Below are 72089 nucleotides of genomic sequence, written 5' to 3'. Positions count from 1 at the left end.
TTCTCCTTTCTTCTCTTCTTATTCTTCATCCCCTGTTCTTGATTTCTGAGGCCCCTTCCAACTCTAAATGGGTTCTGGCAATCTGTGAGTTAGAAAACAATTCCCCTCCCCCTCATCTAGGTTCTAGCTCACAATCCATTTACTCTTTTAAGAAACTCTCCCCTTTACTACCAACATCTTCCCCTCTGCTCGCGCCAGCCCTCAGTCCTAACGCTCAACACCTTATACCACGCACACCTGCACCCATTGCCCCTTGCTCCACTTGTCAATTTCCAGATCTCTTTTAAGAGCCCTTTTAAACATCACTTCCTTCACTAAATGTCTCCAGATTTTCCCAAATAATATGTTGAATTCAGGAAACCAAAGGAAGTATGTCTTGTCATCAAGAGTGTATTTAGGATGATGTTAAGGCTAGAGAAGTGGGCAGGAACTGTGTCAAAAATAATATGGATTGCTAAACCAACAAATCTGAACTTTATCATGAAGTCATGGAGTTCATGAAGAACTTTAAGCAGAAATAGATTATATTAATGTTTGTGTTTTAGAAAAATTTCTCTAATTGACAATAAAGGACGGTTTGGAAACAAGAAAGACTGGAGCCAGGAGAAATGTTTTATCTCTCTCAATAATCACATAAATACACAAATAGACTGTAGATGTTTTTAGGGCATAGACTGCATCTTATACTTAAGAATTTTATTACCAAATGACACTGCTATAAATCTATACTTGTAAGAATACTCAATGTTGATGGCCTATGTAAGTTTTATCACTTTTTAAAGAAGAGAGGAACCAAAATAGTGTGGACTTTGCACAATTAAGTTAACTTTTTTTCTTAAAGATGTACACACAAACACACATGCACACACATATATATACCCTATATTACATATATACATTCCTAAATTACATTGAAATTGGCATAGCCAAAGATTTTAAAACCAAACTTTAACAGGATAAATAATGTGTTAGGTGTCTATGTAACCATAATTGTTTATTGCCTAAGAGGCAACACATGCTGGCACAGATGTTGAATGGAGAAAATTTTTAAATATTTCTTTGGTTCAAAGGCTATAGTTGTCACTGTTTCTAAGTTACTCCCACCACCCTCATAGTTTCCATAAATACATGTAGAATCTCAAAGATCTTAGTGTTATTTGTTTTCAAGAAACAAAGTTCAATGCTCATGGCAAATAAATTACACCTACCTTCTATAAATTAATTCATGACAAATTTTAAAAATTAAGGAAATTCTAAGAAAAAGCAACTAACCAAATAGTACCAAAATAAAATAAAGAACATTTAACAGGTAAAAATTCTGACTTGCTTTAACCACCAAAATGAGCATTAAGAATTCAGTAAATTTGAGAAAATGTGAGTGACAGGTGTTTAACATAAATTATCTCTGTCTAAAAAAATCCATGGATTTTAATACCACACACCTACACATGCATACATAAAATCCATATGCCTGAGTATTTCATCTATATATATTAGAATTATTATGTCATATGTAAAAGTGGTAGAATCTGAGACAAGTATCTAAATAGATACTTGTTCCATTTTTCTAATAAACTAGCCTAGGATTTTACAGATTCAACTTAGTGCAGTAAAGCCCAGTGCAGAAGTAGATGAGTTGAAATCTAGAAGGATTAAGATCAGGCCCTGCTATCAGTGCATGTCCATAAAGAACATCCACAAAACTAGAACAGAAAAAGGAAAAAAAAGTGCTTTTTAGTCAGGTACATTTGGATTCAAATCCCAGTTTCACCAATGAGTATTAAGTAAACTTGAGCAAATTTATTAATGTTTCTTGAACTCTGTTTCCTTATTTGTAAATGGAGATGATAATATTATAGTAGTCTCAAAAAAATTGTAGGGATAGTAGCACATCTAGCAGAGTCTAAAAGCAGTGCATGTTCAATAAGAGGTAGCTATCACTGAAGTTTCAAACTGCATTGTCAAAAGTGATATGTAAGTGCTATTCAAACCATCAAATAATTAAAATGTGATTATTTCTGGAGGCGAGGATTGGAAAGAACCAGTTAGCTAAGGAAGATTTTAAAAATGTAACTATCTTTAAAATTAGTTTTTAGAAAGTATCTTTAGTAGTGGTTAGAATTGTAATATAGAAAATTGATAGGAAAGGGCATTTCAGACAGAACAGTAGACGAGATGCTAGAATATTTGGATATTTTAACATGGATGAATTATACTATTTGACAAGAGCAAGTCTGGGACTTCATAAGAGTTCTGAAAACCACACCAGAAATTATAATTTGATTCTTGATATGCTTATAGCAATTAACATGTTTTAATTAAATGACTATCATTAAACAACATTTTCCCATTACCAAGATTATTTTCCTTATTTTGATTTTTAAGGCTAATGAACCTATTAAAAATATCCAACAATACAATTTTTTCCTTGAGTGGATAAAATAGGAAATCATATATGTTAAAATGTATTATAAATCCTGTGGCACATTACAAAATGCTTATGAACTTTCTTTTATACCCATAGCAATGCTATTTTAACAATTCTGTCACAGTCTGACATTGGGAACTAGTAACCATGAAATAATTTTTCAACATGCTTTATAAAGAAAATATGCTCCCAAATTTGAGGATGTGATATTATTAGAGACTCCAAAATTTCCCTGAACTCATGATGAACCATTTTTTCTCCCTTCTACATTGAAAGGCATCATAGGTTCTTTCAGAACACACAAAACATTCTTGCTACTGCATTAAAAAAACACAGGCTGATCCCCCACCCAGCAAACACTTGATGGAAAGAAAACAGCTGGTGTATGAAAGAGAAGCTTGCTCACACATTTCAAGATAACTTCCGACTAGATTCATCTTTAGATTATTCTAACGCACAATGTTTCTGGCTTGAATATGAAGCATATTGAGTGTTTCAGGGAGGAATATTTGTTTCTGAATGCCAAGCTCTGTGTTCAGCCTAGCAGAAAGGCCTCTCATCCTTTTGGGCTCCCACAGGCTTGTGGAATAAAAGTGAGTTGTGCATCACTGGTTTGCTGTGGTTTTTGAAACCATATCAAACTGCCTGTGTCATGCTCTTCATTCAACAGATGGAAAATATTGCCTTGCAGTTCAGTGACAGGAAGAGAGGCCCATTGGGAGAGTTGAATAGAAGCCCAGAGAGGCATACAGGCCATGTACATTCCAGCAAGGGGTTAACAATCAAGGAAAGTAGGAGTTCACTGAGGCAAGACAGAGAGAAATGGCCAAGCTGCTTTTGTGATTGATGATCAGTGGAATGCAAAGAAGGACGAGTAAGTAAGCACAGAAAGACATTTCAGTATGGATCACAGGCATTAATAAATAGAAACTATCACAATGAACTCTGATGATGATTTATAGTGTGGCTCTGAGGCAAATCCATTCATCTGGGGTTGCTAATAACATGAAAAACATGTAAAACCCCCCAAAATAACAGTACATTACATCCACAAAATTTTTTTGGAATTTTGCTGCTGCTTTCAATATTTTATGTCTTCATTCAATATCTAAACTAATGTATCTAGGTACAATTTCATGATGCCTATTTGGAATTGCAGTCAATGATGATTTTCACCAAGCAGAATCATCTGCCCACTTCTCACTAACCTCCAAGTTTATTGGGCTTTACCTCTTTCTTAAGCCACACTTTAATGTAGCTATTTTTGTACTTTCTCATTTTACTTTCCTTCCTGAGTAGCTCATGGCATATTAATCCTGCCAAAATTACCATGAGAAGAACAGGCCTAATGAAGCAGTTAGTTTGATGTCTTACAAACCTGGGTGCTGTTGCTCAAAAAAACGTGCTCCGCTCCACTAAGAAGACATTACACAGGGAGAAGAAATTCTAATTTATTCCAGTTTTCAAGTATGTGTTTTTATCTCTGCATGGCTTTCACATGAAGTCATGTATATGTCATTTTTAGAGCAAAGTCCAGGACATATAGCATCAAATTCAGGTAGTTGCTAAAAATTCCTGAGCACCCTAATAACTTCCAAAAAGACTTACGTGCTTTCTTTTGGTGGAATGGTTTTGTCCACATTGAATGTCTTTTGTAATGAGGTAGAAGGTAGATGGATAAATAGGAGGGTGAATAACTAGATAGATTTTTTATATATATATATAAAATATGAATATATATTGCATATTTTTCTCATATTAGTTACTTAGTAAGTGCTTATCATGCATCAGATAATTTACATTTACGTTTCCCTCTCTTGATTCTTACTTAACTCTTCAAATTGGCTTATTTCTTGGCTGCATGTTTTTTAGACATGGAAAAGGAAGTACAGTTTTAAAGTTACAAAATCGCTATATGGCAGAGCTTGTTCCCCACTAAAGCAGATAGGAGAGCCCATACACTTAATTGCTCTTCCAGGCAGCTTTCATATGGTGAAGGGATTGTAAGTATGAATCTAAATCCAATTACACTAAAAGCTCCTGAAAGGAGATAGAAAGGACCTGTTTCTCCCGCTTCTGATCCATAGATTGCATGTTATTGCACCCCTCAGCGTTCAGGGCCTTGATGGCCTTATTAACAAGCTCTGGTGCTGGGACTGAAATAGAAGACAATGGTACCTTTTAGTTAGAGATGTTCAGCCAAGCTCCTTGGGCAATTCACTTAACTCTGGGTTTACATACCTTATGCAATGACTACTTAGTTTAACCGTTCCTTTATCAACATTAATGTTCCTTTATTTGTGGTCTTTTATTTGCTCATTCGTAACAATTCGCCTCATCAGGTTAGTGTAAATGATTTAGCCATTTATAATAAGATATTTCAATCAAACTTTGCAAAGTTAATGTAGAGACACAGAATATTCGCATGACTGATCAAATGTTGTAATCAGTAATTAGTATGTTTTAAATTTGAAGACAATTTAAAATAAATTCATAAACTATAGTTCTAAAAGGGGATTTGGATTTGTTTTTGTTCACTAATCTATTAGTATATCCCTATTATATACTATATACTAATTAGTATATTAGTATATCCCTAATATACTAATCTATTAGTATATTGAAGTTAAAATAAAGTGCACTTAGGCAGAATATTGACACCTTTTTTATAAAAGCAACCACTGATAATAAAGTAAATGAACTTTGCTGTAGTTATGGTCTTTTAGTGGCAAGGAAGAATCTTCATTAAATTACTCCAAGTAATGTACAATTTCACATCAGAATCTGTGTGAATAGGAGGAAAACAGTAAGTGCCAAAATGGGACCGGGTCTCATAGGAACCCAAAACTACAGAACCAGGACACGTGGAAAACACAAAGAAAATGGATCACATAGGATATGTGTCTTTACTTACTTAGAGAACTTTTCTTGCTGTCAAGAGCAGAGATTTCCTGATGTGGACTGCTCTATCAATGGCATCTTCTCTCTGCATTAATTCTGTTTCTGCTTCCAAACCTGAATGTCTCACTACAGCTCCAGTGTAAATTTCTTTCCTCTTTTGGCATGTTTATATAACTCCAGGTTAATTTCATAGTTTGTAAATAGACCATGTCTTCAACTTTATCCTATAGATTAAAGAAATATAAGTATTATAAACTTTATCTTTCTGGAAAAAAAAATGAACCATGCTTTGCTGACCACCAACAGGAGACAATTACCTTTTGAAAATGCATCCCATACATAACAATTCAACTGGAGATAGACAACTCCAGGCTGTGCTGACTCAAAGTTTTGACCACATCTTGGCCCTTGCTTGGTGTGACTGTAATTCTGTTTTCCTCAGCTCTGCAAAGCATGCATTCTTTTGCAACAACCCATAAAAGCAGAAAAATAGGAAAAGATAATTAAAGATTCAGATATTTAAACCCTATTTGGCAGTTTCAGAAAATTACATAAGATAAACAATAATCAATATACTTACTACTTAGGAAGATTTCATTTTCTTAGCCTAATTTTGAAAAGTATAACTCAATGTCTGCAGAGCTGATTTATGAAAGCACATCAACTGAAAAATCTCTTTTACCCATTCACAGGGAACTTCCTCATTAGAAGTTGCTATATCTTAAGTAATGTGCTGAATAAAACAACGCCCTATTTTGTCTTAGGAATATTTAACCTGGATACCATTACACTATTTTTGAGTCAGTTTTAACATCAACTTTCAGTTTTTTTTAAAAAAAATCTCCATTTGCTTAAATGACTGGAAGTAGGAAAATGAGTGAATCCAGAGAAATTTCTTGGTGTGAAAATTACCAAATATTGCATTTATTTTTATATGTTATTTATTACTATCATGTACTTTATCCCATCTACATATTTCTTTGGCCTGGAAAAGAGATCTCGTTATATAATACCAAACTCTCTTCCCCTTTAGAGAATACAACTGCAAGACTGAAATGGGATAACAATTTAGTTAGTCAAAATTTATTGCCTAGACCCTATATGTCCTATATGTATAATGTGGAATTTGATTATTTTGCTGAAGAAAATGAATCAGGACTTATAGACTAACGCATAAAAAGACTGAATAAGAAATAAACTATAATGTAAACAATGGATGTATATTAGAGTTAAATATAAATACACAGTATCAATAAATAGTACTGGTAAAGAAGGATCATTTGTTTTCAGGATAGACTTTCCCATGAGACGATGGGAATTTCCTCACAAGCAATTTTCCCCTGACTTTCTCCCAATAGTACTGAATGTATCACTGATTACATGCATTCAAACATACACATGCAGACAAACACACAAACACAGACATAGACCTCTGCACATCATTATCACTCTCCTCCTCCTCTCTCATAATTTTTAATGGGAAAAAACTTTTTTCAATATACTAGATAAGTCTGAAATTTAAATCATTTGGGAGAGGATTTTAATAAATTCATGGTCATGGCAGTAGCAAAGATGAAATAAAACGATTTATTTAAAAATTCAGTCTTCAAATGAATTCAGTCGATTTGTTAACAGACGGTTGTAGAATAGGATTGCACCCACAGTTTCAACAGGACGGATAAGGGTCTGAATGTGAATTTTACAGAAGAAAGTGAGCCTGAGGGAACTGAGGCATACAGAGTCTTATTTGATAGCATTTTCAGAGAGTAACATTTTTATCATATTTGTGGTCATAATTATCATGTTTGATAACATTTCAGAAGAGAAAAAAATGTACAATGCATCTGCACTTTTTGTGTTTTGCTTTGTTTTTACCACTTCTCATACTCACACCAATGTCCTACATAATGCTTTCTCTATATTGCCTCTATTCTCAATATTTTTATTTTATTCTCAATATGAATATTCACTTGTATTATCTCTATATTTTACATAAATATATATTATGCTAAAAATAAAAATAAATTTGAAAATCTAATAATGGATGTCATGCCTAGGTTTCCAAGGGATTATTAAAAAGCAAAGCTAAGCACAATGTGCTTTTAGCATATATTTTTATATTTACCATATTTCTTGACTTGTCTGTTAGTCATCCTTTCCTGCTTTTTTTAAGACTGAAAGCACTGTGCGTGTGTGTGTGTGTGTGTGTAAGTAAAAAGCCTAGAAGAATTTAACAAATCAATATCTTAAACATGAATAATGATTGAAATGATTATTGAAATAACTTGAAGTTTTCATCTTCAATGAGGTGTGGTGAGAATTACTATAAATTGGAAAAATATGGGCACCAAGACTATTATGTGCTTTCCTCTATCTCCTGACCTAGAAAAAAAAAATCAACAGAGAAATGGCCTCAAACTAAACTACATTATCAGAGGAGAAAATTAGGGAAAAATCAATATAGCAAACTAAACCAAAATTAACACTCCCTGTAGCATTTTGATATGTTGCTAAGGGTTTTGTGTCTCATTCTGTTGGGGTCCGCATGTTTCCTAAACAAAGGAATGAACACACAAGACAACACAAGACAAGACAAACATGGCGGCCGCCTCAAATGGCGTGCTCTGCTTTATTTTATACAGTCGTTTGTGGAATGTTGCCAAGTCACAAGACACATTGTTGTTTTTCTGACCTTTCCCTGACTTTCTGGATTTTCAAGATGTTTACACATAAACAAGCCCCCAACGCCCTGCTTCGTTTGCAAGAGCAGGACTTATCGGGAACGCCCTGCTTCGTTTGCGAGAGCAAGACTTATCGGGGACGCCCTGCTTCCTTTGCAAGAGCAGGACTTACCAGGAACGTCTCATTTGCGAGCACATAGTCCTCTACACATTCACATCCTATATCCCTACATGTCCACCATCTTTCTTTCTACCTCTTGGTATAAAACAACATAAGTAAGTTATTTTGGTATACAAAGTCTACTATTGACAACAGATTCAATGCATCTCACCTCTACAGGTGAATATAACAGGTAAATTATTTTGGCATAATTTCTCTAAGCCCTTTCCATGTTATATGTTAAAACCAGAGTAACTTTGGATTACTGTTAAAAGATATAAAATCTATGTGACAAAGGCATTGCCCTCTGAGAATAAAAGCAGATAATAACAAACACAAAATTAAACATTGGAGACAGAGGTAGCTTTTACCATTTACGATAAAAAAAGAAGTTACACATAGTAAAATCCTGAAACAGCAGTTAATATGTAAGTGTATAGGCAGACAAACATGATTCAATTCATAAAATAAATGCCTGGAATTTCTAGTCACATTCTTTCTGGTAGAAATGTGATCATCATTATCTCTATGTCAAAGAAAAATGACAATGATACTGATAGTGAACTTAACAGGTTTCAAGTAAATTAATTAATACACTTTAAGAAATGGTTTTGGGATCTTCTAAGAGTGACTATTAAAGAAAACAATGTTGACGTTGATACATAGCTTGGGAAGAAAGACAAATTCTGAATCTACATTTTTATAAAGTATCCAGATGAAAGTGAAAACTAAATAAAGTATTACCATTACATCAACAAGTCATAAAATACATAAAATATTATCATATTTGAACAGATCTAGATTAAATGAGTTATTTCACTTTTTAATCTACTATGATGGCACAATACTTAAATCAGTGGTTTCCAAAGTACAGTCTCTAGCCTACAATCATCAGTATCTTGCAGGCACTTGTTAGAAATACTGGTTCTTAGACCCACCCAGACCTAATGAATCAGAAACGGTAGGGTGGGGCCCAGCAATCTGTGTTTTAACAAGCCCTCCAGGTGATTCTGAGCCACCGTAATTTGCACCATTTATTTAGATAAAACTACAAAGGAAGGTAAATTATTATTTTCAAATTGTAAAAGAGTACTACAAAACGTAGAAGCACATTACAGAAGAAACTAATTTTGTGTACATATTTTTCCAAGAGTTAAAATAAGGATAAAGAATAACTGTGTTAAATAATAAACTGGCTTAATTTCAGAGTATTTTACAATATTCATAAAGCACTTTTCCATACATTACTTATTTCATTGTCCTGGTAACACCTCCAGATTACTTGCCAAACATATCTTTATAAGCATATTCATTTCCTAGAGGTATTGAACTATACAAAATGCTGAATATCAGCAAAATAATTTACATGGATTAGCGATAAAATGACCCTACATGAAAGAAAAAAAAGTGACAAAACATGAAAAAATGCTTTAACAGGTATTGCTGTATTTAAAGAAAATAAGGGTCTGGACATAACTGTTGCTTTTTTTCTCTCTTTTTTCTTTTTCTAATCTCCAATATTTCTAGTCACTGTTGCCTTTCTTCTTCACTTTTTTTTTATTTCTTCTAGGTCTGCAATTACACTCAGAGACATCGGCCAGGGTATAATTTTTCAACAATGGGAAAAATTATTATAACCGTATTACTAATCTTACATGACCTACATCCTTCATAAGGAGAAATCTGAATGAAACTTTAATGCTTATGAATACTTTTAGCTCCATGGCCTATTTGTTATCCCTAGGAGGTGGGTATTTAATCTGTCAAACATTTGTATAACACCAAAAGCAGTATGACCTTTGACCTGGGTCACTAAAATTGCACCCCATTCCAGTGACTTTTTGATTTCACCCAGCAGGTCTCATACATTTGTACTGTGCCTTATGGAGCGTTCAAGCAGAGTATGATCTTTGACTTCTGACCACCTGTGTCCCATACTTTTTGTGCGAAAGAAATAAATGACAGGCTTGGAGATTAAGTCTAGCACTCCTTTTTTTTGTTCAGGTGTATTGCCAGCTGAGTTGAATGACCCATGGGTGCCTTAATTTATAATAATTTTTTTTTTACTGTTATAACTTGTAGCAATGCATGTGTTACTGACAAATTATCTTAACATTCTGTGTCACAAATGGTTCTATTCTTTGGTAAGTAGCTTTATCAATCCAATAGAAAAGTATAACACAGTGCATGCACACATGCATACACATCCTTAATTACGGCATGTGTTTTCCATATTAATGTCATCGTCATTGTTCTTAAATCCAGGATCTGTGACATTTTGGAATGCTTTCCATGCGTGTACAAGTGGGTTGTTTTACCTATTACTATTCCAGACCTATCCTGAGAATCACATTTGGAGATTCCATCGTGAGCCACTCTCATTTTAGCAGTTCTGAAAATTTCTATGAGAACCAACAAAAAAAGAACCTCGCTAACAAAGCATAAAATCTAAATTTTCTCTTCATTTGTCAATCACTTTAATTCATTCATTCAAGAGATAATTATTGAACATCTACTATGTATCAAGAGTTACACCAAGCACTGTGGAAAATACAAACGGGAGTTTCTTTTTTCCAAGAACCTGATAAAGGAGTTAAGACAGATGCACAAATAACTATAGCATAGGATCAGACTGCGTCAGTTTCAAACAAGAGATGCAAGCGATAGTTGGCTTGACTAAGAGACAGGAGGAAAGGCTTCATGGAAGAGGTGGCATTGATCCTAGGACTTGAATGATATAAAATATCAAGAAATATGTATAAAGGAAAAGAAAATAATTTCAGTGGGAATGAACAGCACAGATTGTTAAAGGAGCGGGGGGAACTAGTCTTGTTTAGCAAAATAGTCCATACTGAATACATAAAAGACAGGAGAAGAAAAGAAGTGAGACAACTAGAAAAATATAGAGGGAGCTGGATTAAGGAGGATATTAAATTTCATGCTAAGGATTTTTAACTTTATAACAATAAGGAGTTAAGAGTCATCAGATTTTTAAATCAAGGAAATAAATTTTGATCAGAGATTTTAAAATAAGATTGTATCAGTAGACGATATCACCATTATTGGAGTCACGTGAGGCTGATTCCTATTTCCAAGTCGTAAACATATTAGTGATATGAAGAAGCATGTTTATCATTCTTCTTGTGTCTAAATTTCCTCACCTGAAAAAGTCAGGTTGCTTTTGTATCAGAGTTGCTTTGAGAATTTATTTAGGTAATATTAATATACGTAAAGCATCTGTAAACTAAAGAGCTTCTGCACAGCAAAAGAAACTACCATCAGAGTGAACAGGCAACCTACAGAATGGGAGAACATTTTTGCAATCTACTCATCTGACAAAGGGCTAATATCCAGAACCTACAAAGAACTCAAACAAATTTACAAGAAAAAAACAAACAACCCCATCAAAAAGTGGGCAAAGGATATGAACAGACATTTCTCAAAAGAAGACATTCATACAGCCAACAGACACATGAAAAAATGCTCATCATCACTGGCCATCAGAGAAATGCAAATCAAAACCACAATGAGATACCATCTCACACCAGTTAGAATGGCCATCATTAAAGAGTCAGGAAACAACAGGTGCTGGAGAGGATGTGGAGAAATAGGAACACTTTTACACTGTTGGTGGGACTGTAAACTAGTTCAACCATTATGGAAAACAGTATGGCGATTCCTCAAGGATCTAGAACTAGAAGTACCATATGACCCAGCCATCCCATTACTGGGTATATACCCAAAGGATTATAAATCATGCTGCTATCAAGACACATGCACACGTATGTTTATTGCAGCACTATTCACAATAGCAAAGACTTGGAATCAACCCAAGTGTCCATCAGTGACAGACTGGATTAAGAAAATGTGGCACATATACACCATGGAATACTATGCAGCCATAAAAAAAGATGAGTTTGTGTTCTTTGTAGGGACATAGATGCAGCTGGAAACCATCATTCTCAGCAAACTATTGCAAGAACAGAAAACCAAACACCGCATGTTCTCACTCATAGGCGGGAACAGAACAATGAGATCACTTGGACTCTGGAAGGGGAACATCACACACCGGGGCCTATCATGGGGAGGGGGAAGTGGGGAGGGATTGCATTGGGAGTTATACCTGATGTAAATGACGAGTTGATGGGTGCTGATGAGTTGATGGGTGCAGCACACCAACATGGCACAAGTATACATATGTAACAAACCTGCACGTTATGCACATGTACCCTAGAACTTAAAGTATAATAATAATAAAAATAAAAATAAAAAGCATCTGGGCTATAATGGCTGAACAAAAATCTTGCATTTCTCTATTTTTCTCCAAGTGTTTAAATGAATGGAGAATTGGAAACTGGAAGTAGGAAAATAAAAATGTAAATGTAAACCAGGGTGGCTTACATTACAGCATATTAAAATTTTATTTTAATAGCAGTTTCTATAAAATACAATAGGTCTTCAACATAGATGTGTACACATGTTTATGGCATATAGATGCAGTAGAATAATACTTAGCTGATCTAATTTACACTACTTAATTTCAGTATCATGGATGAAAACATTTCAAGTTATAGGTCAAACTTCATATTTCAGTTCACACCTTAACCATGTAGATAACATGCTCCAATATTTGGTTGCACAAGTCAAATGAGTCATTTCAGTATGAACTCAGCTTTAAGTCTCTTAATTTACATAAGACAGAAGCCTCTTGGACTTTAGCAGAATTCTAAACAGTATTTTCATCTTCTAAAAACCTATTCCTCCTCATATATACATAAAAATATGTAAAACAGTAGTTTATATAACTTTTACTTGTATATATGAAATAGTATAACCAGTAAAATTGTTAACAGAATATCACAACACAATTCTCAATTAAAATATGAATAGTTTGAAATGTGTACATAACTTTTTTTTGACTTCACAATTCAAGGAATGCATATAAAACTCAAAATGGGTCACTGTGGAAGACTAAGTGTCTCCTGTCAGGGTATTGGATTCAGCATTCCACTTGTGGCATCTCCCCCCCAAAAAAAAAAAAATCCTCTTTATTAATAGCACTTGTTTTTCGAACATTAAGTCATTAATAAGCAATGTGACTTTAGATTCTACCTATTTGCCTGTGCGTGAAGAGGCTACAAACTCTCAGTCAGAAGATGTCATCTGAAAGTTGTTATGGTAGAGACTAGAGGTGTTGGGCAAAAAACAAATGTAAATAAATACAATAATGAAATCCAAAGCACTCATGAATATTTAGCTATGTTCTGGACATTGCCAAATCTGACTCCCGAATTTGGTCTTCTCAAATGTTCTCCAACCCCTAACCCTCTCCACAATGCCTGCATCTTCTCTTGTGAATGTCCCAGATTGTAAAATGAAGCTGATGAGGACCAAAGACTAGCAGACTGACTGACAAAAGACAACGGAACAAGGGGTGATGAGGGCACCAAAGAGCTGAGGAACTCTGCAAACAGTTGATGCCCTTCCAGTCTGGAGAAAGATGACCTTGCCTGGAACCTCAAAGTAATGGCTCTCACATTCTATAAACAGATTATTTACATGTGCCTATGAAATAGCATAACCAGTCAAATCAATTGTTAACAGAATATTATAATACATCTCCACCTCCCTCTCTATCCTTCATACATTTTTTTGCTTCTCCTTTTGTAATGGTTGATGGATGGAAATTGCTACAAGTGCCACTAAACTTGACTCAGCAGAACCTAGGCTAAGTTGGAACAAAATTTTATTTACAATCATGATATAGTCCTGATCTCTTAACTTACACACTGGCAATGATTTTCAATGTCACAGATACACAGATCAGTGTCCATGCATGTCCTCATGCTGCAGATGCTCAAGAATACTTGCTGAGTCTCTGCCTACCTTAAAAAAAGACTTATTTATTTATAGACATAGAGTTTTTAGTTTGGGGATTATTCCTATAAATGTGGCAATTCTTGTGCTCACATTCAGTGAAGATGGAATGAATTTGTTGCGTAAGAAAATAGTATATTGTGCTTATGTTTTTAACTATCAACCTACCCTTACAAATTTGCAACCACAGTTCTTTTACTTTAAGAAAACAAGTCATGCATTAACCTTCACCAGGGAAAATTTATACAGAAGAAATTCTGCATCTAAATATGTTCTAGAAATATGGCAATCTAAATAATTATGTAAATATACCACCATATCTTACTGAAAATAGATGGAAAAAGGAAGACGGTGAATGGGTGAGTGGGTGGGAAAGGGGCATATTCAGTCTTTAATTTATTTCATTTTACATTTTCACCTCCTTACCTTTCCTACCTTTTCTTTCCTTCTTTCCCTTTTCTAATGACTGAGGAAGGGCAAATTGCTGCAAGTGTCACTACTTAAATTGGAGGAAACCAGACCAAGTTGGAACAAAATTTTCTTTACATCATGATACAGTCCTCATTACTTGGCACTGGCAATGATTTCCAGTGACACACACACACACACACATATATATGTATATATATACACATATATACAGGTATATAATATATAAATACATTATATATTTATAATATATATGTATATATATTATATAATGTATAACAGGTATATGTATATAAATACATATATATATAAACACACACACACACACACACACACACACACACACACACACACACACACACCAGTGTCCTAAATAACACTGCAAAAATGGGAAGGTTTGTTTCGCTTTCACAGAAACAACAATTTTACTCCTTGTTTAAGGAATGAAAATTTCCAAATTTGAGAATCACTGGCTTAGTTAATTAATAAAGAAATCTTAAGTTAAAGCTGTGTCCAGTTCCCTGCTCAGTCACTTCCCAGCTGTGTGATTACAGGTTAAACTCCTTGAATCTCAGTTCCTTCAACTGTAAAGTAGCTAGGGTTGTAGTGAAAATTTCATGCATCAATGCAAAGTGCTTACCATGTGATTCTTAATAAATGGTACCTATTCTTATTAATACCTCCATACCATTTAACTGCAACCACTCACTGCCTTTGGTAAGAATATTGTTATGACACAAATAAAAGCTGGAAACAAATGAGTTTTTTTATAGACTCTAAGGATTAGCTTTAAAAATGATAGAAGCAAATGACGGTGACCTCCAATGTACTCATAAAGATTTTTAACTTGCCAAAATAAATTTTTATTAAATTTCATCGATATTGTCAATAGTTGTATCTAATAACATTTTTCAAAAGGGCAGAAAACAATAGAGAGGACCAACAACAGCATGGAAAGTAACCAAAGTGTATAAGAAAAATAAGGGGGCTGGATGCGGTGGCTCACACCTGTAATCCCAGAATTTTGGGAGGCTGAGGTGGGTGGATTGCTGGAAGTCAGGAGTTTGAGACCAGCCTGACCCACATGGCGAAACTCCATCTACACTGAAAATACAAAAATTAGCTGGATGTGGTGGTGCATACCTGTAGTCCCAGCTACTCAGGAAGCTGAGGCAGGAGAATTGCTTGAGCCCAGGAGTCAAAGGTTGCAGTGAACCAAGATCACCCACTGCTCTACAGCCTGGGTAACAAAGCAAGACTCCACCTCAAAAAAAAAAAAAAAAAAAAAAAAAAAAAAAAAAGAAAGAAAGAAAGAAAAAAGAAAGAAAGAAAGAAAAAAGAAAGAACGAAAAGAAAACTAAGGAACCACAATAGGAAAGTGTGTGACTGTCTGAGAATTTCTGCTTGCTATGTCCTAACAAAGGATAGACCGAGAATCAACTAAAATAAGAAAAGAAAGATTAAAAATTAAAACAGATTACTGAAATCTTTAAATTCTCAAATATTAGATTGGATAGTATGAGATTGCTATGAGTTGCTTCTATGTGATTTAAATAATGAATGAAGAATGCATTAATTATAAAAATGCTTTACTTAGAATATACACCAATTTTTACCATATTGAGAGAGAAAAATAAGTAAACTCTGTTAAATTATCCTGTATATAAAGAATAATTTAATAGGACAGTTTTTTCTGCTTCTACTATTTTTAGCTTACAAATAAGAAATAGAGAATTTTTAATATTTATTATTGATTATGGTGGGTATTATACTAACAGCTTATAAGTTTTACCTCATTCCATCATGACCCTTTTTTGGGACATGATAACCCAGTGAGTTGAGGGCTATTATTTCCCTATTCTACATGTAGGAAAATAGGATGAAGTATCTTAATAACTTAAGTATCTTAATCGAAGTCACTAGTTTATTTAGTGGAGCCATCTGAATATGAACCTGGACCATCAGGCTCCAGAGCCCAAACTATATTCTTTAAATATAGAAAGGGAGAAAAAAAATGAAGCAACTACTAAATATCATTTAAAAACACAAAGGATATGGTAAATTTGGTGTGATAATCTTGTATTTTTATTATCTCATTTATTTAACTTACAAACAAAAATGAAATTTTATTATTTAAAATGATTATTGACATGATTAAATTGACACCACAGTTGTTAAAGGTAAAAAATATATATATCACGAAAACATTAGTACAAAATTGTTAGGAGCATCAACCCTAACTTACAATGCAAATCTTTCCTAGTCCCACTTTTAAATATGCATAAAAGTAACAATATTTAGTCCACATAAAGGCAAGTAGTGTAACTCATTACTAAATATCAGAAATAATTCCATTTCTTAATAGCGAAAAAAGATAATTGTTTGTACAATAAAAAGTAATTTCCATTCACACTTTAAATTATGTTTTTTTTATATATTTTTCAACCTACACTAAGCTCATCTCAAAATTCTTATTGTCATTGAAGATTTTATGAGAAGCCAGGAAGTCTACATAATGGGAAGGAAAGATGAATTTGATTCACCTTTCTGATTGATTCTAATTTTTTATTTTAATATTAGCCAGTGAAATACCCCAATCCTAAAAAAATAACAACAGTGTTTTCTATTTAAGGGAAAAGTCAGAGAAATTGAGGTTGGAAGGGCCCATGCAAGAAAATAGAGATAATTGCAATTTAGCATTACAAATTAATTTCCTTGGATTCTGATATAATACCTCACTCTTGAGGTCTTAGTTTATGGTATAGTATGGTACTTAAAAAAAAAAAAAACATATTTTACCTGTGTCAGAACTTTTAGAGCTGACAGTCATACCCTGCACTATTATAATTTCATTAAGCTGGTAAGTGTCAACTTATGAGGTCTTCTGGGGAATAATTCTAATATATACTTTCCACAGAGGATACCTTGTTATCAATAAGTGCTATGCTTCCAATAATTAATTATATCCAGCCTTATTTTGACATATTTTCTAATTAGTCAGTGTATGTCTATATTTTATATTGATACCATTTATTATATATTTGGCTAAAATATTACTGCCATAATTATAAAATAGAATTTTTTAATTGCACATTTTTTGCTCGCTGAAGCAAAAACCAAAAATTTTTGCAAAATACGTTAAAAATATGTATTTCTGCATTAAGAGAAACATTTTAGCAATAATTTTTTACCATCTTATTTGCAATAATAGTACATACCAAATAAATGTCTATGCACTGTTTTCAATTATAAAGAAGTACTTAATGCTTCTGTTGCATAAAGCACAGTTCTAGATAAGGTAGAGAGTACTTTAGAAAATGACACAGTCTGGTGTGGGAGATATGGCATGATAAAAAGTAGTCATTGTCACACCAGAGGTAGGATAAATCACTAGGAAGAAAGAAATTAAATCCAGGTGGGCTCAGGAAAGGCTTCTGAGTGGAGATGGTGTTTAAACCAATCTTTGAAGGATGGAAGTTCTCTTTTGAGTCACATTCTTAGATACATTTATATTATATATCGATAAAACATTCTTCTAATCTGTATTAGTTAATATATTTGAGTTATTCTTTCAGCATCCCTCACTCTGCACAGTTTAGTCACTCAACATAGTTTCCTTTTATGAAGTAAACTATACATTGGAATTTATTTTTTATAAAATACAGCTATACAATGTGCTTGTGTTTTAAGCTTAATTACAAGAGTCACACAGATTTCAAAAATTAAAAACTTTACTAAATTAAAAAGTTACTGTAAGCTAAAGACAATTTATTATTGAAGAAAGAAAAATGTTTTTGTATAAATTTAGTGTAGCCTAAGTGTACAGTGTTTTGAAAGTCTACAGTAGTGCACAGTAATGTCCTAGGTCTTCACCACTCGCCAGTCACTAACAGACTCACCCAGATAAACTGCCAGTCCTGCAAGCTCCATTTGTAGCTCAGTGCACATATACAGGTGTACCAGTTTTTAATCTATTATACCTATTTTTACTATATCTTGTCTATGTTTAGTGCCCAAATACTTGCCACTATGTTACAATCACTTACAGGATTCAGCACAGTAACAGGTACCACAGGTTTCCAGTCTAGGAGTAACAGGCTATATATACCTTATAGCCTAGATATGCGGTAGGCCATACCAACCAGGTTAGTGTAAGTACATTCTGTGATGTTCACACAACAACAAAATCGCCTGATGGTGCATTTCGCAGAACTTATTCCCTTGGTTAAACAACACTGTATATGCTTTTAAATGAGTAGTGAAGATCATAGCACTGTGCCTACTACCATAAAAGAGGTCCTCAATTATTAACTATCAAATTAATTTAAAAATTACATAATTGCATATTTGATTCGCTTCTTCTTGGAGCCATTTTATCCATACAGCTTGTCATCATGTGCCACATACATAAAAACAGTAAAGGACTTGGGCGAAGGCTCTGCCTTGTCTTCGACAGCTATCCATCTGTAGTAAATATCTGCATCTCTTTGCCGCTGAACTTCCACATAATTTGGTTAACGTGTGAGTGTGACCTTTTATCTGCATCTGCTTTAAACTGTGCTTACCATTGAAGGTCTGGAAGATACTACAAACTTAATAAATGCTTGCCTCATTTTTCATATTAAAAAAACTATACGGATATCTATAGTAAAGGACTACGATGAGGATAAAATGGGATAATACATGCAAAAATTTTTAAAAATTCTACACTGTATGTCTTGTGTGTTACATACACACAGTTTCACATGTGTGGCTAGAGTTTTTCCCTTCCCTTCTTCCTCCAAACTTTTTAAAAATAGTAGCATCCTGTTTTTCTTTTTAACAGGAAACCTCTGACTAAGAAGCAACATGTAGTTTTAGAAGTAAAATACTGTTGAACCAACTATCATTCCCAAGACCCCCCACTATAAACATGTTAGCAGCGGTGATAAGCATTGTTTCAGCAAACTTGGACTTTTAAAATGTAGACAATTTAGTTTACTCTTTGATATTTGGTTTTTAAAGAGTCTTGTTCAATAGGAAACTAGCTGATAGACAGATTGAGTTCCTCCTTAGAAAGCAGATAAGATTCATCATGGACACAACTGCTTAATGCAAGACTTACTGAAAAACAAAAATGATGTTCCCCCCCAGTTGAAGACTTTCATTCTTTAAAAGCTGATTAAGTTTTAGAACCAGCTGTGTAAGAACTGCCAAGTCAGTGTTGAAAGGTGATTCTGCATGCAAGTATTCCAATTCATGTCAGACCTTAAAAACACAAAACCATCTTAAGCATTTGATGGAATCCATCAAATGACCATTACCACAACCACACATACAAAGGATGGACAAATTAAAGCAGCAACATAAAAAGAGACACATGATGTGACTCAAAAATAAGGAAAATAAGACAGGCATGGTGGTTCACGCCTGCAATCCCAGCACTGTGGGAGGCGGAGTTGGGCGGATCACCTGAGGTCAGGAGTTCGAGACCAGCCTGCCCAACATGGTGAAACCCCATCTCGACTAAAAATAAAAAAATTACAGGCGGTACATGCCTGTAATCCCAGCTACTCGGGAGTCTGAGGCAAGAGAATCGCTTGAACCTGGGAGGTGGAGACTATGGTTAGCTGAGATCGTGCCATTGCACTCCAGTCTGGGTGACAAAGTGAGACTCTGTCTCAAAAAAAAAAAAAAGAGGAAAGTGAAGACATTGTTATTATAGCAAATAAAGTAAAAGCAAGTAAGACCATCCATAATGGGAGCTAAATGGACAGAATAACTAACACCTGAGGCTGAGGAGCAGAAGCAGAGTAACCCAAAAGAATGAACATCACAGTTAATAAGAGGAGACAATGTGTCCAAAAGGGAGTGAGGTTCAGCTCCCTTCCTAGGAGGAGAAGCGTTGCCAGGAAGGACATTCTAGAGAATAGAGACTGAAGACCATAAACTTTTGAGAAACTGAAGATGTACTGAAAAAGGTAGATGAGCAAACCCCAAAACACCAACCACAGTGGCTGTTGTTTAGGTCAAAACATCTGATTAGAATTTCTGTGAGTTTGCCGTATGACCTCCCTATTACAAATGCAGTGGTCAGTTCTCCATTCCTCCTCTTATGTGACTCCTCAGTCATGTTTGATGTTATTATTCATTCCCTTCTTAAAATAGCTTTGACTCTGAAACATCATTCTCTCGGTATTCTGGTCTACCTGTCTCACTGGTCTCTCCTTTAAAGCTTCCTTTTCTGTCATTTTCTATCCCCTTAACCTCACTTTCATGGGAATTTAATAAATACATTTGCTTTGGTCAGTATTTATACTAACAATAAAAGAACAGATAAGGACTTACCAGATAACTTAGATGTTTTTCTAAGTAATATCTGAATGTCATTATAGTACCATAGTATGTTTCACAAATTCAAAAGAAATTTGAAGAGAGAAAAGCTGTATGAGAATTTATTCATTATGAATTACGTGCTAGTTTATGTATGTCAGATTCAAAATATCCACACAGGAACAGTCAGCATTATATTCAGCTCTACATTGTAATTTATACAAAGCATACCATCATCATCAGTCAACAAATTAATGTTGTCAACCTTACTCTTTTGTTTTTATAATTGTTTTTTCATTTTTTAGTTATGTCAGTGCTATAAGCATAACAATTTACTTAACTTTATGTTTATCTATATAAGGTGATGTTCGTATTTTATAACAATCTTTCTATTGTGTTTCTCATATTTGAAAAGTATTGTGTAGAAAAAGCAGGAAAACCATTATTTGAATTAGTTACTTAATGATATAAGAATGTATAATTCCTATAGGGGATAATGATATAAAAATTGATTACTCCTTTACAACATATGAACTCTGCTAAATAAGTCAATAATTTTGACCTTAACAATAATTTTAGTATTATAATTTTGAATCAAGTTTTCAATAGTCTGCATCATGTAAAAAGTTTCTATTGATTAGTATTTTCTGAGCCACAGAAATAAAAATGTCAAAAATTTATAAAGAGAAAAAAAATCCTTTTTTATTTTGTAATCAGTTGTTATAAAATTACTGCCAGCAGTAGCTTTGTTAAGTCTATACAACACAAGGGTAGTAGCCATTTGATTGGAAATGATTGATTACCTAATACTTCAGGCATTTTAATAAATGGTTAAGATAGATTGAATTTTCTAATAAGACAACTTAATTGACTTTGTAAATATAATCTGAGGTTGACAGCCGGTGACAAACTCAGAAACTTTGTCAATAGAACTGTCATGACCACACTATTATAGTGACATTAAGAAAAAGGTCTTATCTGTGGAATTCCCATTTTCTTATTTGAAACTTAAGACTAGTTTCTTGAATTTTTCTCATTGATGGCTTTTTTGCTCTCTGTACTATCAGGTCTGTGATAGTGTTTGTTTAAATGTCTGGTTCATCCTCTGGAGTCTATATTGTTCAACACAGTAGATTTCCTTGAATCTTATCTAACATCTAACATAATGCCTTACACATGTTAGGCACTCAAGAAATATTTTTTTAATTTTAATGAATTTTAGCTATGTTTAATATATACATATATTTACATTTATATTTTTTCCATACCTTGTGCAAAGGACGGCAAAGGAGAAAATAAGTCATTTATATAAGATGCAAAGTTGGTTGTCAGGGGTTGTCCTGCAAATTTATTTGCACCTTCCAATCCAGATAAACCGAAAGGATTCGACTGAGGCTAGCTTACCAGGCCATTACAATTGGTCCACACATTGTTGTGATTTTAATAATTTCTCCTGCTTATTTGTCCTTAAGAGCTTGTTTAGGAAACTGATCTGGAATAAGGTGTTCAATTCTCACCTCTACTGCTATCCATCTAAACATTCTTACCCTGATCCAGAATTTGGAAGCAAATTCCATTTTAGTAATTTTATATTGCATGCTGTGCTATTTTTACTTTCCTAATTTTAAATTTGTATTTTCTAATTCTTTACCTGCCTATGTTCTTAATCTGAAAATTCTTCATAAACATTCACGGCCTTCTGGTTGAGATCTTCCCTTCTTTGAAACAAATCCTTATGTTTTCATCCCTCATACAAAGGCCTGTTTAAGTTCTTCTGTAAACTCTGTTATGTCTTCACTGCCAACATTGTGGGATTAGGGATCAAAGAGGAAGCAAAGCCAACTCTTCTGAACTCTGATTTCCATTCATCTGAGCATTTTTAAAAAATGGCAAATTAACCAATCCTGGTGACTAGTAAGGCTCAAGTATTTTATAACTATTGTAACTATCCCAACAAAATAAAGGCATAAGGGCAACAGGTAAAGTGAAAGGTCTTCTAAGATATGGAAATAACTTTCTTGTGTCTGTAACTTTTACTTTAAATGTTTCAATCGTACAGGTTTTATCTTAAATCCAATAATATATCAGTTAAAAATGCATCGTGAAAAAGTTACAATAATAAAATTATAGAGAATAGATCTCTTAAGTTGACTGATAAACTCTTCATCATGTTTTCAATATTTTATTGCAATTAAAATTTAACTTTTCCTAGTTATGAAAGTAGTACCACAAAATGAATGAATGCTAGATTGTCTGCTCCATAATGATGTTTCTTATTATGAACCAATTACTTCACTTATTTTCAAAGTTGATAAAAACCTTGCTCAATACGAGATTTCTAGACAACTCTCTCACTGTGTCATTAATAGTCATAGCTCCTGGTTTTCTTTCTTTGATTCAGATTAAGCACAAAAGAAAGGCTACAAACTCAGAAACCACTTTATAGCAAGTAGCATGACTTCGGTTCTACAACTTTTTCCATGAGACAGAAAGCAATTGATGTATGTCTCCATGGCTTTATTGAAAGTTTTTATAAGTCTAGACAAAAACCTATACAGAAACTGCTTACAACCCTGTAACTACAGAACAAAATGTGTGCAGCCTGACTCTCCATGGAGAGTCAATAATTCCAGTTAGACTCCTGATTTCTAGGAGTAGACCATTTATTTGTTTATAACTTAGTTACAATTCTAAATATTTTCATGTCCTTATTTAAACCTCACTAAACTGAAGATTTCATGAACTAATAAAAAACTCTTGATATATTATTCCAGTCTTCACTTGAAATCCACTTATAACACAGTATTATAAATTAACATTTGGTGTTTTTTTTTTTATTCTTACCTAAATGTAATAGGATAACAATTGCATAGAAATACATAATATTTTAAGTGCTTCTTGTAAGATCATAATATTTATTTTTGAAAAAACAGTCTACAGAAAGACAAGGGCAGAGTATTGGATAATAACCAAATGTCTTTGTAAATAATCAGTGCAAGCATTATAATTAATTGACTATTCATGCATTGAAATTGCCTCTTAAAAAGGAGTACTAAATCAAATCTATTTGGCTTTTAGTAAAGTTTGATTTAATCCTGTGTACCATATCTGTCATTAAACCAATATTGCTGGGCGTAGTAATGTTTAAATGTGTTGGAAGAATGAAAAGTTATGTTTACTAAGATAGGTAGCAGAAATCAGCCAGAGCTAGTTTAGGTAGAAAGAAATAATTCCATATAAGGATACAAAAATTCTCTTGGAGTAAGTCAATGCCTCTTAAGTTTCTAGAAAGAGAAAGTCGTAAAGTCAAACTACTCACTACCCCTGCACATCTACTATATGATAGTAGCTTCAATTATTTTCTTTCTAAGATAACTTCTTTGCTTCTCTCACCAAGAGTGCAGATGGATCATGATCTTCCATGTTATAGGTCTTCCTTTGGTCTTAACTCTAAATATGAGAAATAAACTACATTTGACCCTCAGGTACTCACTCCTGGCCCCAATTAATTATAAAGAGGGGCCAGAATCATATTTTGCCAAAACATGACTTGGCAGTGTGGTGTGGGCTAGAGTATACCTCCAGATTGGAGATAGTTTTTGGAAAAAGGAGAGTCTTGGTGAACTTGGTAGGCATTCAATACAAAATTGAGTCCTTCTTATTATCATTACCGGATTTTATTCGCAAATTAATGAAAAGACTTTCATAGCTGTTTTGAAAGTAGCTCTTGTACAAAGAACTTTTCTACAGAAGGAGGAATATAAAAATGAGGTAGATAAGATTCCTATTCTCAAAGTGCTTTATAATTGGATAGTTGCAGTACTTGAGGATTTCTCCAATTACCTCACTGTCTATTATGAGATTATCATATATTTCTGTTACAAAATGCAGATTTACTAACTTACAAAACGTATACATATGTATATATTTATGTATATGTATATGTATATATATGCTTTGCATAGATACTGCAAAGATAGGTAGATAGATATTGTACATATGGGTATATGTGTATATCTGCCAATAATGTCCTCAATAAATAGCAATAAGGGTAAAATATTTTAAAAATCAAAGAATTACTAACAGTGAATGGTGTGAGTCCTGTTTCCTAGATTTAAGAGGTCTATAAAGATACAAAAGAATTGATCCAAAACTCTTCTAAAAAGCCCCAATGTCAGCTTTGAGTAGTCCACCAACTATTTTGTTTCTATTGTTTTGTAAAATTGTTAGAAGATGAGATATTTACAAAAGTGCTGAAGGTGTGAGGAAAGTTACCCCTGGAGAGACAGTGGCCCCCTCTTTGTACCCTTGCCCTCACATTTTAAAGCTAAAGTCAGATCATGCCACTCCTCAGCCCAAAAACTGCCAAGGCTCCACATCTCCAAATGAAAGACAAAAATCTTCCCAGTGGTCCTCAGACGCCACAAAATCTGCTCTTCCCTCTTCACTCTCTGATCTGTGCTAAAACTCTCCCTCACCCATTCCGCTCCTAACACACGACTCTTCTCACGACCCTTCACACATCCTAGGAGCTTCTGCACTTGCTGTTCCATCCACCTGGAGTTCTCTTTCTCAATTTTTATATGGCCCCTTCCCTCATTTTCTTTGGTGCTAAAATAGAAACGCTCTTTCGACACCCCAGCCTTTTTAAATCTCACCTGCTTTATTTGCCTGCCTCTATATCTGGCATAGCATATTCGCTTAGACTGAAGCATGAGGGTTATAGATGAATGTAGTCATTTTGTCATAGAGGGAGCTCTGAAGCATTATATGAAAACACAGATCCTAGAAAAGTTGTGAAATCATGTTGGGAGATAATTAAAAAGTCATAGATTCTCACCGGTCTGAAATAGTTTATGAGCAATCTACCTCAAAGTTGATAAGAAGTTGAGATTCTGTGGCCATGAAGAAGAGGGTTGGCAAAGTTTTGTAGTGGCCCAAGTGTTATTTAATAGGCAATGAAGTGTATGGTATTGGAGTCAGAAGAAAAGAGTTCAAATATTAGTAATGCCACATCTTTGTTACAATGTTGGGCAAGACCATAAAATAGTTCATAAAATGTGAATAATAGAAACTTTAAAAATGAAAGAATAAAGAATGAATGTTTAAAGTCACTTATACTTATTTATTAAAAAGAAAAAGAAGGGCCAGGGGTAGTGGCTCACATTTGTAATCTCAGCACTTTGGGAAGCCAAGGCAGGTGGATGACCTGTGGTCAGGAGTTCGAGACCAGCCCGGCCAAGATAGCAAAACCCTGTTGCTAATAAAAAATACAAAAAAATTAGCCAGATATGGTGGTGCAGGCCTGTAATCCCAGCTACTCAGGAGGCTGAGGCAGTTAAATCGCTTGAACCTGGGAGGCAGAGGTTGCAGTGAGTCAAGATCATGCCACTGCACTCCAGCCTGGCTGACAGAGTGAGATTCCATCTCAAAAACAAAAAAAGAAAAAGAACTTATAATATCTGGTTCATTTGGTTGTAGTGAGAATGAGAGAAAATATGAAAATGTTCTATATAAAAAGACAATCTGTTATTATTGTTTTTGATGATTAGAATAGTAGTAAGATAAACACATTGAAAAAAACGTGAAGAAAATTTGAAGAAAGATTATAAATCCTGGTGTGAGAAAATATACTCATTGATACAAAGATGTGCACAACTGGAATCACAATGTGATGATGAAAGTATAATAAGAAAAAATAAAATAATAATAATGTAGAGGATTACTATGTGCCAGATACTGAGCTAAAATTTTTACAGCACTATCTCTCCAAACAATTATAGCAATCCTATGAGGCAAGGACCTTATTATTCCAATTTTACAGAGGAGAAAACTAAAATAGTAACCAGCTGAAGTGCATGTATGTGGCAAATGCCTCAACAGTGATGAGAATTGTAAATTTATTACTCATTTGGTGTTTTACCACTCATATTCACATTATTAATCTAAACACATAACAATATGTATCTTTCATATAACCAGTTTCTAGTTCTTCTTTGAAAGTGAAAATAAAAAGTAAACAAAATTAATATTTGCCAGGACTCAAAAGCAGACACACACACACACACACACACACACACACACACACACACACACACACACACACACACACACACACATCACATTAGTCAGAAAAGCATAAGGTCAGGAGTGTTTATGTGAATTCAAAATAACTATCCATAATAGGATACATCCTCAGTGGCATTTATACATTTTATTGCAGGATGTGTGTCTCAAGGAATTTGCAAATAAAATCCTCAGTAGTTCCAGCTGAGTTGTCCCTTACAGAGTCTAATGGTTCTCTCTCCCTCTGCTTCAACAGAGGTCACAGTGCCACCGGCCAGGGGAGGCCCCCAGCAGCTGAGGATGGGAACTCCCTCTCCCTCCTTCTTAGGTCCTAAGAGTGACTGGTGCGTCAACTTAACTGAGCTGTTACCACAGAATCTAAAGAACATGTAAGGAAGTTGTCACCGGTAGAGGGTCGTGACTGCAAGTTGTCCAGGGTTTTGGTATTTTGAAGAAAGAATTGGACAAAACGCCCAAAAAAGCAAAGAAAGAATAAAGCAACATTCAAAATTTCATTTGAATTTCATTCAAAAGAATGAAAGCAGGGATTTATTGAAAACGAAAGCACACTCCACAGTGAGGGGACCGGATGCGAGCAGCCGCTCAAGGACTCAGATACAGAATTTTCTTGGGTCCAAATACCCTCTAGAAATTTCCCATTGGCCACTTCATGCTTACCTCATGTAAATGAAGTTGTAGCTTGCAATCAGTCTGATTGGTTGCAGAAAGCAGCCAACCAGAGGCTGAAGTGAAGTTACAAAGGTCACGCTCCTGTGCAACCAATCAGAGGCTAGGGTGAAGTTACAAAGTTATACTTCTAAGCAAAGGAAGACTCGCCTGAAATCAGTCTGATTGGTTGTGGGCAGCAGCCATTCAGAAGCTGGAGTGAAATTACAAAATTGCAAAAGAAGACTACACCTGCAATCAGTCTGATTTGTTGTGGACAGCCAATTTCTCATCTGCCCAGCAGAAAAGGTCAAAGGGAGTAGCCTCTGGTCCTTCTGTTACTTAGGCATGAAAAGTTAGGATTTTCCTTTCATTTTAGTTCTAGGAAGTCGGTGTGAAACAGCCTTAGGTTCCCTGCCTCCAGATCCTATTCTTCTGCCTCAGAAGTGATTAACTGTCCAGGCCCCAGAAATTAAAATTCATCTCATCTCATGCTTGAATATAGGAAAAAGAACTGTAATAATTGCTAAAAAGCTGTGACTTAAATAAGGCCGAAACCCAAGGTCTAGAATGTAACAGAATTGCCACTAACTGATTTCTTTTATGATCTAAAAGACAAGCTGTGCCATGAATAACTTTTAGAAATTACATAGTTGGTATTTTTAAGATGTTGTGATTTTTAACTTCAACATAGCTGACAAGAAAGAGTTAAATGGTTTGAGGGGAGTGAAAAACATTTACTAGGAAAACAGCCATCTGATTGTGAACTAAGTCTTGCATATTAAACAGCACAGTTTTGTCTCTTGTCTCATAACTGTGGAAAAAAATAGGAAGTTTTTGGAAAAAAAATTAGGCTTAACAGGAGGTGGGGGTGGGGAAGTGTAATTTGTCTATGTGACATATTTCTCATTGGCACTGTGCCTAGAAATTAATTTCATTTTTTAAATTCATGCATAATATTTTACTTATTTATAGGGAACATGTATTTGTTACATGCATAGAATGTGTAATGATCAAGTCAAGGTATTTGGGATATCCATCATCTTAAATATTTACCATTTCTGTATGCTGGGAACATTTCAACTCTTCTAGCTACTTTGAAATATACAATTCATTGTTGCTAACTATAGTCATATTACTCTGCTATTGAACATTAGAACTTACATCTTCTAACTATATGTTTATATCCATTAACCAACCTTCCATTATCCCTCCCTCCAACACACACATTCTTCCTGTCCACTGAAAGAGATCATTCTATACTCTAACATGAGATCAACTCTTTTAGCTCCCACATATAAGTGAGGACAGGGCAATATTTGTCATTTTGTGCCTGGCTTATTTCACTTAACACAATGACCTCCAGTTCCATCCATGTTGCTGCGAATGACATTATTTCATTCTTTTTTATGCCTAAATAGTATTCCCTTGTGTGTTTACATATATGTACTATTTTCATAGTGGCCGTTCTAGTATTACATTAACAATAATATATATATGTATTTGTACACACACAAGGGAATACTATTTGTGTATATATATGTACACACTATTAATGTAATACTATTTGTGTACATATATACATACACAAGGGAATGCACACACACATATATACCCTTGTATGTACACACTCACACTCACATATCACATTTTCTTTATCCATTTGTTCATTGATGAAAACTTAGGGTGATTCCATATCTTTGCTGTTGTGAATAGTGCTGAATAAACAAGCAAGTGCAGGGTTTTTTTTTTTTTTTTTTTTTACTTTGGATAAATACCCAGTAGTTGAATTTCTGGATTGTACAATAGTTCTATTTTTAGTTCTCTAAGAATTCACTGCACTGTTTTCATAGGGGCTGTTCTAGAATCACATTAACAATAATGTGTAAGACTTTTATTTCCTCTGCATCCTCACCATTATCCATTATTTTTTGTCTTTTTAATATTTGGCATTCTGACTGGTGTAAGATGATATTAAACTGTAGTTTTGATTTTATTTTTCCCTGATGATTAGTGAGATGTTGAGCATTTCTTCATATACTAGCGGCCATTTGCATGTCTTCCTTTGGGACATGTCTATTCATGTGCTTAGCCACCTTTTAATAGAATAATTTGTATTTTTACTATTAAGTATTTTTAGTTCTATGTATATTCTGAATATAAGTCACTTGTCAGATGAATAGTTTGCAAATATTTTCTCCCATTCAACAGGCTGTCTCTTCACTCTATTAATTGTTTCCTTTCCTGTGCAGAAGCTTTTTTGTTTAACATAATCCCATTTATTTATTTTTCTTTTGCTGCCTGTGCTTTTGAGGTCTTAGTCATAAAATCTTTGCCTAGACCAGTGTTCTAAGAAAACAATGGTCAGCTAGATTCTGGTTGAATTTGGCCGCTAGGGGAAATGAGAGGCTGACTTACTCCATCCCACATTCTTCTGGACTGGCCCAGAATCTCTAGCTGACTGGAGCTGACTGACCCTTCCTTGACATTTCCAGCTTTCATTGAGCTCCTCTTTTCTCCTCTACCCCACTATGTTCCCTTTATCCATAGCTTAGAGACAGCTTTCTGCCCCACCAGAGGATACTTCCTTCATGGAAACATTTGGAAATACATTGACGTGGGGAGCATCAGGGTCCTTATAAAGGTCAGTGGTGCTATCCTGCACAAGCTGGAAATGACAGTGGGAAATGCTGATCCGGAATTGCTCTTATTGATTGCAGAAGAAACAGGGAACCCTACAGAGGCAGAGTCCAGACAGCAACACTGTCATGGGTTGAATGTTTGTATGCCCTCACCCAAATTTGTATGTTGAAGTCCTAACCCTCAATATTAGGTGTTAGAAAGCCAGGTCTTTGGGAGGTCATTGTGTTTAGATAAAATCATGAGGCTGGAGCCCCTATGATAGGATTAGTGTCTTTATGAGAAAACAAAGAGAAAACAGAATGTACTACCTCTTTCTTTCTCTCTCTCCCCCTCTCTCATGTGCTCTCTCTCTTTTTTTCTCTCTGCCCCATGTGAGAATACAGCCATAATGTGACCATCTGCAAGCAAGGAAGTTCACCAAAAACTGGATCTTCTAGCACCTTGAACTTGGACTTCCCAGTCTCCAGAACTGTAGAAGTAAATGTCTGTTATTTAAGCTACTCAGTCTATGGTATTTTGTTATAATGGCCTGAAAAGACTAAGATAAGCATCCAATCATCAGAGATTGTTGGGAAAAATCATGATACAGTAATCCTTTTTATCCCCAGGAGATATTTTCTAAGACAATGAATTTCTAAAACCTCAGATACTATGGATCCTTATATATTCCACGGTTTTTTTTCCCCATATATACATAGTAATGATTAAGTTTAATTTATAAATTAGGCATAGTGAGACTTTAACAGTAACAGTACTAAAGTAGAACAACTATAACAATATGCCAGCATTACTACTATTGGTGCTTTGGGGCTATTACTAAGGAAAATAAAGTTTACTTGAACACAAGGGCTGTAATACCATTAACAGTTGATCTGGTAACCAAAATGGCTATTAAGTTGCTAATGGGTATGGAACATATACAAGGTGGATACGCTGGACATAGTTATGGGCGGGACAGAGTGGGACAGCATGAGATTTCATCATGCTACTAAGAATGGTACACAATTTCAAACTTATCAATTGTTTATTTCTGGAATATTCCATTGAATATTTTTTGGACCACAGTTGACCTCAGGTACCTAAAATCCTGGAAAACAAATCTGCAGATAATAAGAGACTACTGTAATAGAAGAAACAGAGTTTCTAATTTTCAAGGATCTCTGGTTGTGGTTAATTACTAACAATAAAATATATTTAAAAGTGAATAAAGTATATCATTACAAATATGATCAAAACAAGCAAAACTATAAGTCTAATGAGTGGAGTAACCATAGTGGAAACTTATTATTTTGACCTATTTTTTAATGTAAGTCAGTTTACAAATCCTGTGCCCCTTGATTGAGAGGAAGTCTGGTTCCTCCATAAGAAAAACTTGAGATGCAACGAGTGATGAGTATTGCACTACTCAGGTAGCTCCTGAAGCTTTCTTTATATGGTCATCTATTTTTGTAACATATTTTCTTAATTTGGGATTTCTATTAGTCATGCAGTACATACATAAGTAATTTTTTCCCAGAAAGGATAACAGGAAGCTGTCTTACCTTGCATTTCTAACTATGTCTAAAATATGCCATGACATTTAAAAGCTAGTTTAGCCAAGCATAAAATTTTGGAAAAAAGTTTTGTTTTTTTTGTTTGTTTGTTTGTTTTCCGGAGAACTTTCTCTTTCCCTAAAAACTTTTGAAGACACAAGTATTACAGAATTTTTCAGTTGGATGTTAGTCTGATTCTCACTAAATTTTAATTAACATGTAGTTTCCTCCTTCTTGCTTTTATATTTTTAGAGGACTTGGTTGACACACCAAAGCCATCAGCTAATATATTTCACAAAGGTCAGAAACTAATATGAATTCATATGTCATATTAAATGAAATATTACATTTCTTATATACTCTCAGAGAGCTGTGGTGAAATTAAGTGGTTTAGGAGATTTGAAAATGTTAATAATTTTATCTGATACAGAAGAATTATAATATTTTTTATCCTGTAATGGTAATCTATAATCATCTAAGATTTACCTCTTCCTCCTCCCCCAAAAATGTCTAATTTAGTAGGTTTAAATCCTGAACATTTGCATTTTTAACACATGATTTTGATGTTCTTTAAAGTTTAAGAACTATTTTTCTGAATATCTGCCCTAATACAATCTGCTATATAAGAGGCACTAAGTAACTATATTTGAATGAGTGGGTGAATAAAATGAGTGAATCAAAGCACACTTAAAGAAAAAACAAAGCCTGAGACCCATTCTCTCTGTGGATAAAATGTTATTTCTAAATCTGCAGACCTGATGAGCTAATAGAGGATGACAAATAGTCATGCAGTGACAATGGTATATCAGCCTGTCTGAATCTCAACTCCTTCAGCAGCAAAATGGTAACAGTGTTCACCAGATTCCTATAAAGATTGCTTTAGCCAATTTACATCAATCTCTCAGCATTTAATAGGCACCAAAGTTATGGTAACTCTTATTCCAGGAAAGATAAATCTTTCATTTTCTTAGACATATAACTCAATGCACTTACTTGAAGCTGTAGAGCATGTGCACCTTTTCTTTTCATTCAAGTGTGAAGATCAAAGTCATAAAATGAATTTGACTCCTGCTAACCTGAGCATAATAATTTCAATGATATCAATTTTCTTCACTATGACAAAGCCTCTTTGGTGCTATCTTAGCTATAGAAAGAAGCAAGATAATATTCTAGATGAAACTATGAATGAAAATATTGTGGACCAGCACTGATTTTGATAGCATGGAAAATAAAGCCTCTGAATTTGTCAGAGAGATAAAGAAGGAAAGCAAATCAGGCTTGTGAGGAAAAAAAATAGAGATACATCTTAGTGAGATTTATCCCCCTTGCACCCAACAGAAATTTGTGAGTTAAGCCCCAGAATCCAAGTAAGCAATGGGAGTCCAAAGTATTTAAAGCAGCTGGATTCTAGCAAACTGACAATAAATATCCAAAAGTGATACCACAGCAGATGCCTTAGGCAGGTGCCAATTGGAAAAAGCCTCTTCAAAAGATTTGCCCACCTCATCCTCAGGCACATCATCCACAGTCATTAGTCATGATAAGCTATTGGGCAAGTAGGTGTAGACTCAGATACTTGGTAATTTGGGAACAGAGTTTCCCAGAGTCAAATTGGAGAAGTGAAGGATGCTATGTAATCTTAACAATAAACTATGAGAAAAGAGAATGGGTAGCAAAGGTCAGATTTTGCTGGAATAAAGAAATATGCAAAGCCTACATAGTTTCTATTAGAAATTACCTGGAGAAATAAAAGAAAAAATTTATATTACTAACTTATACAATGATGAGGAAACTTGTCCTGGTATTTCTTTATACTTGTGTTGTTTTGCAAAAGATAATATACTAGAGAAGCATAACTTACTACATCTAAAATAATGTGTGATTCCAGCTTTCTTATGTCTGCAAATGGATGATAATAGGACATCACACATCAAAAAAAATGTAAATTGTCAGGGGACTGTCATATATAGAGAATGCAAATGTCCACCAGCACAGTAAATCCTCAGGGTTCTTGGATACAGTGATGAGGGGCTACATGGGGCTGTGTTGACACCTTATATATGAAATATGAACAAATATGAGAGAGGATGGAGAAGTCATATGGTGCTTGGTGTGATTTTTCTAACCTGATGAAGTTTTAGATCCCTTGAGAAGTATCTGGGAATAGAAAGAGTGGAAATGAGTAATTTAGCCTACTAATACAAATCCAGGCTTCATGGAGAGTTAAGAGATGGCTCTAGCCTATCTGTCAGGGTTCGAAAGTGTGAGACCTACCCTCAAAGCTTAATAAATTTCCAGACTGTTTGCCATAGAGTAAATAATATGGCCTTGGTTGATTTTCTACTACAAATTTGGGTAGTCTGCAGGAAAAGCTTTTCTACAAAATAAAAGGGTAGTTCTGACCCCTTGTGAGAGTGCTGTAGGGACAGTTAGTGCCAGAACGAAGGCAGGGGAGAGCTCTCAGACAAGGAGAACAGAATGCAACAACACCCCACCCCCAGCAGGTAGGATGCTCTGGAGGCAAAAGCAAGTTTTCAGGGTTTGCAATAATTGTTTCACTCACACCGTTACTTTGTCCTTGTGACTAAGAAAGCAATTTAAGCTGTTACAGATGGCTTCATGCTTAGCCTGGAGAGAGCATTTTATTCAGAAGACAGTGTCTGCCAGGAACCCTCCAGTTTGCCAGCTTGAGACTAGCAAATAATGAAACTTGATACATCTACAACTTGGAGCTCTTGGTTTCAATTCACTGAAAAGCTTCAAGCACATATTTAAGGTTCACTTTTTCACTCGAAGCATGGATCTGCAACATTTCAGTAGCAGACATTCTATTAAGTGATGGCTAGATGTCCTGCCAACTCTAAGTTCAATAGCCTGAGAAAAGTAGTATGAATACTCATGCTCTGTCCGCGGTCCCGGCCTTCTTATAGAGTGGGTAAAATAAACTGTAATTTACGGGAGAATTGAATTGAATGACCCAATAGGGAGCCTCAAAATATCTGAAACACCTTCCAAAAGCTGTACCACTAATAGAAACAAACCAATCCTCTGGGCTATGTTGAAAAAATGTCAATTAATAAATGACATTAATACATGGGTAGTTTTGCTGTCAAATAGAAGAAATTTCAAAGAACAAAGATAACATTATTTTTATGGAATGGCAAAACCATAAATGGATAATAGATTCCAAGTAAATTTCCTGAAATCTGCTAATGCTGCAGAGCTGCAGTTTCACGTTTATGAGAGCTCATCACAGCGGCTTTGCTTACTGAGACTGGACTCTGGATCATTAGCCCAATATAACCTATCAACCCCCAAAACAGCATATATGAATAAAAGATGTAAGACATTTTCCAGCTATGTTCAATTAACATATAAGCAGAATAGGCACTTCATCTGGAAAACATGACATGTAGCAAATGTCGAAAAAGAGTCTATTAGACAAATGCAACAAAAATGTAACTTGAATGTGCTTTAGCAACAATAGTACAGGGAGGAGGGAAAGCAGGAAGGAAGGAAGGAAGGAACGAAGAAAGGAAGGAAAAAAGGAAGGAAGAAAGGAAGGGAGGGAAGGAGGGAGGGAGGGAGGATAAGGAAACAATTTCCTCATTAAACTGAAAGATTTAGGGATATTTTGTTACTGTGTTGCCACTATTCTCAGGAAGACTTTAACCATGATAAAATGTCTGCCAACAGTTGCAGAAACCCTCCTTGAAAATGTGATTGCTTTCTCAAGGGCTCTAATGAAAGTTCCAAAATTGAAACTCATTGGCTTCCACTGGGTCTCATTGCCATCTTTAAGTCACTGTAGCTGGAGGAATGAAATACTTTGATTGCCTGGGCATGGATCATATTTGTTCTTCTGAATGTAGGATTGATTCTATTTAACCACATAAAGCTAGGAGTAAGGAAAATCAGGGAACTGTAACTAGTAAAAGAGAATGGATATCAAGCAGGCTAAAGGAGCTTTTCTAATGAACTGTGAATAGATTTCATACCTCAAGAAGGGGATATAAATAATATTAATACAACATCTTCACATTGGCCTCTTACAGAAAGCTAATGCTCCTATTCTATTCTTTGCACATCTAGCAGCCAAATGAGACTGGCCCCTGCCTTCACCTCACTCATCCTTCTTCCACCAAGAATGGATCATTGTCAAAGACAGAAATTGTTATTTGGCCTCCATCCTAATGGGTAGAAGGTTTGTGATGCAAAGTTAAACCCTAAGTCTGCAGTGGTGGGATCTGCTCCCACTGGTTTGACAGGTGAGAGTCTGGGGCCAGTTCCATTTAGTAACCGCCTGAGGAAGTGATATTACATTGGGATTCAGAGCAAAAGCCACATACTGATGCAGAATATGCCTTCACTTCATTTGCCCTCTGTGCACATATCTCTCAGGCACATTGCAGTTGGGGCAGAGTGGATTGAGAGAAAGATTCAAATATTTGACATCCTGCATCCTGGCCCAAATACCATCTCTTTTCACCCTTTAACATGATTTACAGTTGGCCCAGTTTCTGCAGATGATATATGTGCAGGGAATTTGGAATTAGGAGGAAAGTGCTCCAAAAGAAAGAGTGAGATTCATGCTTTAGAAAAGGCCTCAGATGTTTATATAAAACTGCAAAGGCAGCTGTGCCTGCTGAGTAATATCCCACATGCAGTAAGCAGGATCTGGTGTTAGTGGGGATAGGGATTTATTTCTCCTTCCAGACAGGGTCTCCTGGGAACTCTAAATGGTAAAAGCAGTGAACTTCCATATGGGCTGGGGTAGGCCATAAGTAGTTTTCTGCATATGGGATTTTTTGGCCATGAGCCTCCTCACCTTGCTTTGAACTCTGTATTTCCTTTCCTTTGCCAGCTGAAGCCTTCATCCAGGATCAATGATGGATTTGTGATGGACGAAATTGGGAGATTCTTGAAGCCTGCTTGAAATATCTCTGAGCTATCTTTTCCATCACCAGTCAGTCCATTAACCCTCATCTCCGAACTCTTATAGGGTCAGTCAGGAAGAGACATGTGGAAAGGAAAAAAAAAAGTGTTAATATGCAAGACTTGACTGCTGAATATCCAAAGGCAAGTCTGTTGCATTCTTTTTTCTGCAAAGGATCCATACAGTGCATTTGATAATCCCTCAACTTGGTGGCAGGTATCATACACCACAGATGTGGGTCTAGTCACATTGAGTAAAATATTTCATCACTTGAATTTTGCTTTTTCTTCATTGATTTAGGTAGATGAATAGAAGCTATTGGAGGAGGAAAAAGAAAAAAAAAAACTGTAATGATTAAGTTAGGCTGCATGCAACAACAAAAATAATAATAGTAGTTGAAACATTCATATGTACTGCTCACATAACAGACCTCCAGAGGAATGCAGTAAGGTAGCTTTGCTGGCTCTGTATTCATCTAGCACCCAGGTTTCCTCTCCTTTTCTGATATATCATTCTACTACATAACACCTATACGTGAGATTCACGTTATAGTTTAACAGGGCCACTGGAGCTCCAAATGTCAATTCAGCATTTCAAATAACAAGAAAGGGGAAGAATATAAGAATAAAAATGTTGTTAGGCATGGTGGCTCATACCTGTAATCCTAGCACTTTGGGAAGCTGAGGCGGTCGGATCGCCTGAGGTCAGAAATTCAAGACCAGCCTGACCAACATGGTGAAACCCTATATCCACTAAAAAATAAAATAAAATAAAATAATAATGAAATAAAATAAAATAATTAAAAAAAAAAAATTAGCCAGGCGTGGTAGCACACACCTGTAATCCCTGGGAGGCTGAGGCATGAGAATGGTTTGAACCCAGGAGGTGGAGCTTGCAGTGAGCCAAAATCACGCCACTGCACTCCAGCCTGGGCAACAGAGCGAGACTCCATCTCAAAAAAAAAAAAAAAAAAAAAGTAATAAAAATGTCTATCAGCTAAGTCAGTTCTCTTTAACCATTTTTCCTAAATTTACTAACAACTATTTAATGACACAGTCTCAACTTGCTGCTAGGCAGTTGGAACATGTGTTTTTTAGCTAAATGTAATGTCAATCCAAATAAAACTGGGTACAAACCAATAGCCTCTGCCACAGGAAGCAATCCCACATCCCTTCAAGATCTGGTTTTCTGATTCCCTGATAATTTCTTCCAACAGCAATATCCACATTCTTAGTTCACTACAGGCATAACTATTAAGCCCACTGATTTAAAAGAGAAGACCAAAACCTGGGGAAGCTATTGGTGCCTAGGAAACATTTAAAATATACTCCACTTTTTGCTCATACCAACATTCTTCTTCCCTTTCCTTTCTCCACCAAGAATTTGCCAAAATCAAGAAATAAGTGAGTTTATTGATCTACAGTACCATCACTGGCACTCTCACTTTGACAAATAGAAGGATTAATCCTTTAGACCTGAGGAATTCACACTTTCTCTTTGCTCTTTCCCACAAAGCCAGTCTACTAACCAAACTAGTCTAGGCTGTTGTGCCAATCAACAGTCATTTTGTTTAAGATTCACACTTTGCTTCAAGCCTCTCCCCTGCATTGGTCTATATTGCATGAACATTCCCTAGCTCCATTTTCCTCTGGATTCTTGACAGGAGAAGACAAAGAAAAGCTCGGACAGAAGATTAGGGAAGGAGAAGAAGGGAGAACTGTGGTTGTCCCATCACTTTTGCTTTCTGTTACATCTGTTACAAGTTGCCACTAGATAGCCCCTTCCTCCATTGTTCTAATTTCCATCAGGTAGGCCTTGCAGTGGTTCCAGCTCTCATTGTATGGGCTTGGCTTCTGAGTCAATACCGTCTTCTCCCATTGTCCTTCTCTTTCAAGGGTAGCAGCTTCTTGTGGCTAATCTCTGGGTTGCCTTACTGTCTTGTTTGCTTTGTCTAGTCTGTGTATCCAATTTCCTTCCTTTGTCTAGTCTGTGTAACCAGTTTCCTACCTTAAATTCACTTAGTTCAAACAATCTAAACTGCTTTCCGGTGAGTCCTTGGCAGATAAAATTATGCTGTAATAATCAATGCGCTCTCAAATCTCAGTAGTTTAACACATAAATGCATGTTTTGTACACAGTGCTGATGCAAGGCAGCCCCTGTCCAAGCAGTGGTTTAGGGATCCAGGTGGCTTACACTCTTACCTATGTATTTGGAGCATTTGGCTTTTGAATCACTGCAATAAGGGAAAAGAATGAATGGGTAATTCTAATCTGCTCCATTTTGATTAATCTAGAAATGATACATGTCAAATTCAACTTCTGTCCATTGGCCAGGAGTAGTCATAAGGCCCAAAATGATTAGAAGAGATGCTCAGAAATGTATCCTTCTTGTATGTATGTGCATGTATATGTATGCACACATATACACACACTCAAATAAAGATGACTTTGGTGATCTCATGTAGCATAAAATAAATAAGGCAAAAAAGGCCCACAGTTTGGGTAACTTGGAATGTGGATCCAAGGCAAGTATGATCAGCTGTATTTGTATCTTTTATCTTTTTTTTTGTCTTTTTTTTTTTTTTTTTTTTTTGAGACAAAGTCTTACTCTGTCACCCAGGCTGCAGTACAGTAGTGCAATCATGGTTCACTGCAGCCTCAACCTCCCCAGCTCAAGTGATCCTCCCATCTCAGCCTCCCGAGTAGCCGGGACTATAGGCAGACACCACCACACCCAACTAAGTTTTGTACTTTTTGTAGAGGCAGGGTTTTGCCATGTTCCCCAGCCTGGTCCTGAACTCCTGATCTCAAGAAATCTGCTTGCGTTGGCTTCCCAACATGCTGAGATTACAGGCGTAAGCCACACTGCACCCAACCTGTGTTTGTGTCATAAGAACACACCTTTACTCTTGGCAGTGGTTAACTACTTCAACTGCTTTTTTTTGAGGTCTCTCTTACTCAACATCCAAAGGCTTCCACTGTAGAAATGTTCTAGAATTACATTCCAGTGTGTGATTTCTACTCAAAGATGCATGAATATTATTAACTGGACTTAAATTGCACAAATCAGAATAAAATCTAATAATTAACTGTAGCATAGATAATACCTCAGTAAAATCCTCGAGAGGAATAATTCTAGTTGAGTATGATGAGAATTCTCAGACTAGAATCAAGCCAAAGCATTAGCTTTCTCATGCGCATCTATAACATCAGCTGGAATCATTAGTGAAATGAGGATAATAATTAGTATCCATTCATAATGTTGTAATAAGGATTAAGTGACTTAATATTGATAAACTGCCTTTTATCAGCACCTACAATTACTTATATAAATGCATGTTAAAACTGAAAGATCCATTTTGTACAAATGATGTATCAGTGATAAGTATTATTCTGTGCTATATTTTTAAATGTTCAGTCAAAGCCACCTAGAAATGAATGGCTACAGAAATGTTCTTTTTAAGTTCACTGTATTGTTAAATTAGGTAACCATGGCAATCCATCACAGTAGGTGTAAACCACATGCTGATTAGTCTTAAAATAAGGATACAGAGAGAAGGCAGGAAAAATCAAGTCCTGAGGAAATTCATTTTTATAGGCTGAGAAAGAAAGACTTCCCTAATTTGCAACCCAATCTTTCATCTACTAGCATAGAAACTTTATTTAACCTCTCTGAGGCTCCATTTATTTTTCCACAGAGTCACAGGAATAAACATAGTACTTCTCATAGAATTGTTGTGAATTTAAATTCATTTATTAAATAGAAGAATTAAAGGACTTTATAGAATATCCTAAAAATAGTATTAAATAAGTGTTTGATATATTATTTTGTTATATCATTATTTACTTTTATTGATTGAGCTATGATTTTGAATACTTTTAACTATATTGTTTACTTAAGTGAGCAATTATTTATCTGAATAAGTTTACTAATTAGAATATGAACGAAAGGTCATTTAATATCTTGTCTTTAGAGAGAATCAAAGAAAATCGTAAGAACAAAATGCACCTATTTTCTCATTGCAACTGCCCTCCTTCTCTCTATCATCTCTATCCCAGTTTGTTGAAAAGTGAATGTAAAACAGGAGTAATACCTGACTGGAGATATGTCATGATTTTTCTTAGGAAAAAGGAAAGAGATTTGTCTAAGCTTATGATATAATTAAAGCTCTAAGTTGCTAAGAAGCTTAAAACTATTAAAACTTAAAAGAAAATAAATGTTAATAGAAAATAATAATTGTATATATTTGAATGAACTCCAGGCATACCCAAATAAAATGTCCACTCTAGTTCTGCTCATGCTGTTTATTTTCTTCATCTAAAAGTTCAGAACTTTCTCATAGAACTCTGGGGCATAGAACTCAGTGGTATTTCTACTTATATTTATGGGCTAGCTTTCTGCTATAACTTTTCTTCTGTGTATTCTGTTGATATTTTGGGGTTACAATTTATATATGAATAAATAAGAGCAGCACACCAAATCAACGTATCATACTGTGTAACACAAATGGATAAAATGAAGGCAATTAACCATAGTACAACACCAGAATGACACCCATTAAACAAATTTAAAGCTTTTCAAAATAGATAAATTAAATTAAAATGTATGTATAATTTTTTTAAATACTTGAGCTTGTTCTTCATTTTTTATTTAATTTCTAAAAGGAGCTAATGTATGCAGAAAGCGAGTTCATTTAACACATACTTGGCATCTATTATGTGCCAGGTACTGTCTTACGTGCTTGGATTAGAGCACGGAATAAGACACACACATTTTCTGTTCTTGGGAATTTTATATTTTAGTGAAGGATATAGACAATGAATAACAGTGAACATGAAAATAAAAGGTGACCAAGATATTTTTTGAGGAATCTAAAAGATAGTGTAGCTGGTGCATATAAGCAAAGCTTAACACAGTAAGTTTGGCATGTGGGTACACCTCAGATTATATGTAGCCCTAATACTTGGAAAATAATTTTGGATTTTATTCTCAACGGGAAGGCATTTCAAAGTTCTAAGTATGACTCATGGTTTAAAAAATAATAATAAAAAAAAACCCCTGGGTTTGTGTGTACAGAATAGTTTTAATTAAGAAAGAATAGAGGCAGAGAACAAGTTAGGAAGCTTTTAGAAGTTGTCCAGTTGAGAGATTATGATAATTAGCAACATTCCAGGTTGCAAAAGCTTTTCGCATTTGAAGAGCACATACATCAACAAAAGAACAAAGTAAATATGGGATATATTACCAACCCTTTGACGTAGAGACAAACTGACATGCTGAAAGGTTAAAGTCACGATTCAAGTTTTTTGCTTCCAAAAGGAGAGAGTATTTCTTTTTCCATTTTATCCCCCATTACATTTAAGAAAAAAGTGGGCACAGTTGTATGCGGTGGAATCAAAGCATGTTATAGAGATTTAAAGATATTTTATAGGCTTGATGAATTTGAAGTAGTTCACAAATCATAGTATGTTATGTGAAAAACATTGTGAGACAAGAGTGAGACTTCCACAACCACTGACACATGGACGTCCATAGGTTTTCAGATTAATGCTACTAAGTGAATGTGGGTCTCTTTTGAGTTCCAAGTGTGTGGTGTCATCCTGACCTCCCTGTTCAGAAGCACTTCCACACTCTCTTCTGTCATCCAATGTAGCTGTGAATTTGCCCTCACATCAATCCATGTTTTATATTTGTTTTGTTTTGTTTTTTTGGTGGAAGAGAGTCATATCCTCTCTTTCTAATGCTGCTCCTGATTCAGGGTGGCCTTAGAATAAAAAAAAAAATTCTGTATAATTGCTTATTTAAAAATAGGAGGAAGAAAGCATTTCTCTGAAAATCTGAGAATCAAATGAGAGATTTTATATCCAAAGTGAGAATAATTTTTCAAAATTTAGGCAATGTCCTTCAAAGCAGAGAAAGGCTTTCAAAATTTTATAATCAAAGTTCTGATTAGCTTTAAAAAGAAAAAAAAATGCTTTTAAACATATATCAAACTACATGTGGAAACTAAGTATTCATTTTTAAATAGATACAAAGTGTTTGCTTCTGTCTCAAATACTCAAATGTGATGCTTCTCATTATTTATGTCATTGATAGAGCTTATATTTTTAGATTAAGAAAGTAATTATTTTTATATCTCAAAAACTGTAAATAAGATTGTCTGGTTTATTTAAATCCAGAAGTTCATTTTTTGCTGGAACCAAATGTAACTCACTAATTACCTAATTTATATCAAAGTGCATTTATTTAAAGAAAACAATAATAATAGCAACAAAATGACCGTTTATCAAAGCCTATTCCTACTTTGTGCCCTGAATAACCTTACTCATATTATACAGCAGCCAATTTAACCTTTACAACAATTCTATTAAGTTTATTTAGCTAGAGTATTTCCATGTTAAGGACAAAGAAATAGAGGGTTAAAAGAATAGGAGCTTAAAAGTAAGTTCTGAAGTTCTCACAATTAATGACTGTCAAAGAGAGATTTGAACCCAGGCATCATCCTTTTTAACACTCATACTTTATTAATGAGGCTATATTGTTTTCTTTAGTAAAATATATATATATAAAACTAATTTTCTCATATCTTCCTTATAGTCAGTCATAGATATATGACAGCCATATTCCTGAAAAATTACAATAAGAGTAACAAGTTCATATATTTCGTCTAATTGAATAGCATCATTGTGAAGAAAACTTGAAGGTGAGACTGTGGAACTGACCATGATACTGAAACCTATCTGGACTATCATGGTGACCTCTAGTTCTGCATTTTTTACTCCAAATTCTGCCTGCTTAGGATGATTTTCATTTCTTTACTTCACAAAGCAATTCTTTATATCTTTACTGGAATCCATGCAAATAGCAAACTCAAACTTTTTCTTAATTTTAACCAAATTAAGCTAGCAAGCATTTAAAAAAAACCTGCAACACACGCACACACAACTACTTGTTGTTTATGTATATAGCAGACACTGTAAGCAGGTCAGGTCAAGAGATTTGCAGAAGAATATGAAGAAGAGAATTGGATAAGAATACCTAACAGACTTTGGTTGTGCCACTTACTGCTTGGGCAATCTTGCTTATACTACTTGTAAAATGATAGCACCACCTCAAATAGCTGTTTTAGGGAGTTAATAACATATGTTGAATTATCACAATAACTGGACACAAGGAAAGAGCCCAATAAATATTAGTTATCAAAATAATTGCATTGTAATTAAGAAAGCAAACAAAATCTAATCTCTATTCATAGAAGTCCTTTGGCCTGTCAGCAAAGAGAAAATCATCCTTTCTCTTTTTTCTTTGTACCTGCTGTAAATCTACTCTCCTCTTTCACCACTGTATGCTAGAAGGAGCAAAAAGAAACAAAATTGTGTGTAGAGCAATTTCATTTTCTTCAACATCTGATAAATCAAATTCTGAAATTTCTGTTGCTCAGTCTAAGATTTAACTGAGGCTAAGAATAATCTAAATACTTGCAAGGGCCTGATTAAATGTACAGACAGAACACAACGCAGGTCTAGCAGTAGAGGAGGTAGAAAATGATTTCTTTCTTCCACTTTCACAATCTCATTTCCTCTAAGCAAGATTTCTGGATGTTTGAACAAGGTATGTCCACAGAAAGATCTCAAAAGTCAATTATTGCAATTTCTTACTCTATGATTGCACATAAAAAAGACAAATGGGGCTAAATGATACTATTTTTTACTAAATTGACTACTGATTTTACCTAAAAAGCATTATGATGGAACCTATTTCTCCCTACCTAATTGTAGATTTTTAGAGATTGGGCTATTGGATCAAAGCATAATTGAGAACTCAGACCACTTTGAAATTCTGACAAATACATCAACACAAAGAATATACTAATTTGAGCACATATTCATATAGATAAATGAACATATCTCCAGATAAATATATCTATTGGAAATTTACACAGAATACATACACACACATATTTGGGGATGGGGGTGATGCAAATAACACCTGAAACTCATGAGGGCTCATAAACCCCACATAATATCCTTGATCAAAGAACAATTGAAAAATGAGAATAATCCACCCTTTCATAGGAGATGCTATATAGAAAATAAGTCTGAATCTAGTGTATCAGTTCGTTCCCATATTGCTGTAAAGAACTACCTGAGAATGGGTAATGTATAAAGGAAAGAGGTTTAATTGCCTCACAGTTCTGCAGGCGGTACAAGAAGCATGGCTGGGGAGCCCTCAGGAAACTTATAATCATGACAGAAGACAAAGGAGAAGCTGTCATGTCCTTTATGGCTGGAGCAGGAGGAAAAGAGAGTGGGAAGGTGCCCCATACTTTTAAACAACCAGATTTTTTGTGAGAACTCAATCACTACCATGAGAACATCACCAAAAGGGGAAATCTACCCCCTGATCTAATGATCTAATGACCTGATCTAATGACCAGGCCCCACCTCCAACACTGGGGATTACAATTTGACACGAGATTTGGACAGGGACTCGAATCCAAAACATCTCTCTCAGTTTTTACATATTTGAATATCAATGGACTCATAAATATTTGAAACATAGAATGAATACTTCTAATCATTAATAAATATTGTTAACAGAGTGTCATAACAGCCACCTAAAAATGAAGCAAAAAGATACAGGGATCCGCTGTAGCTACCAGAGCTCACTAATAATCACTATTCTCAAACTAGGCCCAATATCTAGATGTAAATTTGTACTATAACTGAAACTTCCATCAGTGGTACCACAATATTTTACAATAGCCCAATGTAGCTGAGTTCAGCATACCTGGATTCAAATCCTAGCTCTGTTACTTGAGAGCTGTAAACTTAAGCTAAATGATTTAATCCTTCCAAGTTTCATTATTCTAAATTGAGATATCAAGATCATGATATCTATAAGTAATATTATTATGACATGTAAAAAAAAGAAATACACATAAAATAATTGTACTGTGCTGGGCACATGATAAGTGCTTAATTAATGACTGTCATTTTAAAAAATAAGCTGCTAAATACTTAGTTGTAAAACTATTGCAACATATTATTATGATTAGAAAATATAAATATTATTATGTCATATAGGTCATTACAATTACAATTATTTTCTCAACTCCCTTAAGAAAAAAATATTCAATAATGCTTTGTTGAATCATGGAACGCAGCCAGTTGTGAATTTAGGGCAAGGATTGCAGACGCTTAGTCAAAGGAGACAAGAAGAGTTGTCCAGAATAAAAGCTAGACATAGAGAAATACATACAGCATGAAGGTCAGGAAAAGCTTCAGAGCCAGGGAGACTGTGAAGAGATAGATGTCCACAGATACCACAAGGTAGGGTAAGAAGTTTTCAGTGTCCTTTGGGAAACAGAGCTTTGAACACGTTGAAAAAGGAAAGGTAAAGAAAGCAGGAGAATAGATTCAAAGTGATAATAACAAAATATATCTTGGTTGGTAAACAACCCTTGCTTTAGTGAGAAAGTTTTTATATGCTCCCTGGTAAGGATGCATTTATCTCCATGGATGGCCTGACATGAACATTTAGAATCTACAGTAAGTGGACTGGACTAAGGGGAAAGAAAGAGAGAAAAGAAGTGATGACAAGCCACACCAGCACAGGATCAAACTGTTCTTTCAATAACTAGAAAGCATTCTAGAAGTTTCTCTCTTGCCTTAAAGTTCTTCCTCCAAAATTCTGTATTTTTTTTAAAGATGGAGTCTCATTCTGTTGCCCAGGCTAGAGTGCAGTGGCATGATCTCAGTTCACTGCAACCTCCGCCTCCCAAGTTCAAGTGATCCTCCTGCCTCAGCCCCCACCAGTAGCTGGGATTACAGGCACGCACCACCATGCCCAGCTAATTTTTGTGTTTTGGGGAGAGACCGGGTTTCGCCATGTTAGCCAGGCTCATCTCGAACTCCTGACCTCAGGAGATCCACGTGCCTCAGTCTCCCAAAGTGCTGGGATTATAGGCATGAGCCACTGCACCTGGCCAACTCTGTACCCTTAAAGGCATTTATTTCACTTACCTTCTTACTATACAGTCAATTTAGAATATCAATGCTGAAATAATCATTCCATTTAGAGTTTTAATCAACATTCAGTAAGACCACGACAATACAGAGGAGGATATGTATCCTAAGTATAGCACATGTTATGCCTGACTCAATCAGAATGTATCATACTTAACTACAGCACTTGGTAGAAACATCTGGATAATTTTAATGTACTTGAAAATAAAGCATATAAGAATGGACCAAATTAAAAACTAGTTAATATATGTTAGAATATTATTTTTCTGGGAAAGTAATAATGTATAGTATTCAGTTTGACATTTTGCACACATTATTTATTAGTTTTTTCTGACCACTATTTCACTAATTTCTCAGAGAAGTGATTTATCCTATCTCAAATCTACTATAATACAGACCCAACGTCTTGAAATGAAGTCATGGAAAGAGCGATCACCTTGAAGTCAGGAGAGCTGCTTTCAAGGTCTAGCTTTACCGTTCGTCAATAAATGACCTCAGAAAATTCACCTAACCTCTATGCTTTTCAGTTTTTCACATATAAAATGAAGGGAAATCAAACTGTTGGTGTTTCAGATTCTTTCCCAGGTTGAAAAAAGAAAGAAAAGAACTTGGTTAACATTTTCAAAATCACTTCATTTCTTATTCATTTAAGTACACTCTAAATGTTTTACTTTTTAACCATATTCTTTTTTTCTTTCAACGGGGATCTTTGTTTTCTGATATACACTGTTACCTCTCTTTCCAACTGTTTAAGTTTTTTTACCTAAAAAAATATAATATAGTTGGAAACTCTCATCTTATGACTGATGTCACTGAGTCTTGAGATATAAAATAATTCCCAAAGGTGACATGATTAAATCCCACACAATGACAATACATATGTGTATATTTATATACTCTTCACTTCAAATATTATAAACACTCACCTCAAGATGTGTTATTTTAAATAAAAGATAGTTCAAACACAGATAACGTTACATGTATTTTTATTTAATTTGAAAACATTATATTAAAGGAAGTATTTGGAAAGCTAGCATTTGTTACAATGAGAATTTTTCTCACATGGTAAAGTCAGAAGATTGAGTGCAGGAAATAAATTATCAACCAATTAATGTGCATTTTTTTCAGCTCTTACTCATAACCTCCCTAGCTGTCATTTCATATAACCATACCTTACCTGTAAATTAAGCTTTCCTTTTATCAGACTCAGCTGGGGGTTATTATATCAGTTTTAATGCCTCTAAAAATGGTAATAAAGGTAGATTTATATCACAAATGGAAAATCTGAGAGTGGAGGACATTTTCCATGTGGCAGTCTCATAAAACTATCACTTTTAACAAACAACTTGAATTCAAGAGAAATTTGCTAAAATCTTTTAAGCATATTCGTGGTCTTAGGAGGAAGTGCTAATATGGAATCTGTCTGCTCTGCTGCAGCTGCCTGATTTATGAAAGCATAAACAACCCTGACTCATTCTAGGGAAGTTGTAATTACCATATGGACTGTTAAATGTACAGGCACTTCATAAGGACCAATGCAGTAGCTTAAATTATAGTCATTATGCTATCCTTGCTCCCAAATCTTGCTTTAATCCCCACTAAGAAAAAAAAAAGCCTCAGTTCAGTACCCTTCACTATCAATTCCATTGCACCTTGAGAATAAGTGTACATCAAGATGTTTTATAAGAGAGTAAGTAAAAGCTAATTAGCAAGGTAAGACATAAATGACTACTTCCTCAAATGTTCGATAGAGGCATTATCAATATGGGCACTCTATACATTATGCATTATGCTTTAAATCTTCTTCTAACTAAAAGAAAGAATGAAAATTTGGTTACCATTTTCATAACCACTGAATTGCATATTTACTTAAGCATACTCTTGTTATGATTTTTAACCATACATTCTTTCATTATATGGCCAGGATCTATTATTAAATGGCCTGGACCATTATATGGCCAGGATCTTTAAGATTCCACAATGTAGTAGGAGAGGCAAATACATACATACTTGAAATACACTGTTATGTTATCATATTAAACATGATTCAATAAAACTGTGATCAGTCCTGCCTTATTTTACCAAAATCAATAGTGAAAAACCACTATAAATACGATGAGCAGTTTCCACATTCTAGCAAGAAAGATTTCTGTCTAGAGTCCAAAGAAGTATTTATTGGCATTATATTTTTCTATCAATTGTTTAAATAGCCACTTGGTATCCTAAAACTCAATTCATTTTTAGTCAGCATCTTCCCTAATCCAGACACTCAACTCTGTGTGTTGGAGTACAATATCTGTACAAATCTCAAAGAATCTTGGCTATACCATTAAGATGTCCTGTAGCCAATGAGACTCTATTTATAGCATTAAATAATACTAGAAATGACTTATGTAGGGCTTAGTATGTGCTAGGCAATATTCTAAAAACTCAAAATATATCAACGTATTTAACCCTAGAAAACTCTATGAGAGACACTATTATTATTCCTGTATTATATTTGGAATGCAGAAGCACAGAGAGTTTAAGTAACTCCCCTAAAGGTACACATAATGGAGTCAGAATTCAAACACCCTGGAGTCTCTTAACTGTATTACCATACATCTCAAACAATGTACATCTCTATCTCAAACAATAAAATATCAGAGCTGAACTTTGAGATCATGGCATCAATGTGTAGTCTGAACAGGCACAAAACTGGATAGAGGTCTACTAGAGAATTACAAGTGTATGCCTGGAAAAAAACCAATAATATATGTAAGAAATAAAATGAAAACAATTTTTAAAAATGTGGTGACTAATTGGATATGGAGAACATAGGAGAAATAATTGAAATATGACTAAGAATTTGAACTTTGAAAAATGAGATGTCTTAATAGAAATAGAGATGTTTAAAAGAAAGAGTGGAGGAAAGAGAAAACCAGACTTAAACTTTCTATCACTAGGGAGGGAGCTCTGGAGGAGGCTCATATTGTGTACACAAAACACAAATAGATTCCATTATTGAGGAAGTTGGGCACATATACATTAAAAATAACTTTCACAAGACATTATCAGAGATATCTTATTCCTCTGGAAAATTCTGCAATTGCATCTATAAATAGATATTCACTCTGAATGAACTTTGCTGACATAAAAGGTATTTAACACCCTTCAGGCTAAATGTTCAATGGGGAAGGATCACCATGGCTTGTTGTCCTGTGATATAATCCATCCCATTCCCTCTGTAATTCCTCTGCATGAAGTCAATTGATTTTGGCTGTTGGAAATTATTAAAGGGCTGAACACGAAGCAAGGCAAAGTGAATCACAAAAGGGAAAAAAATTCAGCCATGGGAATGTAAAACTCTGTCCAGGTAGCCAGGTGGTCTACATATGCCTGCTAGCACTATTTCTTCCAGTTGGCACATAACATCTGTTTCTACAGTGAAAGGGTGTGAAGAAAATGACACAAGTGGTAAGCACTGACATATGCAGGGGAAAGGAAGTGATTTATTTTATATTAAAGATTATTACTGTTGCAAAAAAAAAAGCACAACCTGAATATGCCTCTGTAAGACTTGTATAATATGTGTGTGTTTAAGAGAAAGATTGTATATTTTTATTAAATCATAACACAAAAATACGGGGCTCTGAAAATCTAATTAGCACAATGAATAAAAACAGGAGGCCTATAAAAATTATATTCTGAAATAATGGTAGGATTCTACCAAGAGTTTAGAAATAAGACAGGAGGGAGGATAACCTAACAAAAATAGATAAAAGTATTTATTTTCATCAAGTAGAAATATTTTATTTAAAAGGATTGATGTTTACTAAGAAATAATCAAAAAATAATTTAAAATAATGTTAATTATAAATTATTAGTATATTAATAAACCACTCATTAAATTAGGAAATATAGTATTCAGCTATTGAGATTACTGAAAATGACAGCATTTCTAACAGAAGTATCCATTACATTAGCTCCATAGAATGAGTTTATGGAAAAGAGGAAATGAAAGGTAACATAGGATAAAGAATAATCTTTAATTTATTATTTCAATTGACAAAAGACTATATATTGATGTACAACATGATGTTTTGAAATATGTGTATTTCCACACACATAGGGTGCTCTCTCCCTAGTGATAGAAAGTTTTCTGGTTTTCTCTTTCCTCCACTCTTTCTTTTAAACATCTCTATTTCTATTAAGACATCTTCTCATTTTTCAAAGCTCAAATATTGTGGAATGGCTAAATTGAGCTACTTAACATACATTAGATCACATACTTATTACATTTTGTGGTGAGACCACTTCAAATATACTCTGTCAGCAATTTTCAAGGATACAATACATTGTTATTAATTATAGTCACCATGTGTACAATAGATCTCTTAAACTTATTCCTCTTGTCTTACTAAAAGCTCGTATCATTTTACCAACATCACTCCAAGCACCCCACTGCCCAGTCCTGGTAACCACCATTCTACTCTCTACTACTATGAGTTCAACTTTTTTAGATTCCACATAAAAGTGAAATCACATGGTATATATCTTTCTATGCCAGGCTTATTTCACTTAACATAACGCCCTCCAGGTGTATCCATGTTGACACAAGGACAGGATTTCCTCTTTTTTTAAGGGTGAATAATTCCACTGTTTATATATACCACACTTTCTTTACTTATGCATCTGTTGTTGGACCTTTAGGTTGATTTTATATCTTGGTTATTATGAATAATGTTGCTGTGAACATGGGAGTGCAGATACCTCTTTGACATAGGAATTTCAATTTGTTTTGATATATGTTGCAAAGAGCTTTTTAGTTTGATGCAATCCTATTTGTTTACTTTTGCTTTTGTTGCTTGTACTTTTGGGGTCATATCCAAAATATCATTGTCTGTATCAATATCATGAAGTTTTTTCCTTAGGTTTTCTTCTAGTAGTTTTACAGTTTGTGGTTTTAAGTCTTTAATCCATCTTGAGTTTATTTTGCATGTGGTGCGAAATAAGGATCTAATTTCATTTTTCTGCATGTGGCTATCCAACTGTTTCAAAAACATTTATGGAAGAGATTGTCCTTTCCTCATTGTGTGTTCTTTGCATCTTGACCAAAAACCAATTCACCATAAATGCATGGATTTATTTCTGCACTCTCTAATCTGTTCTACTGGTCTATGTATCTGTGTTTATGTCAGCACCATGTTGTTTTTATTACTACAGCTTTGTAGTATATTTTAAAGTCAGACAGTGTGATTTCTCCAGCTTTGCTATTGTTTGTAAAGATTGCTTTGGCTACTCAAGGGTGTTTTTTGCTTCCTTACAAATTTTAGAATTGCTATTTCAATTTCAATGAAAAAGGTCATTTGAATTTTGATTACACTTGCGTTGAACCTGTAGATTGTTTTGGCCAGTGTGGCCTAATATGCAGCGGGGTGGAGGCTTCAAATCCATGAACATAAATTTATTTCAATTTATTTGTGTCCTCTTCAATTTATTTTATCAATGTTTTATAGTTTTCATTGTACAAGTCTTTCACTTTCTTAATTAAATTTATCTTATTTTATTTTGTTTTAGCTATAGGAAATGAGATTGTTTTCTGGATAGTTCACTATTAGTTTATAGAAATGCTACTGATTTTTGTATGTTTATTTTGTATCCTGCAACTTTGCTGAATTCATTTATTTGTTCTAATTGTTCGTTTGTTTTTTCAGGGAGTCCTTAGGCTTTTCTATATATAAAATCATGTTGTTTGCCAACAGTGACTATTTAACTTCTTTCTTTCCAGTTTGGATGCATTTAATGTCTTCCTCTTGCCTAACAGCTCCAGCTAGGACTTCCACTTCTGTTAAATAGAAGTGGTGAGAGTGGGCATCTTTGTCTTGTTCCAGAACTTCAAGAAAAACCCTTCAAGTTTTCATCAAGTCTGCTAGGCAGACCTAGAGACTGGGGCTGGGGCTGGGGCTGGTGCCAGGGCAGACCTGAAGGCTCAGTTCACTGATACCAGCCTGGAGTCTGGGGTTCTGAGGGCCTGCCTAGTGATAGGTTTTATTGGAATAGTCCAATATTAAAGTATAGATAGCCCAGTGTTCACTTCTTTCTCTTTCCCCAAATAGGAAGGTATGTCTCTCCACAATGTTGTGCCTGGGTTTCGGAGAGGAGAGACATAGGTAATGTAAAACTGTCCTTCGTACCCACTTCAGTGTGTCTTTTCTGATTTCTGTTCTACACCCAGGTGCTGTAATCTCTTGTCTTGTGTTCCTGGCTCTTGTGAAGGTATTTTCTTGCATAGATACTTGTTTAAATTGATGTTTCTGTGGGCGGATATGTACCAGAAGTCCTTTTCTGCCATTTTGCTGACCTTTTTCTCCTGAAGATTAATTTAGATACAGAATGAACTCCAGGTGTCAAACAATTCCAACCCCATTCTTACAAATAAAAAGTGAAAATTCCAGAAAGATGACAGGACTTAGGTCATAGAATTAAATGATCAGCGAAAAGATAGGTTTGGGAGATTTCTAGCAATAGTAAATGGAGACTATCTTTGGGGTTGCAATAAGAAATGGTAAGTGGTAATGGGGGAGGGATGCAATAGTATCACTGTCCTAGAAAGAAGGGGAACTGGGTGAAGAATTAGGCATGAGGTCACGGGGGTGGCAAAAACATTTTACTTACAATAAAAGAATGGAGAACATATTAGATCATAGAAAGTCAGAAAGAGCCATTGAAAATAATTACAATAAATTATTAAGAAAGCAAATGTGGGTAAGGCACGGTGGCTCACACCTGTAATCCCAGCACTTTGAGAGGCCGAGGCAGGAGGATCACAAGGTCAAGAGATTGAGACCATCCTGGCCAACATAGTGAAACCCTGTTTCTACTAAAAGTACAAAAATTAGCCAGGCATGGTGGCACACACCTGTTAGTCCCAGCTACTCAGGAGGCTGAGGCAGGAGAATCACTTGAACCCAGGAGGTGAAGGTTACAGTGAGCTGAGATAATGGCCACTGCACTCTGGCGAGAGAGTGAGAGTTCATCTCAAAAAAAAAAAAAAAAAAAAAAAAATCAAATGTGATAGGTTGGTTAATAATTTATTAAAATTTTTCTAATAAAAGACAACTTTTTCCAAAGTCTTGAGGAAGCACTGAACCCACTGGTACAGCTTGGACATGCACAAAGCGTACAGCCAAGTATGTAATTACAATTTTATCCCTTTTCCTGAATGAAAAAGGACTAAAAGACATTAAATACAGTATATGAAATAAAACATTATTGATCTATTATTTTTTAATATCTGAGGAAACTATCTGGCAGAGGCAAGAGAGTGGAAGGCAGAAGAAAATTTTTTTAAAAAATTGGAGGTTCTTCTACTTCAAAATTAGAAAGCGCTTTATTTTAGTAATCATTTTATTTTAGAAAATATTTTATGTTGCAACATAGCGAGACCTAGTCTCTACAAAAATTAAAAAATAAATAGAATTAGCAGGACGTGGTGGTGCATGCTTATCATCCTACCTACTTGGGAGGCTGACGCAGAAGTATTACTTAAGCCCAGGAGCTTGAGATCACAATGACCTATGATGGAGCCACCACACTCCAGCCTGGACAACAGAGTAAGATTCTGTCTTGAAAAAAAAAAAGAAAAGAAAAGAAAGAAAACATTAAAATAAACAGAAATAAGTAGTGTGCTCAAAATAAGATATCAAAATGATCCCTTCTTACATAATTTCTCAGTTATTTATGTGGTGAAACATGAAACAAAAATCTCATTAAATTTTACAAGATGCAAGATTCTGAGAGTCACTCTGCCTCATCTCTTTTGTGCTCTATAGTGTCCTGTGGCCATGTCTACTACAGTATCTATCTTATTGTGTTTTCATTGATCACTTCACATATTTCATGCCCTACCACTTACAGGACCCTTATTTTCTAAATCTTTGTTATTGTTGAGGATAGCTCATAGTCAATATCTGACAATGTTAAATTATTAAACTTAAAAGTACCCTTTTTATCATGAGAATAATACTATTATATAATATGCATGTAATAATAGTTTATCGCATATTTACAATAAATGAAGTGAGGTGGTACTGTCATGCAGAAAGATGCAAGTGGAAAACATTGTTCAAGCACTGTCTTCAGAAATGATATTTCCAGAGCTTATGCAAGGGCTTTCAAGGTAGGAAAAGTAAATGAAAAGCAGATTTTTCTCCCTAACAAAATTGCCAGTGGGTAAGGCAAAGGTTCAGGAAAACAGGAGGTTTCTAATATATTAACCACCCGTTCAATGTCTGGCAGCAATTAGGAAAATAAACAGGATCCTGAGTAGAATTAACAGCACCAATTAAATACTGCAAGCACATTTATACCGATAACTAGTGGTGCAACATCTGGAAAGTTATTCACAAAATTGATGCCAAGTATTTCTGATATTCTCAAACAAAACAAAACAAAACAAAATTAAAACTAGCAAATGGGTAAGAGGTGTGAGCTTTGTACCAAAAAAGTACTAATTCTGACTTTTTCCACAATTTTAAACAAAAGCCAGGATAGAGTTGTTTAAAAGTTTAAAGGGCACAATTACCTTTTTAGTCTATTTTTGTAGGCAAAGAGCTATTTCTAAATATGGGCTAAGTCATAGAAATTCAAAATATTATATTTAAGCTAGATATAACAACCTTAGAAAATTGAAAGTGAGGTAAGGATATTGGCCTTAATATAACACATACTGGAAAATTTGACAGAAATGGTTTTGAATTCATAAAATCTTTAGCATTTTAAGCAACTTTTTTTCTCCAAAGGTTTTTAATATTTTTGTTTATAAACCAAAAATCCACTGTAATAAAATGAATCTCCTTATATCTATTTCAGCTGCATATCAGCAATCCAAGTTATGTATATGTTGAATTAAAAAGCTTATCATTAATCATTCTTTTGAAGTTTGGGAAACATTTCCCTATGGAGATTTCAGTAATTGTAGTTTGGTTCTCAGAATAGTCCTCAGTGTTTTCGCCCCCTCTGAAATATTGTGCTAATTGCCCTACTTTAACTACACCTAACCAACATATACATTTTTCCTAACTTGAAAGTTAATTCCAAATTCTAATTTAGAAGGCTAAATTAGAAAGACCTTTCTATCTCACAAAAATCTACCATTCACCTCCCCCCAAAAGAAATATATTTAATTAAAGACAATCACTAAATTTACCCTTTTTAAAAAAAGACACTCCTTTAAGACATGTACTCTTCTACTGAAATGAAGGGGAGAAGAAAGTGAACATGGAGGGATCTTTTGTCTCAGACTTTCAAACACAATTGTTTATTCAACAAACATATACAAGCATCTTAGGTAACAACCCAAGGCAGGCATTATGTTACCTGGAAAAAAAGCAAGGATGAATTAAATATGGAACATGTCTTCCAGGAAACTAGTATAGTTTGGGAATATGAAAGACATGTGCACAAATACTATGATATAAAATATCATGCCATGAACTTTGGCAGAGCAATGGAGGGTGTTACATGCTGGGCCAAAGAGATTAGCCTTTACCAATCTCTTTACACAGTCTGTTCTGTGTTAGCTGGGGACAGTGAAATGACAATATCTGACTCAAACTTTAGGAAAAGTGTTTTAAAACCACAAGTAAAATGAAACACAAAGGATCGGGGTGGTTATTAAGAGAAATTGATGTTGGGTGACATGCCCTAAAATAATACTAAATAATATAGGCCAAACAAGACTGTGCAGCACTGGATTTTGAAGATAAGGAGAAATATTTAAGAAACTTTTTGCAGACTTGACTAATTCTGATGCTAAACTACACTAAATCATGTTGGAGAGCCAAACAGAGTAAGACATTATAAGGCTTTCAAGTTGAATTTGGATAAATAAGAGGATGGAAATAAAAAGAGTTGGGTTGCCTGGAAAACTTACGTGCTTAATTTAAGATTGCAGCAAATTGAGTTGATAGAGTTTTAGTTATATTCTTAATATTGAATGAGATTATGGGCAAGGAGAAGACTTGGGGAAATGCATGTGTTTAAGGAGTTAGGAAATAAAAGGTAAAAAATTATTTAAATGCAGTTTGTCAAAGCAGAACTTGAAGAGTGTTCCTTCATGGAAACCAAGGGAAAAGAGTATGTCACAGAAGGGCTGGGGACATAAATAGAATCCTGCAGAGTAGGGGAGGAAGACGAGAAATGAAAAAGAGCCCGTCAAGTCTTCAAATAGGACCCATTCATTCCTATGACATTCTTTAATTCCAAACTTGCCTGCATCTAATTTACTTTATAAAACAGGGTTTACTCCTACCATCCATCTCACAGCATTTCAATAAGCAAGCCTTTATTTCATTGGAATCTACCTCTGTGCTTCACAAATTTCTCCAGCAAATTATTCAGTCTCTAGGATATTGCCTGGCCTGAAGAAATCATCAAATATTGGTATGTTGGATAAAACAAAGCTACTTGATAGGGGATTTGTTAGGGAGTAAGACTGAAAAAGGCTTGAGGAACTGTGAAGAGACAGAGTAAAGGGTCTATTTGAGCAAAGTGTGGACTTTATGCAGGTAGAATGTTTATTATTTGTGATAATGAGAAGATTACGAAATGACAGTGTTTAATCAAGACTTAAAGGTAAAACCCCAAATTACAAAACACCCTAGACGCCAACCTAGACAATACCATTCAGGACATGGGTATAGGCAAAGATTTTATGACCAAGATGCCAAAAGCAATTTGCAACAAAAGTAAAAATTGACAAATGGGATTGAATTAAACTAAAAAGCTTCTGCACAGCAAAAGAAACTATCAATAGAATAAGCAGACAACCTACAGAATAGGTGAAAATTTTTGCAATCTATGCATCTGACAAAGGTCTAATATCCAACATCTGTAAGGAACTTAAACAAATCTACAAGGAAAAAAAAACCCTATTAAAAAGTGGGCACAGGAAATGAACAGGCACTTCTCAAAAGAAGACATACATGCTGCCAACAATCATAGAGAAAACAGCTCAATATCACTGGTCATTAGAGAAATACAAATCAACACACAATGAGATACCATCTCACACTAGTCATAATGGCTACTGATAAAAAGTCAAAAAATAACAAATATTGGCAAGGTTGTGGAGAAAAAGGAACACATATACACTGTTGGTGGGAGTGTAAATTAGTTCGGCCATTGTGGAAGTCAGTGTGGCAATTCCTCAAAGACCTAAAGACAGAAATACCATACAACCGAGCAATTCTATTGTTGCATATATACCCAAAGGAATACAAATAATTCTATTATAAAAACACATGCATATGTATGTTCATTGAAGCACTATTCGCAATAGCAAAGACATGGAATCAACCTAAATGCCCATCAATGATAGACTGAATAAACAAAATGTGGTATATATGCACCACAGAATACTATGCTGCCATGAAAAAGAATGAGGTCATGTCTTTTCCAGGACATGGATGGAGCTGGAGGCCATTATCTTTAGCAAACTAACACAGGAACAGAAAATAAAATGCCACATGTTTTCACTTACAAGTGGGACCTAAATGATGAGAACAAATAGACACATAGAGGGGAACAACACACACTGGGTCTTTCAGAGGGTGGAGAGTGAGAAGAGGGAGAAGATCAGAAAAAATAACTAATGGTTACCAGGCTTAATACCTGGATAATCAAATAATCTGTACAACAAATCCCCATGATACAAGTTTATCTATGTAACAAAACTGATTTGTATCCGTGAATGTAAACATTAAAAAAAAAGTGCGAGTGAAATAAGGTGGAGCTTTTGAAATATCACAAATTTTCTCAACATTACCTCAAAAGTCATTAGATTCCACTGCACTTGTTTAAATCTCTCAGTCTTAGATATGTTCACCTTGTCTTTATTTCACACAATTTTTCTAGAGTATAGAATTCCATTTTATCAAAGTATCACATTTAAAAGTCAATAATTCCTTTAAATATTACCTGTGTTTTCAACTATAAATGCTAAAAGTCTTTACCTAATGAAACTCTTAGAGTAACACTGAAATTCTACCAAAAAACCTATGCCAATATATGCAAAATATTCATACACATTACCCAAGCCACAGTTAATAAAAATGTAAATCCAGTAAAAGTTTCTAATAATTCTGCTTAATTAAAATTTTACCCCTGTATAATGAATTATTAGGAAATACTGTATTTTCTTATTTCTTCTTACCAACACCTAAATGGCATGGTTCTCTCCTCACCTCTGCCCCACTATTACCTTATTAATAAGTTATTTTTATTTCTGACAAGGAAAATTAAAACCAAATTTTTGTGTTATTCTGCCCTTCTTTTCACCCTTAACCTGAACTTGGCATTATGACAATTGGAAAGGAGGAGAATTACATCAGCTCTTCCTTGAGCTTTTGAGACCCTTTCAATTTCCTCTGGTGCTTCATTCATCTTCGGTTACTTTCTTTGGCTCATGACAGAAGGTAACCAGCAAGATAGGGCAAACGAGTTATGTAAGAGGTTTAACCTTGAATCATTAAAACTAACACTTGAGCTTCTAAGGTAAATTTCAGAACAATACAGTAAATTCCAATGCTCAGTACCAGTGATTTTGTTCTGACAAGCAAGAATATTATAACTTGGAATCTTCATAGTGCCTTTTTTTTTTTTAACTTTTCTCTTTGAATTAAACACCTTTTTGCACATCTGCTCAGCTGGTAAACCCTCTACAACAGATACATGAAGTAGAAATTTGTCCTGTCCAAATTCGAGTTTTACCTGTATTTGTTGCCCAAGTTGTTCTGTGTGGATCAATATCAACTTTAACTGTGCTCCTTCTATAAATCTTTCATTTCCTCAAATTTGAATATTTTGGGTAGTGAGTTAACTGTTATAACTTGAAGGGCAAATATTATTCTATGCAAATAATATCCTTGTATTAGGAAAGCTTTACCACTAACCTCTTTAAATGGATGTCTTGATAGTATTTGTAAACTTCAACATGCTTTTAAAATTGGTCGTCTTTCTCCTTTATTTGAAGGACAAACATGTTGCCATTGATCTTCCCTTTTCTTCCCTTCCAGATGTATTGTTATTTGTGTGCAATATCAAATGTTTGATTTTGTGTAAAAAAATGATCCAGTGCCTCACTAAGTTTTTTTTTTTTTTCCACTTTCCAAAAATCTCAACCATAGTTTTTGTTTCACTCACAACGTTGGCATGTTTATTTCTGGCAGTTTTCCTCTGTCTCTTATTAAACTTGACTCCAATTTGGATGGTTCCATGAAGGATGAGTTTTGGGGTTTGTATTAACTTGGTTGAGTTTTTCCTCTATCTGATATTAAGGCAGAAAATTATTTATGTGACACAGGCATGAGTTTCCATTTATCTTTGTTTGTTAACTAACTCTACTGCACTTCCTGTGGGTTAATTCATGCCCTGTGGCTAAAATCTGAACTCACACTTACCTAATACTATTTGGGAGTCTTTAGCCAGGACAGACAACCATAGAAGCATCTTTAGATGCTCTGGAGACAAAGCAAACAGATGACTATGGTTACAGTTTTCATTCTTTTCCATTTATCCCCTTTTCATCCTCTCCTCACTGCCCTCCACCCCTGCCCCACTCCCTGACAAACACACACACACAAAACAAGAGTTTATTTGGGAGTAATTTATAGAATGGTTCTCAGGGTGGACCACAATAAGCCCTTCCTAATGTTTATCCTGCCAAAGCTGCCTTTTTTGCTCCTGTAAGTTAGTGAAGGTAGAAAGGAAGAAGAGAAAAAGAAGGAAGGAAGGAAGGAAGGAAGGAAGGAAGGAAGGAAGGAAGGAAGGAAGGAAGGAAGGAAGGAAGGAAGGAAGGAAGGAAGGAAGGAAGGAAGGAAGGGAGGGAGGGAGGGAGGGAGGGAGGGAGGGAGGGAGGGAGGGAGGGGAGGGGAGGAATGAGGGGAGGAATGAAGGAAGGAAGGAAGGAAGGAAGGAAGGAAGGAAGGAAGGAAGGAAGGAAGGAAGGAAGGAAGGAAGGGAGAAAAGAAATAGAATCTGGACAGCCAGTCCTATAACACTCAGATCTGTGTAACACTGCCAATCTAAAATCTAAAATCTAAAAACGTATGCCTCTTTTAATGGGAAGTCATCTTGATTCTAAGAAAAAATCTCCTATCACCACTAAATTTAGATGCTCATTAATTGGGACATTTTGGTTTTAATCTATTTCTAAAGCAAGGATTTACCTTTGCATAAGTAAGATATTGGCTTAAGATTCTGAAGTCCCTTTCACAAATCTTGTCAAAGCAAACCAAAGGTGGAGATGGATGGGCAGGATAAAAATCCTGGAGGTTCCCCACATCTCCTAATGATTCACGTGTGAAAAACTGAGTAGATAGTCCAGGAAAATCATGCTATAATTATTGGTTTTGAAACCTACATGTGAGCAGCACAAAGTAGTATGTACTATTATTGCCTTAAATTCTATGCACTTTCCATCCTTGGGCCCTAGCAAGATTACACAGAGAAGTGGTAAGGTCTTTTTTTTTTTTTTTTTTTTTTTTTTTTTAGATTCAGCCCGATCTTCCCCATCACACTAATAGACATACAAGTGTAAGCTCCATCTTCCCCATCACACTGACAGAGACTAAGTGTTACATAGGTAAATTACAGAAAAAAAAATATAGAAATTTATGTACAAAACAATTCATTCTGTTTCTTTCTAAATTCTGATGGCTCATTCCAGACAATGGTGTGTCTTTCTTGGATATTGTTCATATCTATGAAACAAAACACTTTAGGTAAATATTTAAAATAAAAAAACAGTCTATTATATTTCTTGAGTACTCTGAAAATTTATTTCCATAGTAAAAATGGATGGGAATTAGGTAAGTATATTAATTTTAATATTAATTTCACTCTTTCACTTACCAAGTCACTAGTGATAAATTCTCAATGTACGGTCATTCTTAAAGATCACAGAAACCGATAGGAGGAGTACACAAGCACATCAGATTAAGATAAGGTAGAATCAATAATAGAAGGGTATCACATGGGAGCTAGAAAGTTATGTGCTTTAATCTCATTTTATAATAATAAAAACAAGATCTCAAATAATAACACTAACTATAGTTAAACCACTAAGGAAGTGACCAAAGCTAGGTGTAAAGTCTGTCTTTTGACTTCCAGTCCAGTATTCTTTTCCACTCTATCATAAAAGAGGTAGAGTGGACATTTTTTATTATCTTAGGCTGCATTTTTCTGTGCTAGGAAATCCCCAACCTTAAAAGACTAAGAACACTTCCCACAACTGAAATTGAAAATGCGAGATATTTTGTAACTTTCTACACAGGGAAGGCAAGAATGCATGAAATCAGCTGCCAGATAGTCACCCTTCACAGATTTTAGAATAAAAACAAGTAAGGGAAGGAAACCAAGGATTTACAGACCTCAGTCTGGTAAGCCAGTAGCAGCAGTCACAGTCATGTCCCGGTTTTGACATCATTGCCAAGTGGTTCCGAAAGCAATGCCCACAGTCCATCTAATGACAGTGGGTTCACAGTGAATCTGCAGTATTCGTGTCCACTTGTGGTGGCAATAATGTCTTCACAGGGCCAACTTGAAGAATTTTGGGTGTGTTCAAGACACAGAACAGAGAGGAAAGGAGAAAGATGGCCCAAGAATAAACAATCAAAGGTCATCCAACTTTCTGCCTTAGTCTAGATACATTGGGTTTTCCTTGTCAAGCAGTTCTCAGGACACCTTTAGCCATAAGGCCTCCTATAAGCTGTAAATGGCGTTGGAGTGTGTACCATGAACAGCCATTAATTCCATCAGACCATGCGATACCGCACTTGGTAACAAAGGGGAGAGTTAGTCATGTTTTTTTCCCTTAAGTTTTTATGTTTGTTTTCTTTTCAAATATAAATTTAGAAACTAGTTAAAAATTATGACTTCAAAAATAAAAGAAAAAAATAATTTATATCTGGCTGTAAAGATACAATGAATCTGGTAGGATGGGGAATACCAAACTACTTTATAAAATCCATAGTTCAGACTACAAATACTGAGATTACGCAATTCAAATGTGTACTGAGTGTTTTATTTGCCATTTACAGAACTGTTCCAAGCAAATGACTTCCATGAATCCAACTTGCTTAAAATAGTTTAAAAGATCTGGACCTTGAAGCAAGTCCTTGCTTTTTGTTGTGTTTTGTTGCTGTGCACTGGTGTAAACAGTTGCTATGTTTCATGGAAGGTGTTAATGCCACATCTATTGGGAATTAAAACCATTCTCTGTGACAGTAATTGTTATACCTTCCAAAATAGCATCACTGTCTCCAACTCCTGTGGGATTTCTGAAAAAGTAATTTTTTTTATCTTAAAAGTGTGGCTTTCAAGCTTAGAAAACTGAAGGCTTGAATTTTCCTCTTTGAAATGAGTTTATATATTGGCTTTAATAGATCCTACCCATAGGAACATAAATTAGTTCAACTGTTGTGGAAGACAGTGTGGCAATTCCTCAAGTAACCAGAAATGCCATTTGACCCAGCAATCCCATTACTGGGTATATACCCAAAGGAATATAAATCATTCTATTATAAAGATACATGCACACATTTGTTTATTGCAGCATTATTCACAATAGCAAAGACATGGAACCAACCCAAATGCCTATCAATGATAGACCGGGTAAAGAAAATGTGGTACATATATACCATGGAACATTATGCTGCCATAAAAAGGAACAAGATCATATTCTTTGCAGGGACATAGATGAAGCTGGAAGCCATCATCCTCAACAAACAAGAACAGTAAACCAAACACCACATGTTCTCACTCATAAGTGGGAACTGAACAATGAAAACAAATGGACACAGGGACAGGAACAACATACACTGGGACCTGTCAGGGGAAGGGGTGGGGGGGAAGGAGAGCATCAGGACAAATAGATAATGCATGCAGGGCTTAATACCTAGGTGACAGGTTGACAGGTGCACCAAACCTCCGTGGCACACATTTACCTATGCAACAAACCTGCACATTCTGCACATGTATCCCAGAACTTAAAGTAAAATTTTAAAAAATAGATCAGTGAAAGCAAAATTTATACTAAATACATATATGATTACAATTATCCATACTTCTGCAAATCTGGTATCTTTCCCTTAAACCTTGATTTTTGTCATTTCAATTTTATTTAATGTCTTAGGTTTGGTTTTCAAAAATATCTTCTACAGTGCTTAATGCAGTATCTTGCATGTAGGTGTTTAATTATTAGCAAGAGTCAATAAAGTCTTGATATAAAATATCAATCCATTATCAAAGTCATATTCAACTACCATTTCAATTTGTCAAATTTCCAGTTATGAGATGCTAAAACAATACGATCAATGTTTGACAAATCATATATTTAAATTTTCTATATTAGCAAGTCTAAGACATAACATGAACCAAATCATGAAAATTTGCCATCTTTTGTTCCAAAAGAAAGTCCTCTGGAATTATATTGAATAAATTTGGATTCTATATTGCTTATTTAATATTCACCTTCATTTCACCTTCATTTTATTATTCTGGCCTTACTTTACCTATGTATAAATTTCAATGCTGTAGTGTTGTCTGTTGGATAAGAAATATATAAATTGAAAATGATTTTAGCAAAACAATAGATCTTATTAAATACATTAGGCATTTTACATATTTTGATATCCAAATTATAGTTACCATAGTAAAAGAAAATTGACAAATACATAATAAAGAGATATCTTATTAAATAAATTATTCAACAAAAATGGAAGTTAGAAGACAGCATCATTTATTAAACCATGACTATTTCAAACTGGTTTCCTTATATTATCAAAGCATTCTTCTGAGTTAGGTGTTAAAAACGTTAGGATATAATAGAGAAGGTATCAGGTCACAGCTTCACAACAGTAAGGAGTTGAGTAAGTATTAAAATGTGTTTTCATTCAACTGTGCCTTAGTGGTTTGCTTGCAGAATTTAATGAATATCACATATGGACAATACATATAGACATTATTTATTGTCATTCCAACAGTTCCACCACTTTTAATTTAGTTATGCTAAATAGAGTATAATATTTCATTCCCTAGTCACTTCAAGCGACGAAAGAAAATTATCTGTTCCCAAAATAACTATAGAAAGGAATGTGTAAGTTCCAATAAAGAATGCTCTATAACTGAAATTTTGTAAGAATAAAGCTTCCTCAAGGAAAACATTCCCTGTTAAACTGGACTTGTGCTATTTTAAAATCATATGATTTATCCATTTAATAACATATTTCTATGTGTTAAGTATGAAAGGACAAAGACTTGCTGGATGCGAGTCTGTCAGCACTCCACGAGCAGCCATAGGCCTTGACACTGTGGCTGCAAGGGCACAGAGTGACACAAGGAATGTAGAGGCCCAGCTGCTAAATGGATAAGAATATTTTGGTTATCTGTTGCACGTAGATATCACAAACTTATTTTAATCAATAACTAAGCTAGATATTGATGCCACTAACATATACTGAGCAGCAATTATATGTGAGGCCTTATGTAAAGAATTCTCTAATCTTTCCTGTCTATTAGAGTTAGCAACTGACCAATAAGGAGCTGGCATGACAAATAATAAAGATATATAATTTTAAGAGTAATAACTGTAACCAAAAATCAAAGGAGCTTCACATATCTTGGCACCTGCCTGTCATTTTTTTTTTTATTTCTTATTGTTTTAATTTTGATTTTTAGAGACAGGACCTTGCTCTGTAGCCCAGGTTGGAATGCAATGGTGCAATCATGGCTCACTGCAGCCTCAAACTCCTGGGCTCCAGCAATCCTCCCACATAAGCCTCCTGAGTAGCTAGGACAACAGGCGTATGCCACCACATCTGGTCAGTTTTAAAAATTTTTATAGAGACGAAGTCTCAGAATGTTGCCAAGGTTGGTCTCCAATTCGTTGCCTCCAGAGATCCTCCTGCCTTGGCCTCCCAAAGTGTTGGGATTATAGGCATGAACGACCATGCCCAGCCCCTGTCACTCCTTTCTTTCCACAGTGGTCCATGCCTGTACTAATCACTTCAGCTGGATTCTCACATCCTTTCCCACATACTAATCACTTCAGCTGGATTCTCACATCCTTTCCCACAATGCTGTGCCCCTTCCTTAGCGTTCCTGGTCTTGAACTCTGCTCTAATCTTCCTCCCTCAATTTTTCATGATTTAAACTTCCAAATCCCTCAGGATACTCCATGCATTACCAACAGAGATGTGACAGCATAGGCCAGACAACCCTTTTTTCATCCAGAAAAATAAACTTGTCTCAGAAACACACGGTATTACAACTTCCACAGTTTTGAGTTTTGGAGTCTGCAATGAGAACACATGGGGATCGAGGTTTGTGAGGAATGGACTGCCAAGTGTATTCCCCTTTGAGGTCCCTCCACCATTGTGTGGTAAAGGTATGTTATCTCATATTTCCCATGGTCTACAGTTTTCACATTCTTCTCCTGGACACACATAGACACACATACACATACATACTAACATGCCCATCACATAGGTATACATCTTCAAGAAACTTTTCTCCAAGGCGTTATGGTTAAATTAAGGTAAAAATGTCTTCTCTAGAAGGCAATCAAGCCTTGGAAATTGTTCTTGCCTAAATACACTGTTATAAAGGATATGTTTGTCTTCTTTTTGTATTAATAGCTATGTCCACATGACATATTAGTGCATAGAAACCAAAGTCGTTAAAGTGCCTGCTCTGAAGTCTTTATTCAGCTACCCTAATCCATTCAGAATGCAAAATAAGTTGTGTTTGAGCTCTTTATTTTATTCCATTAGGTAATAAACCTTAGTACACAGGTTTTAATGCATACATTCAACATACATGTTGGTCTTTAGTTAAAACAACTTAGGATCACAGAATAGATTAATTTACTTATTCTCATTTATCTAACAAACCCAGAAATAATATACTTGATTATCTATTTCCAAATTACCTTTCTAGGTTCTCCCACACTCTTAGAAAATTTCTTAAATTTCCTGGGACAAGCATGTAAGATTATTTTATATTCTATCTTTTCTCTGACTTCTTTTTCTAGCCTTCTCCTGCTCCATGCCCTAGAATTATATTAATTCAAGTCTCAATTCCTTTTATGTAGTCTCCACTATACCTAAATTCTCCCCCTCACTTTATAAAAAAGGCACTGCCATCCTGTGTGCCTCCATGGAGGGTCTATCATAGCCCTAAATGATGATTTCACTTAGTATCATGTTTTACTATTGGGCTATATTCTACCTGATCTCACAGGAAATGACCATTTTCTCCTTGTATTTCCAGGAATTACCACGGGGTCTAGCACATTATAGGGGTTCAATAAATGTTTAAAGAATAATTAATATTATAAGTTTTAAAAAGTTTTCATATTCCTTTGCATTCATGAAAAAAATGGAGCTTAAAACAAGCACTAGTTTATATGGAAGCAAACTAAGGGAGAATAAGTGAAGAAACAGGGATAGTAAGATAGATTCAGCAGAAGAGTCAATACAAGGTTGAGCCTTTTACATCTTGTCAGCTGAGACCCACATAGAATATTACAGAAAATTGTCCCTCCAAGCTTTCAGACTGCATTTCCATGTGAGCTGAACAGAACCCTGAGAAGTACCTGAGGCAGAATATTAGAGAAATACGTGTTGATCATGTGATGTGGGATGCTATCAGCGAATATGGGATTTTTCTAATGCAGCTGCAGTTCACATCGGAGGGGGCCCTGAGGATAATACATGAAGTGTCAAAATAACATGCTAAAATTTCATTAAAAATGGGGGTCAGATATCTTATTCAGATATGTGATGGCTTCTAAGTGCCAGGTATAAAACCATTGTTTCTATCTTTTACTAACATATGTTGAGATGTTTATGTGTTTTCACAATACCAAAATGCAAGTAAATTCAATATAAAGTGATATAGTCCTTTGCCAAATCAACTTACAAAACTATATTGAATATCTAAAATATTAATCCTTTCAACTAATTCTCATGCATTGTATAAGTGCACAACCAGAGGCTGAAAATTGAACGTGGCCGGCTAAAGCACCTGGCCTGAGCTTGGTTTATAAAGCTCTCTAAACAGGACATTCTACTGCTAATGTTACTGAATGGTTTGAATAACTGCATTCGATTTGTATAAAGTAGTGGCAGTCAATCTTTTATTTAATCACTGCCTAATACTCTTTATAAAATTCAGAAAATATGTGACATACATGATTTTTAAAAGATTAACCACATCCTCCCTTTGTTAAACAAATTTGAAGCTCTACATTTTTTATGTTTTATTCTGCAGGAGTAAAAGAAACCACATTCTAGGCATTAAGAGCATTGAATATGGGTTAAGTGGTTCTCTGGGTTCTAATTATATTGACTACATAAATATAGTATACATTGTGTTCCTGAGAGCATATCCTATGCTATTATAGACATATGAACAGCAATAGCATAATTGGCTCACAATATCCTAAGAAATCAGAAGATTTCATCTAAACTTCAAAGAATCATGCTTTCTTTTATAATTGTGTAACTAATTTAAGAAGCAAAGATCTAGAGAATAGTTTTTTCCATTGAAACTACATATTGTTTTCAGAATGGGAGATGGATGATGGTAATGTTCTTTGCTTATACCAATTATCCCACAGGTTTTTTTTCTCTGGTTTGCACAACTGAGAAACAAATCTATCAGGTAATTTCCTAAGAACTATTCCCATCTTATTCCCTTCTAATTTAATTCATTATCCTCCCTCTTTTGCAAAGCCAGAGTCTTCACACACAATGAGAATATCCCCAGACTCAGAGAGTAAACCATGACTCTTTTAAGTCAATAGCAATGTTTCTTTACTATTACCCGCAATTGGTTTGGGTTTGGACATGTGAAAGTGTAATAAGCAGATTTTTATTAATCTTATGCATTGTCTGAGTCTTGTAGAAGGAAGCTATAGTGAAGTATAGTTCAAAGTAATTCTAAATCAGAAGAAATTAATGAATACTAAGAAAAATTTAAGCCACAACTTTAGAGAAAAAAGATATCTTTCAACCATAAAATACTAGTAAGTTTTTCTATGCTATTATGCATTGCTATTGATTTTCTCTTTGTTTAGGAATACTTTCTCTCAATGACTCTATTACCCATAAACAAAAAAGTACAATGAAGGAATCAATATATCACAGTCTTGAACAACATAGAGGTAATGTTTAAATTATGTTTAAAAATATCTATCTTCTCCCAGATAAACTTTTGCATTTGGGAAACTCTCTTCAGATCTGGAGTTGCTTCAATGAGTAATGTTGACCTTAAACTTAAGGAAGTCAGTAGGTTCTGTATTTTAAAGAAGGGTTCAGGAGAAGTTACATAGCAAAGATCATGATGCTTTACAGAAGTCCTGGGGAAAAGACACTACCGACTTGCCCAGTGAATCTCTTTATCCTTTTGGCAAAGCCAAGGAAATCAGACTGGAGATTTGGCTTCACCAATTTTCTAACTAAAATATCTGAGTTAGAGAAACCTAAAGCTTTTGATTATAAAGGAAATTGTTTCCAAGCTCTGATCCCCTTCCCATGGATTTGGCAGGGAAACACAATATAACATTTTTGGAGTTAGGAATTTTCAGTAGGAGTTCTAATAAATTACATATCTCTGTACAAATATATTACAATTAATAACAGTTGATCCTAGTTAGGATAATGGATTGTAACCAAAGATTTATTCATTTGAGATTAGAAAAATTTCTAATCTGAGAGGACCTTAGGAATTATATAGCCCAATGCTATAATTTAATGAATGAAGAAATTGCAATAAAAGATTTTAGGTGATTTTTCCCAATGTCAGACCTAACGAGTGTCAGAATCATGACTAGAACCTACTTTTTACCACTTAGTCTCATGATCCATATATTAAAGCATCCTACCTCTTGCTTTCATAATCATCAGTGAATGATTGAATCATTGATTGAATCATTAATGATTGAATCATTGATTGAATCATTAATGATTGAATCATTGATTGAATCATTGATGGTTCAGGGTAAATTTTTACTTATGCATTTGTTATATGAAAATGGCATGCTTAATTTCAGAATCTAAACTGAAGTGTTCTCTCTGAAGTGAAGAAATAATCTGCACTGGTACCTTGTGGTTGTTTCCTACCAACAGGATCAAAAACATCTTGTGATATGGTTTGTTTTTGGATCTGTGTCCCCACCCAAATCTCATGTCAATTGTAATCCCCAGTGTTGGAAGTGGGGCCTGGTGGAAGGTGATAGGATCATGGGGGGTGGATTTCCCCCTTGGTGCTGCTCTAGTGATAGTGAGTAGGTACTCACAAGATCTGGTTGTTTAAAAGTGTGCGGCACATTTGTCATCTCATCTCTCTATTCCTCCTGCTTTAGCCATGTGAAGATGTGCCTGCTTCCCATTTGCCTTCCACCATGATTGTATGTTTCCAGAGGCCACCCCAGACATGCTTCCTGTATAGTCTGTGGAACCATGCACCAAGTAAAACTCTTTTCTTTACAAATTACCCAGTCTCAGGTATTTCTTCATAGCAGAGCAAGAATAGAATAATATATCTTGTTTCTGAGCATGTAAAGTTTTATTAAACAGGCTTATCACACAAATTTTCAATTAGTCATAGAGTGAATGCAATTATGTATTTTTCTTGTTTACAATAGACATATTGTTGTGCCATTTACAGACTTTCTAAAGAACGATCTTTTCCAAAACTCTAATAATATAACATGAAAATTGTTATTGACCAATGTTCAAGGGCCACAATTTGCTTTCAGTAAAATTTCAGTGATCCCTTCATTTTAGTAATCTGGAAACTGTATAAACTCTATGTTTAAATATTATTTGTTCATCATTTTGATGGCTGAATGTTTAATTGCTACTATTCCTTGATGCATATCATGTATAATTCCCAAATATCAAACTATAATAGTAAGTACCCCAGATATTTTAATCCCTGTTTACTGTAATTCTATACCAATTTTATTTCTTATAGATTAGTAAGTGTATTTTCTGTCATTGTAATATAGCTGTGAACTAATTATTAATATTTATCCTATAATAATTTCAGGAAGTCCACCAATCCCATAGATTTCTTTTTAATGAGAAATACTATAACTATAAAATATCTTGGTTAATAAAAACTCTAGGTCCATTTTATCTCAATATAGGCATCATCCTATCTCTAACAATCTGATAGGTGGTTATCCACAGTCAGGTTTATTTCAGATTCCATTCTGTTCTGATTGTTAGAAAAGCACTTACTCTTCTAATTTCTTATCATAACTTCAATGCATTGGATTTAGTTTGGTATGTGAGGTAACAGAATAAGTCTACCAATTTTTTTTTCAAAGTGATGAGTTTTTTATTTTCAGTGTTAGGCATTATTTATATTATACTTGTATTTTCTCTTTTCCAGGTCCTGACATGATGACGATAATAATACCTGATATTTACAGAGCACCTACTATGTCAGCAATGATTCATTGTCTTCTATATGCTTTAGTTAATTTAATTTCCCCCAATATACCTGCAAAGGTGACATCAATATCTCAGTTTAATATATGAGAAAACTGGGACTCAGTTTCTAAAAGTTATACCAGCTAACAAGTGGCAAGCAAGAAGCAAACTCAGGTTTCTCTAGCATTAGAGTCAAATTCTTCCCACCAGATACTCTGTCTTTTACTCTATGTCATGTTTCTTTATCCATTCTTCTTATGACAGAAGTCATCATTGGAGTTCTTTACTCTCAGTGCTCCTATTAAGTTTTTTCTTTCTCTTGGGCTGATATTTTGCTGTATAATTCATTTATTTATATATTGATATTGCTACTCTAATAAAGAATTCCATTTTAGTAAAACTTTCAACTTTCAACACAAAGACGCTGTTAAAAATTAAGAGTTGCTGGGCCCTGTTCTAACTAGCTTTTCCAAAATCTCAGTTATTCTTTTATGCTGTACATATTTAAGAACTTTTCAGTAAGTACCCCCAATCTCCCCCAAATACCAATGTGGTTACTGTGGAGACATAAATGTAAGTTAGAAAGCAGTCAGGCCCCTAATTGATACCGACAGTCAATTAGTGCTTCAAAGGAGCTGGCTCAGTTTTTGCACATAGAGAACATGAGAGAAAGAGTATAGTTTGTTGTGGCATAATCTCTGTTGCTTCATTGTGGACCAGAGCTATATATGCTATTGGATGGTTTCTACAGAAAACTAAGCAAGTTTCTCACTGGTTGCTAATGGGATGGTAGCATTATGGGAAACAATGATATTGTGTGATTTGAACCCATTAGTGTTCCCTTTCTAAAGTTCCAGACTGAACCAACTCTGACTCTGTTCAGGTCAAAAGTCTTCTTAATCTCTGTGTTGTGCTGATCAAACCTCAAACTGTCGGGTCAA

This window comes from Macaca fascicularis, chromosome 17, assembly GCF_037993035.2.
Source record: "Macaca fascicularis isolate 582-1 chromosome 17, T2T-MFA8v1.1".
NCBI lineage: Eukaryota > Metazoa > Chordata > Mammalia > Primates > Cercopithecidae > Macaca > Macaca fascicularis.
This window is presented reverse-complemented; position numbering follows the sequence as displayed.